At 41.8% G+C, this 72,089-nt stretch overlaps 2 protein-coding genes across 2 annotated transcripts; both read left to right on the top strand.

Annotated features, from left to right (window-relative positions):
* Window positions 1-45,936: 45,936 nt before the first annotated feature.
* Window positions 45,937-52,954, top strand: cbx3b (chromobox homolog 3b). The gene is made up of 5 exons (XM_062991669.1): window positions 45,937-46,159; window positions 47,438-47,583; window positions 48,616-48,781; window positions 49,623-49,759; window positions 52,363-52,954. Exons 2-5 carry the CDS (start codon window positions 47,444-47,446, stop codon window positions 52,478-52,480), a joined length of 561 nt encoding a protein of 186 aa, XP_062847739.1. The 5' UTR covers window positions 45,937-46,159; window positions 47,438-47,443; the 3' UTR covers window positions 52,481-52,954.
* A 1,605-nt stretch (window positions 52,955-54,559) lies between these two features.
* On the top strand, window positions 54,560-56,578 carry snx10b (sorting nexin 10b). Its single transcript, XM_062991668.1, has 4 exons — window positions 54,560-54,720; window positions 54,808-54,908; window positions 55,878-55,979; window positions 56,069-56,578. The coding sequence occupies exons 1-4, from the start codon at window positions 54,628-54,630 to the stop codon at window positions 56,259-56,261; spliced, it is 489 nt and encodes a 162-aa protein (XP_062847738.1). The 5' UTR covers window positions 54,560-54,627; the 3' UTR covers window positions 56,262-56,578.
* Window positions 56,579-72,089: the final 15,511 nt, after the last annotated feature.

Raw genomic sequence — 72,089 nt, 5'->3', positions numbered from 1 at the left:
TCTCAGCACTGCAGTGACACTGACATGGTGGTGGTGTGTTAGTGTGTGTTGTGCTGGTATGAGTGGATCAGACACAGCAGCGCTGCTGGAGTTTTTAAACACCTCACTGTCACTGCTGGACTGAGAATAGTCCACCAACCAAAAATATCCAGCCAACAGCGCTCCGTGGGCAGCGTCCTGTGACCGCTGATGAAGATCTAGAAGATGACCGACTCAAACAGCAGCAATAGATGAGCGATCGTCTCTGACTTTACATCTACAAGGTGGAGCAACTAGGTAGGAGTGTCTAATAAAGTGGACAGTGAGTGGACACGGTGTTTAAAAACTCCAGCAGCTCTGCTGTGTCTGATCCACTCATACCAGCACAACACACACTAACACACCACCACCATGTCAATGTCACTGCAGTGCTGAGAATCATCCACCACCTAAATAATACCTGCTCTGTGGTGGTCCTGTGGGGGTCCTGACCATTGAAGAACAGCATGAAAGGGGGTAACAAAGCATGTAGAGAAACAGATGGACTACAGTCAGTAATTGTAGAACTACAAATTGCTTCTATATCGTAAGTGGAGCTGATAAAATGGACAGTGAGTATAGAAACAAGGAGGTGGTTTTAATGTTATGGCTGATCAGTGTGTGTTTGTCTTTATTTGTCTCACATAATCAGAAGAGATTCTCCTCCACCTACAAATGACGTTTCTTCGTCTTTCCCCTCCACTGAATTGGGTGTAGGAGTAACTGTGTAAGGGATGCAGTTAGTCATAGTCCAGCTCGCTGCGTGTTGTAGGAGTGTGTTTGTCATTGAAAGTGTATTTTTAGCACATTCCTGGGTTATTACACTCCGTCACGTCATCGAAAGGGCCTTAGGTGTTCCACAGGAACCAGCATTTATGCTTTAGAGAGAGTGCCTGTGTGTGTGTGTGTGTGTGTGTGTGACAGTGTGTGTGTGTGTGTGTGACAGTGTGAAGCCCTGTGGGCTTCCCCGACGCTACAAGCTGGTAGATGTACTGTACATTAACCATGTTAACATGCTTTCTTAGTGCTTTTCCAGACTCTTGAGAATTCAGAGGGTTACATTTAGCTAACAGGCATCTGTCTGATAGATAATAACAAGACATGCAGTAGGTAGATTGGCTAATCTGAGCAGCCCTGGATTAATCTGATAAATTAATGGATTGCAATCTGAACCCCTGTGATGGATTGGCACCCTGTCTGTGATGTGTTCCTGCCTAGGGCCGAGGGTTTCTGTGTAGCTCAAAACCCAGAGTAAAGCGTGACACGAAGTAGACACACAGCTCCAGGGACCTGGGTTTGATCTTCACCTCGGGTCACTGTGTGTGGCAGGTCAGTGGATGGACTGACTGCTATAAACTGCCACTAGATGTGAGTGTAAAAGAGTAAGTGTGTCAAACGTGTGTCGAATGTGTATACCCAGTTTGAATTTGGTTACGTCGATGGGCTCTAAACCCACTGGAACCATGACCAGGACAAAATGGCTGCTAACAATAAAGAACGAAATGAAAAATCGTGTGCATCGTTTGTTCGGTTTAAGATCAGAATAAAAGCCAGTTTTGCAGATAGTAAAATAGAACATGATTTATATTTAATGTAAAAATACAGATATATAACTGTAGGTCATAACATGAACTTACTTATGAAGTATAAAAAGTTTAGTGTTTTGAAATGTTAACATTGTTTACGTCCCCAGTGTACAGATGTTAGTACATTAAGTACAATAATGAGTGTTTACTGACATCTAGTGGACAGACCGTGAAAGTAGTTACAGTAAAAGCCAGGAAAACACACTCATACATATACTTATATATACACCGATTAGGCATAACATTATGACCACCTTCCTATTATTGTCTTGGTCCCTCTTTTGCTTCCAAAACAGCCCTGACCCGTCGAGGCATGGACTCCACTAGACCCCTGAAGGTGTGCTGTGTTATCTGGCACCAAGATTTCAGCAGCAGACACTCCTGTAAGGTGTGACGTGGGGCCTCCATGGATCGGACTTGTTTGTCCAGCACGTCCCACAGATGCTCGATTGGATTGAGATCTGGGGAATTTGGAGGCCAAGTCAACACAGGGTAGTTGTAGCCTAGTGGTTAAGGTACTGGTCCAGTCATCAGAAGGTCGCTGGTTCAAGCCTCACCACTGCCAGGTTGCCACTGTTGGGCCCTTGAGCAAGGCCCTTAACCCTCAATTGCTTACTCTGTATACTGTCACGACGGTAAGTCGCTTTGGATAAAAAAGCGTCTGCTAAATGCTGAAAATGTAACACCTCAAACTGGTTGTTGTGCTCCTCAAACCGTTCCTGAAGCATTTTTGCTCTGTGGCAGGGAGCATCAGCCTCATCCTGCTAAAAGAGACCACAGCCATCAGGGAATACCGTTACCATGAAAGCGTGAACATGGTCTGTAACAATGCTTAGGTAGGAGCTACGTGTCAAAGTAACATCCACATGGATGGCAGGACCCGAGGTTTCCCAGCAGAACGTAGCCCAAAGCATCACACCGCCTCTGCCGGCTTTCCCATAGGCCACCTCCTTATATATAAAATAATAGATAAAATGCCTTTATTTGTCATATATACATACAGTATGACAAAATTCTTTTTGCCACCTCCTCGCCCCTGGAGCAGAGAGTTAAGGGCCTTGCTCAAGGGCCCAACAGTGGCTTCATAGCAGAGGCTGGATCTGAACTGACAATCTTCCAATTTATAGCCCAAATTTCTACCCTTTAGGCTACCACTATCCTTAAAAGTTCGATTTGGGAGGTAAATGTGGTCAGATCGCTCCTTCTAAAATAAAGATAAAACATCAAGTATTAATTCAGCATCAATACACAGAGAACACAGAGAGAGGAAAGAGTTGATGGTACGATTAAATAACTGAACAGTTTGTCTGTCGCCTCTGTGTTAAGATGGTTCCACATTTATTGTTTCATGCCGGCTGTGTGACTTTTATTTGATTGCAGACAGGATGAACCCAAGACCTTTCATGTTTCCATTCCTACATTGGAAACATGTAGGAATGGCTTCTTTTACCTGCCAGAGACTCACGTACAGACATTCAGTCCAGCAGAACAAAGCTCAGCATGCTGAAATGTCTCTGCAGAGCAGACTGAATACAGGTACTAACTAAAGGACGCGCTGACATCTCAAGGACGTACACCAGGCTGACACACTCACACACACACACACACACTCCTACAAGTCAGACTTTTTACTGGGTTGAAAGCATTTTACTGAGAGAATAAATTGGTTATTGTTCTGTATGAAGCTGAGAGAGAGAGAGAGAACAGGTCAGCGTAACACCTTTTTACAGAAATGAACTGCAGATATACAAAAAAATCTATTCAGCTCTGACTGCGTATAAAAACACGCTGGTGCTCTAAAGCAGTGGTGGGTAGAGAAGCGATGAATGCAGACTGAACACCGCCAGACTCAGTACCTTCAAATTAGGATCAAACCCAGAACTGTTGAACAACATGAGCGGCTTATAAGAAGATAGAAGAAGATATACTTTATTTGTCATATATACATATACAGTTGTACAGTACAATGAAATTCTTTCTTCGCATATCCCAGCTTGTTTGGAAGCTGGGGTCAGAGCGCAGGGTCAGCCATCGTACGGCGCCCCTTGAGCAGACTGGGTTAAGGGCCTTGCTCAAGAACCCAACAGTGGCTGCATAGCAGAGCCTGGATTTGAACCACCAATCTTCTGGTTGATAGCCCAAAGCTCTACCCACTAGGCTACCATTGTCCCAAGAAAAGCACTTCACAAACTGTAGGACAGAAAGCAGTAGGAGTGGAAGGAGTGCTGTTCCCTGGTGTAGCTGGACCTGAAAGAACCCTGATGCTCCTGCAAGACTCAGGAGGCCTGGTTCTAAATGCCCCACTGCTTCATCTTGTTCTGTGCCCACTGGAGGAACAAGGTCGAATAAAGGTGGCAGTACATGTACCCATCATCAGTCTCTCAGTTTGCTCCAAACCAGCAAAAGTTCTGATGTGCCGCTTGGTTCTGTGCTCTACTGTTAGACTAGTCATGTAGTATGTGCTGAAAGCTGTGATTTACAAGAAAAGGTTTTAAATGAGTGTTTTCTGTCATATTTTCAGTCTTGGGAGGTTTTTGATGCTTCTTTCACTGGTGTCTGAGTGATGTACAGTTTTTCTCCCACTGAGCTCCAAAAACAGGACTAATAATTTGTTAGCTTTATTACCAATGGATGCTTCTGCCTTTCTGGCACGCCATTGGTCGATTCGGGAGGTAAATGGGGTCAGATTGCTCCCTGTAAAATAAACACCAGTGTAAAACATCCAGTGTTTATTCAGCATAAATATCCAGAGAACACAGAGAGAGGAAAAATATAAAAGAGAGAGCACAAGAGTTGATGGTTTGACTAAACAATGGATCAGTTTGTCACGCTAGACGAGGATGACCAGCGTTAGCATCGCCTCTGTGTTAAGATGGTTCAACGTTCAGGGTTTCATACAGGCTGTGTTGTGTTAGGGTTCATTTCTCCTGTAATCGAGCCGACTGTCTTTATATGGAAACCATCCAGTTTTATAGGGTCAGCAGATCCTGTTCCTGGACAGAAGTCCAGAAGTTCTAGGTTTGTTCAATAGGAGCAAATGTATAATTCAGGCATGAATTGCTAATGTGAATGTTTACGCTTGGTAAGTCTTTAATCCATGCACACTTTTAAGATTCATTATTTAAATACATTATTTGACAAAAAATGTACATGGATCTCTGCATTAATTACATGCACACGTGGTTCAATCTTCAACCAAGTTCTAATAAAACACAATTTGCCTAAACTAATAGCACTCAAAAGTTTTCTAGAGACCTCTATCACTGTGGCATTGACATTAACATTCTGCAAAGATCACACCAAGGAGAACAAAACCAACTGGTGATAAATAAACTGCTCATCTTCTTAAACGTGACCACTTAAGAAGGCAGTTAATAGACTGATGCCACAAAGGAAAATACAGACTTAAAAAAACATCACTGCATTCTCCAGTCTGCAAAAAACAACTAGATGTTTCACAACATGTTGAACTTTTTGCAGGAATGTGAAGCACTATGAACGATTTATTCTTGCTGCTTCCAATAGGGGGCGCCACAGTGGATCATATTTGATTTGGCACAGTTTTTATGCCGGATGCCTCTCCTGCCACAACTCTCCTATTTATCCGGGCTTAGGAGAAGCATGAAGGGTGCACTGATACGTGACCCCCATTGGCAGAGATCAGAGTCGACCTCTTCTTTTCACCCACACCCGGCAGGTTCACATGGAGATCCGTATCGCGCACGTAGAGTCGAGCACCGATCTCCGTTATCCTCCGTCTCTGCGCAGCCAGCCGAGGAATCCCCTCAGACAACTGAAAGCTGTCAGTCTTCTATGTTCATGCCACGTCTGTGCTTGTTTGAGTATTTTAAACGGCTTTATTTTTTGGAGAAGAGGTGGCACAGTTCAAGTTAGTCAAGTGAGTGATGCAATGCATAATGAGTCTTAAGAACTTGGGTTCAATCTTGGCCTTCAGTTAAGACATGTGAAGAGATTCTGTCCATGTTGGTATGGGTGGGTTTCCTTTCCCCAATGATGGGTCGGTGCCCTGTCTGGGTTGTATATCCACAATGGGTGGTCATTTAGTGAATGTATGTACCTGTAATTCCTCTGTTGATGATTTCTACCCCCTCCTGCAGGTCAGGATCAGCACTGGCACTGCTGTGTGGAACATTAGCTGCTCTTGAATATTATCACTTCGACCTCGCTGTCATAATCCTACAAAGCGAGCTGGCTATTCATTCTTATTGGTTTCCTAAAATGACGCCTTCTCTGTACCCCCTCACTGACCTGGGAAACAACCCCATGACTCTTACATACGTTCCTGCCTCTCTGGTGTCCTAATCTCGAAGGGAATTCGAGGGCTTGCCATGGTTGATGAATTAGGTGCTTTTACTTCCAGAGGTTTAATCATTTCCAAAGCCCATATCGATTCTCTGGATCTGTATCTTAAGCTTCTTTAACCAATTAACTCTGCTCGGGAGGAAACGCTCCGGGGTCTGCGGGGCCAGATAGAAGTTTCATAAAAGCAGGACTTAATTACACAGCATGAAAGAGTTTGTCTGTTTTAATCACGACACACTGAGGGTCGTTCTGATTAACGTTGATGTATCTGAGCTGGTTGGGATGCCTGCACGTACTGCATCAGCGTTCGGTCGTCCTCAGATGTGGAGCTTTTTACTTTGAAGATCTGAAGGATGAAACGTCTTAAGTCTGCACTTTTTCATTTTGATTAGACATGAAGCTGCAAGTCAGAGTTAATTCATTCATTCATACAGTCAGGATGTACTGGATTAGTAATCATAAGGTTGCTGGTTCAAACCACACCACTGCCAGGTTGCCATTGTTGGGCCCTTGAGCAAGACCCTTAACCATCAATGGGTTTGGATAAAAGCGTCTGCTAAATGCCAAAAATGAGAATGAAATTATCTGGTTAACCACCGCTTTATCCTGGTCAGGGTCTCAGTGAGTCTGATTCATTAGGTGAAAGGCAGGAAACACCCCGGGCAGGTCGTCAGTCCATCACAGAACACACTTACTCACACCTAATAGCTCAAATCGGACTTGTGGAAGGAAACCGGAGCACCCGGAGAAAACCCGGGCCCTTTTCGCTGTGGGGCGCCGGCGCTACCCACTGCGCAACGTGCTGCCCAAACTCTAGGGTTATGGATACTAAATATTAAATCATGTAAATAAAGCCCTGCAGTGTATTGCACCCTGTCCACGGTATTCCTGCCTTGTGCATAATGTTTCCCAGTGGAACTGTACCCGCTGCAGCCCTGACCAGGATAAAGCGCTTGATGATACTTAACTGCTTTCACACAAAAGTCCAAGACAAGAAGTTACTTGACGTAGAATTCATTTATACTTTATAAATAGCGTAGATCCTTATCGTCATGACCAGTTTAATTATGATTTTGGGAATTTGTGCCCATTCAGTCACAAGATGTTGTTGGTGTTCCGGTTCATCCCAGAGCTTATCAAGTTTCATTTTATATATATATCAAGTTTCACACACACACACACACACACACACACACACACACACACACACACACACACACACACACACACACACACACACACACACACACACACACACACACACACACACACACACACACACACACACACACACTAGGCTTTTAACACGTTAAAAATGCAGCCACAGAGGGGCGCCATTGGAAAACCATCAAACAGCCAAACAAACTGAGACTTTATTTATTACCAAGGTTAAGCTTAATGCATGTATTCCATACATTCCTGTATCTTGTAAACAAATCAAATCCGATCTTTTTTCTCGGATCTCAAAAACAGATGAATAACCGGTCTGTCCACCCTAAAACCGGACTTGTGAACACCCTAGTTATATGCGTCCTTAAATTTGATGGGATTTGTAAACCACTCTGTGATATAAAAAGCTAAATATCTTCTGATTTATTTATGTACTTTTTATTCACAGATGGGGAACATGTATACACACTTTAATGCATGGTATACATGGACTTCTTTGAAGATGAATGGAATTACGGTAGCAATGTGTATTCATTCACTGTCTGTTTCACCTCCACTTTATCCTGGTCAGGGTTGTGGTGGGTGCAATTCATTGGGTGAAAAGTAGAAAAACCATAGACAGGGCAATTTTGTATCTCCAATTACATTTACATTTTCAGCATTTAGCGGACACTTTTATCCAAAGCAATTTACAATACTGTGACAGTATATTGTCTAAGCAATTGAGCGTTAAGAGCCTTGCTCAAGGGCCCAACAGTGGCAACCTGGCAGTGGTGGGGCTTGAACCAGCAACCTTCCGATTACTAATCCAGTACCTTAACCGCTAGGCTACAACTGCCTTTTGTTAACTGCCTATCTCCAGTTAACCTGACTGCATGTTTTTGACACAGAGAGGACATGTAAACAACACACAGAAAGGACCCTGATCGCTCCGCCTGGGAATCGAACTCAGCTGAAGGCAGTTGTAGCCTAGTGTTTAAGGTGGTAATAAATTGCTCAGATTGTATAGTCACACTTCTGTATGTCGCTTTGCATAAAGGCATCTGCTAAATACCGAAAATGTAAAGATTTTAGGGCAATTGTAGCCTAGCGGTTTGGGTACTGGACTAGTAATCAGAAGGTCACTGGTTCAAGCCCCACCACTGCCAGGTTGCCGCTGTTGGGCCCTTGAGCAAGGCCCTTAACCCTCAATTGCTCAGACAATTTACTGTCACAATAATATAAGTCACTTTGGATAAAAGTGTCTGCTAAATGCTGAAAACATGAATGTAAATGTCCTGGACTAGAATTCAGAAGGTTGCTGGTTTAAACCCCACCACTGCCAGGTGACCACTGAATTGCTTAGACTGTATACTGTAAGTCGCTTTGGATACTTAACAGTATACAGTTTTTAGGGCGGACAAGCATCTGCTAATTGCCGAACATGTAATTGAACCCAGGAGCTTCTTGGTGTGAGGTGACAGTGCTGCCCACCAAGCCACCATACCTCCAGCAGTGTGCCTATCGCAGCTTTACAATGGGCGCAAGGCACACAGTAACACCCTGGACGGGACGCCAGTCCATCGCAGGGCAGACACACATACACACACACACACACACACACACATACACACACACACACACACACACACACACCCATTAACTTATAGGGCAAGTCAGTGTCTCCAATTAACCTGACTGCATGTTTTTGGACTGTGGGAGGAAACCGGAGATCCCGGAGGAAACCCACACAGACACGGGGAGAACATGCAAACTCCACACAGAAAGGACACGAAAACCTCTTGGTGTGAGGCGACAGTGCTACCCACCATGCCTCCAGCAGTGTGTTATGATGGTCAAAAATGACATATTTATCTCCTAATGTCTGTATAAATGTAGTATTACAGCTCACTTTTATACAGGAGTCCCTATAATTGAAGTGTGAACACATTTTTGCCCCCCTCTGTATTTTGGGGCAGTGAATTCAGTAGTTAATGCATCTTTGAAATGACCTTAGTGACGCTCCAGCCAATGGTTGATGAGACAGACGGCAATAAAAAAAAAGTGGGAGGAACTGTCCAATCAGCAAACACGCCAGTCTTTAGAATCTTCCAATCCCAGTCCAGATCTGGAGGAAGACAAAGCACAGAATCTGCCCATTCACAGTCATCTGAGACAGCAGCAACCAATCACAAAACAGAGCCCACCCACAGGGCGGAGTCAAAACGATCATGATCACTGACAGCAGAAAAAAAAGCTGGGGGGGGGGGGGGGGGGGGGAGAACAGGGAACAGTGAATAAGTTTAGAGTAAAATGGACGGGCAACTATTAGAAAGGAAAATATGTGATTTGTTTATAGCACAGTCATTTCTGGCTCATTTTTTATAAAGTAATGATGGTTTTACTGAAAATACCGAGTTAAAACAATGTAATTATGTCAATAAAAACATGGAAAATGTAGAACCATTCAACCAGTGTTGCCACTCCTTGGGATTTTTCCCAAGATCTTTGGATTTGGGGGATCGATTTGGGATTTGGGGGTTTTGCCAAGTAATCTTGGGATTTTTAATTTGCACTCAATTTTATAGTCTAGAGTCATAAATAAGGAATGATGAAGCAGTACTACTAAATAATAACCTCTGGTTGTCGCTGGCCATTTCTACACCTACTGTACATTTACTTCTTTACTTACTTACATTTTCTTGGACGTGAGAACTTGACGTCACGTCTGTTATCATCCGTGCATTTTACTTCAGGTTTTGGTAATTGTTGTGATAGATTGCAGGAATAATTGTGCGTCAATCGTCGGAGTGTAAACAGTTTATAATCTGATCTTCTCATGGCATCGTTTGATGATTTCAGATTAGGACATTAATATTTTTTTTAGTATTGCAATGTGTAAAAATTAATACTGATAATGATCCTGCTGTTTCTTTGTCAGTTACTTGGGATTTTTGTGGCAAGATCTTGGGAATTCTTAAAATGGAGCGTGGCAACACTGCTTTCACGACTGTAGTAGATTGTAGTTGGATGTCCATACGACTGGTTTAAGGGTTGACTGACCGTTTTTTCATCTGCATGAGTTTTATTGGTCATTTCATTGGTTTAAAGCCACCACATTTTGTGAGGACTTCCACCACTTTCTATGTGTTGGCAATGTGTGAGTCTGAAAAACCTAAATAAAATCAAATACTTTTGGCCTTATTGATTGATTGATTGAGTACTTTATTAATCCCCGAAGGGAAATTATGGTGTCGCAGCAGCAATAACAATTATCAATTATTATAGGTTAATATGTGAAGATTTCCATCCTCCAAAATCTACTGATTGTTTATTAACTGATTACCAAATGAGTACAGAATGCTGATGAACTCCAGTGCGTAACACACACACACACACACACACACAGGTTTTTGGTAGTCTTGCTCAGAAGAGTGTTTGTGTGATGAGTTCTGACTGATAAACGATGGATCTGAGTAATAATAAGTAAAAAGTAAGCATGTCAGTGCTAGAAGATCTATTCACCAATCTATTTTGTCCATAGTTGAGTACAAGACCTCGTAGCTCTGTCAAATGATCCGACTGTGTAATGAACTCATCCTTGACTGTGTAATGAGGACAAAGCATTGATTTAAAGTCAGAGAGGCTCAGTAATTGTTTTTAAATATTGGCAACATGTATTGAACTGATCTACACCCAAGAGACTATAATTTAAAATTATAATAATAAAAATCTATTTATATCACACCTTTCATACAGAAGCAGTACATCATGCTTTACAGGACAATAAAACACACAAATACAACAAATAAAAAGGCAAGAATGTAAAATAAATGCTGGATTAAAAAGTGAATGAATGATTACACTGTAGGTCGGCACCCATCGAGCACATCAAGCATGCTGTTTGAGAAAATGTCTCCACTTGTCTGTTCTTCTCAGGTTGGAACTAAGGCCTACCAAATTTCAAACATGGCTTTAATCAGAGCAGGACTTTATGGCCATGGGGGTGCTTCTCTGCAACAGGCACAGGAAGAGTGGTAAGAACTAAGGGATAGATGAATGCAAATATTAAAACATCCTGGAAGAAAACCTCCTCCAGAACAGAATGTTAACCATTCAACATGACAATGACCTAAAGCATACAGCCAAAACAACACGAGTGGTTTTGGTCAAATCTTTGAATGTCCTTAAGTGACCCAGCCTAAGCCTAGACTTAAACCATGTCAAACATCTCAAGAGAGACCTGATAGCAGTTCAGAGACGCTCAGGATCAAATCTGACGGGGCTTAATCTGCTATGAAAAATGTGATAAACTGCCTAAATCCAGGTGTGTAAAGCTTGTAAAGATGGATCCAAGGATACATTCGTAAATAAGAGATTTTTAGCATTTGATTTTTAATTAATTTGCTCTAAAAATGAACATCTATTGTTCAGCACTGTCTCTCTACAAGCTTATGAAGACGAAAACAATAAAAAAAAAGCATAACGTCTAAAGTTCATGCTGTCTCTCTCTTATTAACCTATTTAGGAAATAAACAGAAGTCTTTATGATGGAATTTTATATATTTTATCTTTATTTCCACAGGAAAACCACACATGCACTGATAGTTTGGATCCTTCTGAAAATGACTGTATATGATTTATGGAAACGTCTGGCTGTAGGACATTTTAATCCATAATGCATGTGCCTCGGGGTTACACGGTTCCTTGATGTAGAGCTCGAGCTGGAAAAAACGGTCTGTAAGATATACACATTTTAATAATGCAGAATATAAAAAAGATTTTTTGTATATTTATATCTGTAGATATTGTGCGGTGTGTTGAGGAAAATTGACCTGTTTAAAAAAGTGCTGGTTGCAAATCACCATTAATGTATGCAAACACAGAGGAGAAAAAACGGGCGGTTACAGCGAGTTTGTGTTCTGAATTTATGTTCGAGGCGACTGCTAACTATCTGTAGTCAGAATAAGTTTATCATACACGTCAGGCACATTATTGTGTTATTAAATATTCATAACACACATTTATAACCTTTGTGTTAATGCAACTGGCTTTGTAATGAGCAGCACGAACATATATCTGTTTTATTCAGAGAAATAATGTGTTAAAATATAGCAGAACTTCATATTACAAACTATGGACACTTGTAAAAGACGTGGATGTATTTTATGGTGGTGTTGTGAATTTTTAAAAAATAAAGAAGCATGTTTTAATCATTCAGTCACAAACTGAACTTGTGGAAACAATAAAAAACAAATTTGTTTCCTTTCAAATGTTTGCTTTATGTTTTCTAAGTTAATTTGTTAACTTGAATGATAAATTTCATGGTGCAGACGTGTAATTGAATTGTGTAGAACTGCCTCCTAATTGTCAGTGATTATGATTGATAAATAATCGACTAATCATAATAGCACCCATTAAAAAGTACATAAAACAATGATATTTTGGTCAGAAAATCCAAATAATCTCCTCATGCCAGTGGTTCTCAGCCTTGTGATCCCAACAAGGAGTTGCTCAAGATGCAAAAAATGAGATAAGATTTTTATAAAATTGAAAAAGTTGTTTATACCCTTTATAAAAGCTTCCACCGCTTTCTCTCTGGTTAGTTACTTTAGTTCACTTTGAACGTTTGAATGTCATTTTATTTTACCCACACAACACCGGGGTCGGGCAGCACGGTGGCGCAGTGGGTAGCTCTGTCACCTTACAGCAAGAAGGTTTTGGGTTCGACGCTGGGTCCGAGACCTTGTGTGTGTAATTTGCATGTTTTCCCTGTGTCTGTGTGGGTTTCCTCTGGGTGCTCTGGTTTTCTTCCATAATCCAAAGATGTGCAGTCAGGTTAACTGTAGATTAAATTTTTTTACATTTTAATTAAATAATATTGTTGATTGTTGATATTAAAAATAATTGTAAACCATTTTTTCATATATGCAACATATGTAGATAGATAGATACTTTATTTACTGTTCATTTGCAAACACATAATATGTTAAACAACTTTTTACAAATACCAGTAATTAATTTTATTCTATTGATATTTTTTTGCAATATTTTACCCTGAAAGTCCCAAGAATGTAGAGACAATTCAGCACAAACTATTAAGCACAAACACTATATGCTGTGCCACCGTGCGTCCATGTATAATATAAAATAAAACCCTTTTTTTGCATCATCTGAAACATACAAGGTGGGAAAATTTCTGATCCTTTATTCACTTGGCCTGTGAGAAAACTGATAGTGCAGTTTCAAACCTCCATCAACTTAAAATATTCTGTCTGGATCAGATTTTGCAGATAAAGAATGACAGTCATTCCTCTTCACATGATGGTACAACTGATGTTCGGTGTTACAGCATGTTTGTACAGAAACAGTTTTATCAGGTTTATCTGTTTTGAGAATTGCCAGTGTGGTCCTGCAGGACTCGTTCCCCATCGCAGGCCCTCATCACGGTGACAGGCCTCTCTACCCCTTTCTCCCTGCCAGACCAGGCATGGATTCTTTCACTCAAAAGCCTTTGATTGTGAGCTGAGGCTCCTCCGGGCTCCGATGAATGGCTGTCAGAGGCATCAGCATGATGGACGGGCGGGTATTTCACCCCGGATAGTAACAAGTGAGGTGTTAACTCTACAAGTGTGAGACCTCTGTCATTCAAGCGCTAACCTTACTCGAACCCAGATATTTACTGACCCAAATTGGACAAGCAAACAAAAGTGGATTGAGGCATGCCAATCCAGCACTAGCCTCTCAAACACATCCATATGGCTAACACGCTGCTGCCAAGAACAAAAGTGCTCGAGTTTACACGGCAGTCCTTCTGAAATCAAACAAAACTCTAATATCACAACAAAAACACACAAAAAAATCCAGTTTTCCAACTAACTGGCACAAAACACAAACACACACTTGAAGGTTTACTGCTCTTAAACTCTTAAAATACACTCTTTTTAGTTTTTAAAGGTTATGTACTCATTTCAGATCACGCAATATGCTTGCAAACGTCTTGTTTTGGCAAAATCTAAAACCTGAAATGCAAACACAACAACACTTCCAAAAGTAAGCAATCAATTAAAAAGGTCACAGGGTTTAACCTGTCAAACTGTTACTGTTCCATTAGGCATAAAAAACTGAAGACATTTTATTCTCCTGCAATTTTACTTTACTGCTGTCCTGTGTAGTGATAAAGTTTATTATTATTGATAATACAATTGTAAACTCAAAATACAACTACTAATAATACCATTGTAATCAAAATGCTTTGCAGAGTGTAAATTAGAACATAAGATAAAACACAAAGTAAGATTACAAGAAGAATTAAGAGTGGCTATTTTGCCTTTTTAACCAGTTTTCTTTAAACGTCGGTGACACCTCAGATTTTGGGCTAGTTTAGGCTTCCGAATAGCGGGTTTTATACACAATTGGACATTTTTGCTGGAGCTGGCAACCCTGTCGTGTGTGTATAAGCCTAAGACTTTCCTCTCGACGCTTAGAATAATGAAAGGGGAATAAAAAGCGTCGCTTTAGTGCTCAAGTACGGACAAACGAATCTTATAGTGCACCAAACATCCTAAAAAGCCAAATAATAAACTTTAACCGAACCCACAACAATAATCTTTTACACAAGTAACTCGCCTCGCCATGCAACGAAGCAACTCTGTAGTAAACTCTGGTGACGTAGGCTCTTTTATTCACTAAGTCCCGCCTTACAGGGGGAAACGGCGAGTCTGATTGGTGGATTGACCTGCCACACAGCAACAGATCGTTCTCTTCAGCTATGAATACAGGCGTAAACAGAACAAAAAACGAATAAAATGTTAATAAAACCAATGAAATGTTTTTACTATTAATATTACTTTATTTACAAATGTTTAATTACAGAGTTTCCCCGTGTTTATAACAGCACATGATGTGAAAAAACTAGCCTTATTCTCTTCGAGAGTTTACAGTAGGGCGGCCACTTCCAAAACCCCCAAAATGATGACATGAACAGTGGGTATTCAGGATAAAGTCTACAGCACATACAGTTAAAACCTTAATTAATATTATTCCATGTGTCCAAATGAACGACTTGTGATACTTTAGTACAAAAAGCATGAAATTCATCTTTCCTGAATGTTCCAAATGATGGACTCAGAGCTGGACGCTGTTTTTGGTTTTGGCGCGTCGACAGCATGAGCGGTTATTAAAACTTAGTAATTAACCAGCTTTTCAGGGCTGGACGTTCTCACGGAAAGTGGCGGCTTTAAACCAATGAAATACAAGTCATTTATTTTGATGTGTTCGTAAGGCAATGACAGACAAATGTATTATGATTGTTACTGGAGATCAATCTCTAACCCAGGACCTAGCCATCTCTCTTGATGACTCCCAGATCAGACCATCTGATAAGATGAGAAGCCTTGGTGTCAACCTGAATAGCCAGCTGACCTTCTCTTCTCATATAGCCAATATGACAAGATGGTGCCGGTTCCTCCTCTACAACATCAGGAAGATTCTGCCATTTCTCTCCATGGAAGCTACTCAGATTCTTGTGCAGTCACTTGTAATCTCACGGTTGGACTACTGCAACTCCCTGCTGGCAGGTGCTCCCATGTCTACTACTGAACCCTTGCAGCTCATTCAAAATGCAGCTGCCCGTCTGGTTTTTAACACACCTAAACACTGCCACATCATCCCACTGCTGCGTTCTCTTCACTGGCTTCCTGTAGCTGCACACATTCAGTTTAAAACACTGATGCTCGCCTACAAAGGTAAAAATGGACCCCAAGCTACCTTCGTGGTCTAATCAAACCCCGCTCTGTACCACGCAACCTCCGAGCCACCAGTCTCGCACGACTTGACAAGCATCAAGGCTCTTCTCTGTACTGGCACCCAAGTGGTGGAACGAACGTCCTCTATCTGTCCGAACATCTGAGTCTCTTGCTGTCTTTTAAAAATGATTAAAAACCTTCATCACCTCTTTACTAAACACTTAAGCTGACTTGTACTTACTTACTAACACTCACTAATACCAATTCATTTAAACACTAATTCATTCAAAGGATCTAACAGGGTTTTTAGCAGATTTGTGTTCCTGGACAGTTGTTTTACTTAAACTAGAGTAATGTAATGAAAGTAATGTTCACTATGGAAGCACTTCTGTACGTAGCTTTGGATAAAAGTGTCTGATAAATGCCGAAAATGTAAATGTAAACAAGCATCCGATTAGCTTCCAAAGAAGGACAAAGACGTGTCCATCCAGGCATTGCACGTCCGGCGTGGACAGACAGTTGAAAAACCAGTTCTTCCACTCTAAATGGACACCCTTCCTGAATAGCAACATGAGAAAAAGCAACCACTGCCTCTGTGAAATTGGCAGAGCAACAAAGCTTAAGAGTTTAACTTTATGCAAATAAGTAGTGAACGGATGTGGATGTGGTAATAATAAATAAAAGTCTGTTTACTTGGTTAATGGTCCTGCTAAAAGATATAACCGCAATCCAATTATTAGCTTCCTAACAGAAGCAGTCAAAATCTGTTCTTTCAGAGTCTATTGTACCATGTGTGTAGCACCAGAACCTTTATAAAGAAGTCCAGGCAGACCAAAATATCATAGATCCTCCACTATACTTATTTTCTGTTAAAATGTCCCTTGATATTAAACCTTATCTTAATGTTTGTTGCCAAAAGCTCTGTTTTTGTCTTGGTTGGACATAACAAAGTTCAGGTTAAAGTCACTGTAGCACGCCACTCAGGTGGCGCAGCGGTAAAAACACACGTTGGAACCAGAGCTGGGATCTCAAATACATCGTATCGAATCTCAGCTCTGCCTACCGGCTGAGGCTGAGCGGCCACATGAACAACGATTGGCCTGTTGTTCAGATATGGGCGGGACTAAGCCGGATAGGGACTCTCTCTCATGACTGGTGCAATTACGACCTCTGCTGGCTGATTGATGGCGCCTGCACAGAGATGAGAAAAGAGTGCTGTCAGGGTGTGTCTCTCCGTACACAACACTGAGCTACACTCGTGAAAGTGTAGGTGATAAGATGCATACGGCTGCTGCCCACGTGTCGGAGGGGGATGTGAGTTAGCTTCGTTCTCCTCAATCAGAGCAGGGTTCCGCATTGGTGGAGAGGAAGCATGATGCAATCGGACAATTGGACGCACTAAACAGGGAGAAAATGCATAAAGAAAAAAAAAATATATAAAAAAGTCACTGTAGCACCTGTAGCAATCACAATACACTTTGCTGTGGTTAGATAATGGAAAACAAGAACAAAATAAGGCAGAGAAGATTATATTATCAAATCATAGAAACACTTTCTTGCAGGGTACTGAATAAAGTCAGAGACTTAAGGTCCTTTGTGTAAAATTATGTTTTGTTTAATAATTCATCATTTAATTTTACAAATATGCTGTAACACAGACAGTTGGACTGGGTGCTGGAAGCTTGTGCAACTGGTAAAAGGAACGACTGGTCTCACAGCACCATGGATAAAGCGGTTAGTGAAAGTAATGCGTAAATAAATCAGAAAGAGGAAAACTGGATGCACCAGGGTTGTAATTCCTGAGACTAGTCTCAACATTTCGTCCTATTTTTAATTATTTAGGTTTGTGCTGATGTCGGAACACACTGCCTTGACTACGACGTTGGTAAACACAGCATGCTACAGGGGACATTTAAGGAGGAACCTATAATTTATTTGGGGTTTTTAAGCAGGCGCTGATCGGCATAATGTCTAAGAATGGAAAATAAAACTACACTTGCACATGAGAAGGTAACGTGGCCCTGGGGACCGACATGACCTCGGAGCTTCAGTGATTCACACAAGAATCAGAGACTGGAGAGTGTTTTTCTTAACACACACACACACACACACACACACACACACACACACACACACACACACACACACACACACACAAGCCTATACTTTAAAGACAGATCCTCAATCCAAATAAGGGGTGGCTTTATTGATTCTCTTACCTCTTTCTTTCTCTAATGTAAACCTCCCTCATTCTCTTCCATACAGGCTGAATTAAATTCCTTTCCTTATGTTTTTACAGTATTTAAAAAAACTAAACACAGTTATCTACAGTGCTGTGAAAAAGTATTCACCCCCTCACCCGATTTCTTCTTTTTTGCTCGTTGGTCACATTTAAATGTTTTAGACCTTCCAGGTAATTCTTATATAAGATAAAGTAAAAACAAGTAAACACAAAATGCAGATTTGAAATCATCATTCCATTTATTACAGATGAAGATTTATTCAAAAGCATCACTCATCACCCATGTGAAAAAGTAATCACCTCCCTATACTTAATCACTGTTTGTTCCACCCTTGGCATAAACGACTGCAATTTGTGATGCTTGTGATGAGTCTTTTACGTCTCTGTGGAGGAATTTAGTTCCTCTTCTTTACAGAATTATTTATTCCAGCTACACTGGAGGGTTTTCCAGCATGAACTGTTTAAGGTCTTGCTACAGAATCTCAGCGGGACCCATCACTTCCAAAAAGTTCCACCTTTGACTCATCAATCCACACAATATAATCCCAAAGGTTTAGCGGTTCTCTAGATGTTTTTGGCAAATGCGAAATGAGGCTTTGTGTTATTTTTGGTCAGTCTTGCAACCAGCATCTTTTTTATGCTGTAGAATTGTGCACGTTGACCCTCAACTGAGGTGAGTGAGGCCTGCAGTACTTTAGATGTTTGTCTGGGTTATTTTGTGACCTCCTGGATGAGTTTACGACACATTCTTAATGTTTTCTTCATTTGTGGATAATAATATAACAACTCTCACTGGGGTTCGCTGGCGTCCCAGAGCCTTAGCAATGGCTTTGTAACTTCTTCCATACTGGCAGATTTCAATGACTTTTGTTTTGCATCTTTATTTGAGTATCTTTAGATTGTGGCACCATGTGCTGCTTCACATAATCAGACAGGTTTTATTTACTATTTACTACTACAATTGTGTCAAAATAAACAGGCTGCAACAGGGGCTAAGCTCCATCTCTATGAATCTTCAACACATTATTATGAAGGGATTAACAGGCCTAAAATTTACAACTGTAAATCTTCTAAATACTTTATACCTCAATAAATATTTCAGAGGTTTTACAACTTATACAAATGTTATCATTTATATAATACAGATTAGTGTTTCCACTCCTGAACGTACTGTTTGTCTCACTTTCTCTTGCAGCCGAGAAGCACGCCGCCGCCGATACATTCCACAGATCACCAAAAAAAAGCTTAAACAATAAATATTTCCATCTGTCTGCATTTGACTGAGCAGTGATCCACCACCATGTGAATTCCTGAGCTCATACCTCTCCTGCGGGGTTCAGATTTCTTTCACCTCTTCCTCTGACCCCTGAACTGAAGGTAACCCCGGTGCCGCTGTGTTTACAATTCACCGTCACTGGCACTTAGTGTTAACCAAACAAACCGCTGTCCTGTTTACTGTGTCACACATGCCAAAACAACGGACAGGAGGCTGTCAAGGAGCACCGGATCCAGACCTGTGTGTGTGTGTGTGTTTGCTTTCTTGTGATAGTGTGTATGGTGTAGAGCATTACTCTGGTTCTTTGTACTGGATTTAATCATAAATACTGTTTTACAAACTCACAATATATATTTTTGTTGTGGAAATTATGAATGAATCAGATACAAATGAATGAATTTTAGTTCCGTGTGTTAATATTTCTTCCTTTCAGTGTCTTAAAGTCTGTTTTTTTTATAATTCTTGCTAAATAAAGCACTTTTTGCAGCAGATTCCCTCAAAATCAGGAGTAAAAAAGGCTTATTGAACCTGATGAGTGGGTGATAATGTGCCAGTCCTGTCCACAAATTATGTGACACCCCCAACTAGAAATAGTAGCTAAATATGATTTATCTTCTTACATTCTTTGAGGTGAAAAAATAGGAAGAGTTAGGGCCGAAAAGTGTTATATGACATACAAATATATATATATATAAACATGAATAATATAATTATATATAGTATATAAAAATGTACTTAAATATGTTATTTAATGTTATTTAAATATGTGATATGTTTACCTTTATACTGGAGCGTAATGCAAAATATCCAAATCATTTTTGTAAATAATAATAATAACAACAATAAGATTAGCAATAGCAACTTAATAAATACTAATAATAGAATAACATTGTTAATAATAATAATAATAATAATAATAATAATAACATTACACATAGATCCATTTACATTTATGGCATTTAGCAGACGTTTTTATCCAAAGCGACTTACAGTACTGTGACAGTATATTGTCTAAGCATCTGAGGGTTAAGGGTTTTGCTCAAGGGCACAACAGTGGTAACCTGGCAGTGGTGGAGCTTGAACCAGTGACCTTTTGATTACTAGTCCAGTACCTTAACCGCTAGGCTACAACTGCCCTGTCATTTAACATGCATTCAGAGGAAGCTTCCATGCTTCTTCTGGGATCCTTCTCTCTAGTCTTCAGTTGTTGCACACTGGTGGACAGAGTAGCTGGCCCTATTGTGACAACCAATTCTTATTGTATTCTCTCCCTTTTCTTACTTTGTTATGTGTGGTTGGGAGTTTGGTTGTAATGATCTCAAGAAAAGAGTCCACCAGAAAGGACCCTTCTGTAAGAGCTGGGAGCCGTTTGTAAGTAGATATAAAAATATAATCAATCATTACAGGAGAAGCGTCAGTGCTGTTATATTACTGAAAATTAAATTAAATAGTTTTTATCTAAAATTAGGTTTGACCGTTTATGAGCGCACACCACTGATGGATCCATCCTGGACATGAGCTGCATCAGCTGGTGGAGAAGCTTCCATGCTTGTGTTGTAGTCGCTCCTTCTGGATTCCTTCTCTCTAGTCTTCAGCTGTTGCACACCGGTGGACAGAGTAGCTGGCCCAATTGTGACAGCCGATTCTTATTTGTATTTCTCTCCCTTTTCTTACTTTTATGTATGTGTAATGATCTTAAGACAAGAATCCACGAGAAAGGACCCTTCTATAAGAGCCGGGAGTGCTTATACTTCTTGAGATTTATTGTTCTGTATTTCAAAATATAATCAATCATTACAGGAGAAGCGTCAGTGATGTTATGTTGCCGAAAATTGAATCGAATTGTTTTATCTAAAATTAGGTTTGACTGTTTATGAGTGCAGCCTACAGATGAATCCATCCTGGATGTGAGCTGTTTGTATTCTCTCCCTTTTCTTACTTTTATGTGTGTGTAATGATCTCAAGACAAGAGTCCACGAGAAAGGAACCTTCTATAAGAGCTGGGAGTCGTCATAATGATAATCTATCATTATAGGGGAGGAGTCAGTGCTGTTATCTTATTAAATAAGATGGTTTTTATTTAGTATTGTGATGGGGATTTTATAGTGCTGACTCTAAGCTGACTCTGACACTAAGTGTTTTCAGTGTATCAGAGGCTTGTGTAAGACTCCTTGTGTCACTGACCCACAAAATATATTTCAGATTCTTTATAATAATACAATTCCCTCCCAACCCCACACTAAAAAGTAAACTCCAAACGACAGACATTTGATTTCTACATCCACCGAGCGTCGTGCACGTCTGTGTATTCGTGCATTACCGTGATGGTGTACAGGGGCACGTATGTGTGATTGTCCATGTAGAAAAACACAGGCCTGTTTCCGGATGCCAGGCCGTTTCCTGATCCCCAGTCCTGCTCCCAGTAGAAATTAGAACAGGATCAATTGCTCTGGTTGTATCTTAAGTTCTCCTCGACATCCGAGGCCCCCCTCCGAACCCTCGGCCCGGCCACTGGGGAACGGATTCTCAGCTGCATGCAATTACGCCGCTAGGCGACTAACGCTTTCCAGATTCTTTCACGACGGCCAGCAAATGAAGAGAGACAGTTTGGAGCATGGATAATGTAAATCCAGTTTTGCTCTTGTCAGTTCCAGGTAGTTGAGCGAAGGGAAAGAACCTCGGACCGTGGATTTGAGGGCTCGCTGGGAATAAAGACTTAACAAAGTGAGACAAATTTTCATCCTGACCTTTCTATTATTCAGAGAAGAAATCGTCACCTTCTGTTTTTCACATCTCCGATTATTGCACGCTGACTCTTGGACGCTTCTCAGGAGAAAGAGATTACAAGGCTCCGTATGCCAACAATACTTGTTTCTCACTGCTGTGTAGATGGAAATGCATTTATTTATGAGCAAATACTGCAATTGCAATTAAATCATTCTTAAAAAAAGAGAGTGAACTGACAAAACTTAGTTTATGTCTCTATTTTTAAGGATCCTTTGTTACTATAATAACACCTTATAATCCTCACATTTAGCAGTCACTTTTACGATTCTCAGTCCAGCAGTGACAGTGAGGTGTTTAAAAACTGCAGCAGCGCTGCTGTGTCTGATCCACTCATACCAGCACAACACACACTAACACACCACCACCATGTCAGTGTCACTGCAGTGCTGAGAATCATCCACCACCTAAATAATACCTGCTCTGTGGTGGTCCTGTGGGGGTCCTGACCATGCAGAGAAACAGATGGACTACAGTCAGTAATTGTAGAACTACAAAGTGCTTCTATATGGTAAGTGGAGCTGATAAAATGGACAGTGAGTGTAGAAACAAGGAGGTGGTTTTAATGTTATGGCTGATCGGTGTATATTGTTTAGCATTTTGCGATAATTCGCTCCAGGTGGAGGTGATCAATGTAATAACGGTTTACTCCTCACAGAGTTGCCGACCTGCAGATCTCTGAAACAAGTCCAGTCTTTCCACTTGGGGCTCACTGCTGATGTCCCTGTGGGGCGAGCACATGTCCACTTAAATTTTTTGATTTCATTTAGAACAGCATGTAGCACAGTACAGGGTATAAGCAGAGATTGTTGCTGTATGGTGAAATATTGTTAAAAATATGGTTTAAATTGTAGTTTAGTTTTATTTTATTTGAGCTATTTACCGTTGGACCTCACAGTTTTATTATTGAGAATTATAATTTCCCTGGGACTGAAGCCAGATCCTTAAAAATGTGCATGTTCTCATGATTTCTCATGTTTGTTTCCACATGAGGAGCAACCCCCCTCCCCCCCCCATTTGTTTATACAATGTAGAAAAACCAAACCCAAAATAATCCACCATAGTGCCCATGAAATGATTGGCGTCGTGCCACAACGCTGGAAGCAATCATGAGAAGTTTTGAGCTCCAGTGAAAAGCATCAGTTAGTGAATGACAGGCAGCTGAAACCTGTCTCACTCAATTAGTGCTCATTCAAACGAGAGAGGACTCAGGCTGTGCTCTCCAAAATCACGGGGCCCCGTCCATCGCTCTGTAGAGGGGAAAAAACAGGGGGTTTGGTTCTCTTTAGGTGACTGAGGGCTGGTAAAGTTACTGTGTTGGTTTTTACTGTGTTGATCTTTATAAACATATTGTTTTTTATAACTATTAAAATGAAACAACAAACACAGACAGATGATGGGAATTTATTCTGTCTCAACTTTAAAATGCTTAGAATAAAAAAAGCATAAAAACTATAATAATGTACATTTATATTTTTATACAATAAAATTCCTAATGTTTTTATTAAATCCTTTATTACAGTGTTATGAGTTTATTGCATTATAAACTTTTATTACTTCATAATGAAACTTTTATTATGTCCTGATTTTAAACCTTTATTACATCACAATTTTATCATGTCATGATTTTATAACATCAGGATTTATTACGTCATGATTTTAAGTCATGATTTTACTGTCATGATTTTAAACTTTTATTACATCATGAGTTTATTGTCATATGTTGCGATTTTATATAATCATGATTTTATTATGTCATGATTTATAACTTTTATTACGTAATGATTTTATTGTCATGATTTTATTACATCATGATTTAAAACTTTTATTATGTCAAGATTTTATTACATCATGATTTTAAAATGTTATTATGTCATGATTTTATTACGTCATGATTTTCTTGTCATGATTTTATTACATTATGATTTTAATTACATAATGATTTTAATCTTTTATTACAGTATTATGGTTTTATTACACCATGATTTTATTGTCATGATTTTATTACATCATGATTTTATTACATCTTAATTTTATTACATATTGATTTAAAACTTTTATTATGTCAAGATTTTATTACATCATGATTTTATTATAGCATGATCTGAAAATTTTATTATAATAATTTAAAACTTTTATTATGTCATGATTGTGATCTTTTATTACATCCGGAGTTTAACTTTAACATGTTTTTATTACATCAAAAGTGGGTGGAGCTTTTAGCTATCAATCGAAATATCACAGGTTTTAATCCCTCCCTTAAACAAGGACCTAAACTCCCTCAGGTCTAGGAGCGCTGTGTAATCCGCTGTGTAATATCTGACCCTGCGCTCTGACCCCAGCATCCAGACGAGCTGGAACACGTTTATATATTTATGTATAAATGATAAATAAAAGCGTTCTGTTTTATTCTAGAACATCTACAGATGCAGAGAACAGGAAGGTAAAAGTCAGTAAGAATTGAGAAAGTGCACGACATCACACGTCTCACGTCGATAACGGCGTGATGTAACGCCACCGTACTACTTTCACCGTAAATTAAAGTCCGTGCTGACAAACGCGCCTGACCGTAGCTCCGCCACGCATGTTCACCGTCTCATTTTCATCCGGCGTATCTGATCCGGCCGCCCGAGGAGAACCCGATCGTACAGAACAGCTTGTGGGGCCTCGGGGTGACACACAGAACAGAATCTGGCCCCGGCGAGAGTTCAAAGCTGCGCAGCTGTGAGGGAGAAAGCGAGCGCGGAGCACCGAGGGTCAACAGACTGCGGATGGAGACCCGAAGCGGGGCGAGTGGCGGGGGGTGGGGGGTGAAGGAGGTACGAGGGTGAGAGACAGTGAGAGACAGACAGCAGCTGCAGGGTGACAGTGGGGTCTCGCGGGGCTTCACTTCTCCTCTCGGACATAAAGACGTGTCGAGCAGTAGCGCTGTCAGGCCCGTCAGTCCGACCTGCTCGTTAACAAAGGCCAGCCAATCAGCGTCAGGACACGCCCGGTACTGACCTCCCGGGGATCGAGTCATATGGCAGCCGGTGCACTCGGTCTGCGTTTAATGGACTGTTCGCAGTAAACTGACTCCTGATTAGGACGTAATACAATCATCGATTTGCCGACCCTTTTAATAATGAAGAGTGAGGACACGCTAACAAAACACACCGAGCGTGTCGTTCCAGCCAGTAATTTTATTTATTATTTATATTTTATTTTTTAAATATATTTAACATTTGCTTTCATTCATTTAATATTAGTTACAGTTTTAACTGTTTGGATCTGTGAACCGAGGCTGTAACCATGAATTGAACCAATGGGGACACCAAATCTACCTTTCAGCAGCTGATGGGAATGCTGACGGATCCTAACATTACACAAGGTTAATAATTGGAGTCATTCATTCATTTATTCATTCTGGTCAGGGTTGCAGTGGGTCTGATTCATTGGGCAAAAGATAGGAAACACCCCGGACAGGTCACCAGTCCATCACACACATTCCCACACACACTCAGGGTAATTTCTAGTATCTCCAATAAACCTGACTGTACGTCTTTGGGCTGTGGGAGGAAACCGGAGCACCTGGAGGAAACCCACACAGACACGGGGAGAACATGCAAGCTCCACAAAGACTTACAGCGCAATTACAGTATACACTTTGAGAAAGTAAGGGTTAAGGGCCTTGCTTAAGGGCCCAACAGTGACAACCTGGCAGTGGTGGGGCTTGAACCAGCGATTACTAGTCCAGTACCTTAACTACTAGGCTACGGCTTTTCCCAAAGTTCACTGTGAAGGCAGTAAAGCATGGTGGTACAAAATGATGATATGGGGATGTTTTTCATACCATGGTGTTATGCCTATTTATCACATACGAGGGATCATGGATCAGTTTAAATATATCAGAATACTTGAGGAGATCATGTTGCCCTATGTCGAAGAAGAAATGTCCTTAAAATGGGTGTTTCAACATGACAATGACCCAAAACATCTTGGTTACAGACAAACAAGATTGAGGTAATAGAGTGGCCAGCACAATCCCCTGACTTCAATCCCATACAGAACTTGTGGGCTGACATCTGAAACACGTTTTTTTGAGGCAAAACCCAAAAATGCAGAAGAACTGTAGAAGACAAACTGACTACGCTAAATTGGGAGAAAAATGCAAAAATAAAAATAAAAATAATTCAAATTACGTTGTCATATATAATACAAAAACTATAATATACAAACCCCAGTTCCAGAAAACAATCTTTTTGTAGTTTTAATTTCAGTTCTAAACTAAAACCTGGTTTCAAATCCAAAAAATCTTTCCATTCTGACCTTATGATGGATGTTTTCCTAACGACGAGGATAACGTACAGAGATTTATGTCACTCTCCTCACATGTCGGCCTCTCGCCGTCCACACGGTCCCGGTCTGAGGGCAGGGAAAGTTCAGCTCGTTTCAGGGAGAATGCAGGAATGTTTGTTCTTGTCTGCAGTGAGAGCGTGAGGTCCAACCAGAACTAAAAACACACGCCGGATTTATTTATCAGGGCGAACGGCTCACGGTCTTTTTCGCCCCGAATGTCCAAAATAAAGACATCACATAAAAACAGATGAAACCCTAAAAACTCACAGTCATGGTCAGATCAGCCAAGTAAGGAATAATTTATAAACAAATTTAGTGCCACTTATCTGACAAAAAAAAAAACCTGCACTGGAGTTTAAAACGTTCATCGTGAGCGTCATTGTTTTTACAGACTGTGAGAAAGTCTGAGAGAAGAAAACACCCTAAAGTCCGGACTGTTCAGTATAAAAATATACTGAGACTTATGTTATAAATGGTGATATACATGTTGGATAACTTTATTCCTAAAATAAATTAACGATTCCTTCCGGCTGATTTCATTAGGGGGTGTGTTTGGGTTAAGGGCCTTCTCAGGGGGCCCAACTCAGGGGGCCCAACCCTGGCAACTTGGCGGTAGAGGGCTTAAACCGAAAACTGTCTATCTGGTTATTATTAGACAAAATAAACATAAATATACACCGATCAGCCATAACATTAAAACCACCCTCTACACTCACTGTCCATTTGATCAGAAGCACTTTGTAGTTCTACAATTACTGACTGTAGTCCATCTGTTTCTCTGCATGCTTTGTTAGCCCCCTTTCATGCTGTTCTTCAATGGTCAGGACCCCCACAGGACCACCACAGAGCAGGTATTATTTAGCTGGTGGATGATTCTCAGCACTGCAGTGACACTGACATGGTGGTGGTGTGTTAGTGTGTGTTGTGCTGGTATGAGTGGATCAGACACAGCAGCGCTGCTGGAGTTTTTAAATACCGTGTCCACTCACTGTCCACTCTATTAGTCACTCCTACCTAGTCGGTCCACCTTGTAGATGTAAAGTCAGAGACGATCGCTCATCTATTGCTGCTGTTTGAGTCGGTCATCTTATAGTTTTTCATCAGTGGTCACAGGACGCTGCCCACGGGGTGCTGTTGGCTGGATATTTTTGGTTGGTGGACTATTCTCAGTCCACCAGTGACAGTGAGGTGTTTAAATCTCACTCATACCAGTACAACACACACTAACACACCACCACCATGTCAGTGTCACTGCAGTGCTGAGAATCATCCACCACCTAAATAATACCTGCTGTGTGGGGGTCCTGTGGGGGTCCTGACCATTGAAGAACAGCGTGAAAGGAGGCTAACAAAGCATGTAGATAAACAGATGGAATACAGTCAGTAATTGTAGAACTACAAAGTGCTTTTATATTCTTCTCTTATTATTATTGTCAGATGCACAAATTGCACATATTTTTTTTGTATACCATATATTAAACATATGCACGTTGTACATACACTACACCTACCTACCTTCTATCAAGCTCGTGGTCAGGTGTCCACATACTTTGAAAACAGTGTATTTATTTTTATTCTGTATGTTTGTGGACAGGCAGAACTGGAGTTGTAGAGTCACTCATGCAGTCAGCGAGGCTTCGACTCTCCCCCCGTTCCCATGGTTTATTATTACAAATAAGCACTTCCATCTGCAGCCTGACGTTGATCCAGGACAGATGCCCGCCCGTCTCCAACTCGGTTCCAGCTCGCCGAGTGAGTCTGTCAGCGAGGGTTCTCCTCTGTGCCTCGCCGTAAAAGCTCTGGTGTGTACGTTAGACGTTTGTGTGTGTTTAGATGAAGATCGACCATAACGTCCGGGTTTATGCTGGCGTACAAATCTGCGAGCGAGGTCGATAGCTCAGTATACGTGTAACAGGCGTGAGTAACAGGGCAGAGGTTTTATTGTGCCTTTACTGACAATCTGATTAATTCTGCTGCATCAAAACACACACGTCAACTTAGATTATTAATTTAAGGGTGGAAAAGATGCTAGCCCACTACCGCTGATCGCCAGCCTGATATGGAGGGGCCGCCGAAACCCTGCAACGGATTGGCATCCTGTCCAGGGTGTTCCTACCTTGGGTGTTACCTTTACTTTTAATGGACCTTGGATTTAAAATCTCTTTCAGTCAGCTTAAAACCACAGCTTCTCTGTGCCCGTACAAATAGAGCTCAATGTAATTTTTTTCTTAGCATAGGGAGCCAGTTTGAATTTTTAACTGTGGCAGCTCTGGGAGTCTGAACTGTCTAAGTTCGAATCTCAGCTGTGCTACCGGTCGGTTGGGCACCCCCTAGTGGGCACAACTGTCAGATAAAATCGGCTGCAAGTCTGCTAGGTCGGAAAAGACGGGACTAAAAAGTGGGCGGAGTCGTTGACGCTGTATACGGACCTTGGTTAGTAGCCCGAGGCTCCTGTACAGAAGTGGAGGAACGTGGACACCAATCCACCGAAGTACGGGGGGATAAGAAGGGGTCGGGGAGCGTGCATGCATCGGAGGGAGGGCGTGTCAGGAGAATATCCCATCCTTGGATGCAATCAGGGTCTCCAGCACAGGAAGAGGAATTGGCTATGACTAAATTGGTAGAAAAAGGGAGAAAATGCAGAAGTAAAATGTATTCAGGCATCAAGGGATGAATTAAAGTCACAGCTGAACATCAAACTCTATCGTTGCTTCTGTTCAGCTCAGTGGAAAAGTCCACAGATAACATTTTTTGACCCAAATTGTTTACAAAATTTACCTAAAATAACTAAAAAACTTGTTTTTTAATTATTCAGTCACAGAAAATGAACAGTTGCATCCAAACACGCCTGTGACGAGCGTGACGAGTGCACATACACCTTAAATTTTAATATGTTTTCTCTTCATGTCTATATCCTGCACCCCTGCTCTCTTCCTTCCTCCTGTCCTCTCGTCTTCAGCAGGTCCGTTTCATGTTAGCCTGACCCTAACCTCTCACCCTTGGCCCCTGAAAGGGACGAGAGGGGGGCGCTGTCAAGGGGTCATCCTGCCCCCGTCCGTGATTGGCACTCTTTAAAGGTGGCTCTCAGGAGAAGTGGAGGAGGACGGGCTTCGTGCTCCTCAAGCCTGTGACCAAACATTCTGGAGAGTGGATGATAGGGGCACGGGGGGAAGGGGGGGATGGGGCAGGTCTGCAAAGAGAGGGTTTCCATATGTCTGGAAGTGTGGTGCATCATGGGAAGGTTCGAGCCTCTAAACCTGGTCGGTTTGGTTAGTTGAGGGGAATGTTTCTGCACAGGGTTGCTAACCAGGGTCCTTGCACAGCGTCGAAGACCCTGCCCACTTATTCCGGCTTTTTCCCACACAGCAGACACTGCCGATCGTGCCCGCTAGATGGCGCCCAGCCGACCGGTAGCAGAGCCGAGATTTGAACCAAGGTGTTTAGATTTCCCGCTGCGCCTGTCCGTGATTTTTTACGTGACCCAGGCAACACAAACGATGCATCTTATTCTCTCTATACAAGATGTAACATAAAGCCTCCACAAGGGGGCGTTTAAGTACGAGTTTATATAATTATTATCATAGATGGATCGTGACCCAGTGCTAGCAAACATTTGGTTATACATAGCAATGTAGAGTGGCTAAACATTGGCATGTTTTGGGGATGTGGAGGTACAAGACGATCAAGATAAACGCCCCCAGTGACCAAAGATAGGTATTACACCTGGATTGAAGCCTGTTGGGTTGTGTTATGAGACGGGTGATAATGGAGATCAGTGCAAGACTCTCCGTGCGCGATACGGATCTCCATATTATCTTATACTGCGTGTCACTGCCGTCACTCAGAGGAAAATGTGCAGCCTCCGCCCCGCACCCGTCCCAAAACAGATCAGTGAGCTACAGAGGCGGATCAAGCCCTCCTTTCTCCTGCCAACCGGCTCTCATCACCTCCACCCACACACCCCTCTCTCCCCCGTGACTTTCCTCTCTTTCTCTAGATTTTTCTCTCTCTCCACGCCTCATTTTTTTTTCCTTTGGCCGTTCCAGCGGGTCTGACAGCTCCAAACAAAACAGGGCCGGCGAGCTGACTGACGCGTCACGCTGGTGAAAGGAAAGCATTTAACACGCCTGACTCTCCGCTCGGACCGCTGCCACACACCCGAGCCCTCAACCCACACAGACACACACACACAGAAACAAAACACCGCCGAGCCGAGCCGAGGAGAGAACGCGGCGGTCCGGGGGTCAGTGGGAATATCCACCTCGAAAGGAAAAAGATTCTTTTCGGGTTCAAAGGCGGCTTTTTGTCCCGCCCGCGGCCCGTCACTCACGCCGAGGCAGCTCGGCTCCCACCGGTGTCACTCACTTGCCCGTCAGCCTGCCGTCGGCTCCAATGGACGTCGTGCCGTGCTACGGAAACTTCCTGTCAGGCGCCGCCGCCGCGGGATCGACACCTGTTGAAGTGAAAGAGCGTTCTCTGTTTTCCTCCCGTTCATTTTCCACTTATATTCACACGCACGAGCAAAACGCCTCCTGACTGCCGTAATACATTCCAAATAGTGTGTTAAATAGTGTTTCCTTCATTTAGCACTTGGAAAAGTCACTAGGAATATTTACCAAACACACAAATCCATCATCACACCCTCCAAAAAACACCAAAACACACCAAACACACACAAATCCATCATCACACCCTCCAAAAAACACCAAACACACACAAATCCATCATCACACCCTCCAAAAAACACCAAAAAACACCAAAACACACACAAATCCATCATCACACCCTCCAAAAAACACCAAACACACACAAATCCATCATCACACCCTCCAAAAAACACCAAACACACAAATCCATCATCACACCCTCCAAAAAACACCAAACACACACAAATCCATCATCAAAGCAAAGCATTGGACGCAGTGGTGTAAAGCACGCCGCCACTGGACTCTAGCGCAGTGGAGACGTGTTCTCTGGAGTGACCAATCACGCTTCTCCGTCTGGGTTTGGTGGTTGCCGGAGAACGGTACTCGTCTGACTGTATTGTGCCGAGTGTAAAGTGTGGTGGAGGGGGGATGATGGTGTGGGGGTGTTTTTCAGAAGTTGGGCTCGGCCCCTTAGTTCCAGTGAAAGGAACTCTTAATGCTTCAGCACACCAAGAGATTTTGGATAATTTCATGCTCCCAGCTTTGTGGGAACAGTTTGGGGATGGCCCCTTCCTGTTCCAACATGACTGCGCACCAGTGCACAAAGCACAAGCTCCATAAAGACATAGATGAGCGGGTTTGGTCCTGACCTCAACCCGATAGAACACCTTTGGGATGAATTAGAGCGGAGACTGTAAGCCAGGCCTTCTCGTCCAACATCAGTGTCTGACCTCACAGATGCGCTTCTGGAAAAATTATCAAAAATTCCCATAAACACACTTCTAAACCTTGTGGAAAGCCTTCCCAGAAGAGTTGACGCTGTTATAGCTGCAAAGGGTGGCGACATCATATTAATCCCTATGGATTAAGAATGGGAGTCACTCAGGTTCATGTGCGTGTAAAGGCAGACGAGCGAATACTTTTGGCAATATAGTGTATATCTATCTGTCTGTCTGTCTGTCTGTCTGTCTGTCTGTCTGTCTGTCTGTCTGTCTGTCTGTCTGTCTGTCTGTCTGTCTATTGTATCTATTGTACGTTCATATACATTAAACACAAACTGTCACAACACTAGAGATCAGTGTCTCGATCTGAGATAAAAAGTACCTTGTATTGGCCATGGTGCAAGAATTTAAAGCTGGAATTAATACATTATTTTATTTTGGACAAAGTACAAAAGTCAGAGAACATAAAGGTGCACATTCCACAAACCGAATTACACCTGCCATAAAAAAACACCCATTTTTTAATCGTTAATACAACGATCTCCTCCTGACGTAACGCAACGTTTTCTCAAGGTTTAACCTTTTGCGTTCTGTATTTGTGACCTCGACAATCTGAACCACATGAGCCGTCACGCCGCAGGTGACGTTAAGATTAATGCGCCCGCTGAAAAGCGCCCTTGGCTCAGGTGCTTTTAGGCGGCCCGTCGGGCGGCGCGTCCCCCCGGGGCGAGAGTTTAAATAATGCAGGCTATGCGGGTGCAGATCCTGGTGCCAGCTCTGGTTTCCACTCGGAGAATATCCTGGAGTCACGGGTCAATACCCGGGTCCTGCTCGGCGGAGCTGCAGGGCACTTATATGACCGCAGACATGACGGGCTTACGAAGCGTGATCATAATCGTCGGGCTTTAAAGACTTTGAAGGGAATTTAGGGATGATTGTTGGGTCGATGCGTCCCAGCGTTCGCTCTATTCCTCCGCCCGTCCCTCCTCGTGAGTCGATTGTTCTTCGTGAGCTTATTATGGAAGTTAAAAACATGTGCGCCCGGCGTTCCCTCCTAATCAGAATGACTGAGGGGTGTGTGTGTGTGGCCTGGAGGGGGGGTATAAGTGGGGCACCGTGCTGAATGTGATCCCTGTCAGACACAGGATGTCTGCACACTCTCTCACAGTCGCCTAAACTGATCCCCCCCCTCCTCACACTCTTATGATTCCATATGCACAGAAAAGCGCCCCCCACACCCAGTCAGGGAGGAGCGACACGACCAAAATCCTTTACTGGGGTATAAAGGGTTCATAACACGAAATAAATCCATTTATGACATAATGAAGTTACAGGATCTATATACATTCAAGTGTTATGATTTAGCTTCAGATTCAGCTCATGGACAGGTGACCGAGCTTTTCTTCATGTCTTTATAGAGCTTACTCATAATGGAAAGGGACAGGGCCTTCCCTAAACTACTGCTGCAAAGCAGAAGCATGGAAATTATATCTATCTATCTATCTATCTATCTATCTATCTATCTATCTATCTATCTATCTATCTATCTATCTATCTATCTATCTATCTATCTATCTATCTATCTATCTATCTATCTATCTATCTGTCTGTCTGTCTGTTAATCTATCTATGTATCTGTCTGTCTACCTATCTCTCTGTTTGTCTCTTTCTGTCTGTCTGTCTATCTATTTATGTGTCTGTCTGTCTGTTAATCTATCTATGTATCTGTCTGTCTATCTATCTCTCTGTTTGTCTGTCTGTCTATCTGTCTGTCTATATATTTGTCTGTCTATCTATATATCTGTCTGTCTGTCTGTCTGTCTGTCTGTCTGTCTGTCTGTCTGTCTGCTGTGTCTGATCCACTCATACCAGCACAACATACACTAACACACCAGCACCATGTCAGTGTCACTGCAGTGCTGAGAATCATCCACCACCTAAATAATACCTGCTCTGTGGGGGTCCTGACCATTGAAGAACAGCATGAAAGGGGGTAACAAAGCATGTAGAGAAACAGATGGACTACAGTCAGTAATTGTAGAACTACAAAGTGCTTCTATATGGTAAGTGGAGCTGATAAAATGGACAGTGAGTGTAGAAACAAGGAGGTGGTTTTAATGGCTGATGGTTATGGTGTATGTATATATGATAAATAAAGGTGTTCTATTCTATTCTGTTGTATTCTATTTATTGGTGAACCTTCAGAGGAGTGGCTGGTCCACCAAGGACGTGACAAAGAACCCAGACGAACATCTAAAGAACTGCAGACATCATTCGCATCAATGAAGGTCAATCCACACGATTCTACAACGAGAAAGACGCAGGGCAGAAATGGCAAACCAGTGCTGACCAGAAATAAAAAACAGGCCTGTCTCACATTTACCAAAGAACATCTAAATGACCTTCAAGAACTTTAAAGGATAATATTCTTTGGACTGATGAGTCGATGGGTGGGTCTCCTTACATCTGACATAAAGCTAACACAGCATTCCACCATCAGAACATCACACCAGCAGTCACACGGTGGTGGTCCGTGACCTGGTAGACTGGTCATAATTTATGTAGCCATGAATTCTCTATCAGAGAGGAAGGAGAAACTCCGCCCGTCAGTTCGTGACCTGAAGCTCAAGCGCAGTTGAGTTATGCAGCAAGATGAAGATCTGAAGCACACAAGCAAGAAAAAATGAAGGTTTTAAAGTGGCAGAGTCAAAGTCCTGACTTGAATCCCATTGAGATGCTGTGGCAAGACCTTAAACGGGCAGTGTCACAAACCAAGGGTGGAACAATCAGTTAGTAGGTTTAGGGGGCAATTACTTTTTCACAAGGCTGATTCAGGTCTTGAATAAATCTTCATCTTGATTTAAAAGCTGCATTGTGTGTTCAGATGTGTGTTTTTATCTTATATTAAAGAGGACAAATACTTTTTCACATGGGTGAATCAACCATAACACTGAAACCTTGTTTCTACACTCACTGTCCATTTTATCAGCTCCACTTACCATATAGAAGCACTTTGTAGTTCTACAATTACTGACTGTAGTCCATCTGTTTCTCTACATGCTTTGTTACCCCCTTTCATGCTGTTCTTCAATGGTCAGGACTCCCACAGGACTCCCACAGAGCAGGTATTATTTAGGTGGTGGATGATTCTCAGCACTGCAGTGACACTGACATGGTGGTGGTGTGTTAGTGTGTGTTGTGCTGGTATGAGTGGATCAGACACAGCAGCACTGCTGGAGTTTTTAAACACCTCACCGTCACTGCTGGACTGAGAATAGTCCACCAACCAAAAATATCCAGCCGACAGCGCCCTGTGGGCAGCGTCCTGAGACCACTGATGAAGGTCTAGAAGATGACCGACTCAAACAGCAGCAATAGATGAGCGATCGTCTCTGACTTTACATCTACAAGGTGGACCGACTAGGTAGGAGTGTCTAATAGAGTGGACAGTGAGTGGACACGGTGTTTAAAAACTCCAGCAGCGCTGCTGTGTCTGATCCACGCATACCAGCACAACCAGTCAGTGTCACTGCAGTGCTGAGAATGATCCACCACCTAAATAATACCTGCTCTGTGGTGGTCCTGTGGGGGTCCTGACCATTGAAGTACAGCATGAAAGGAGTCAGTCAGTAATTGTAGAACTACAAAGTGCTTCTATATGGTAAGTGGAGCTGATAAAATGGACAGTGAGTGTAGAAACAAGGAGGTGGTTTTAATGTTATGACTGATCAGTGTAGGTATTGAATAAATCTTTATTGTTAGTGAATGGAATAATGGTTTAAAAGCTGCATTTTATGTTCAGATGTGTGTTTTTATTTTATATTAAAATTAGTTGGAAGATCTTAAACTTAAATGAGACCAACAAGCAAAAATTTTATAGTTTGAACTAACAGGTTCACAAGCACTATAACACATTACAACGTTTTCCTTTGTAATGAACTGCACAGCCGAGATGAATCAATAATATATTAATATAGGGCCAGCTGTAGCCTAGTGGTTAAGGTACTGGACCAGTGATCAGAGGGTCACTGGTTCAAGCCCCACCACTGCCAGGTTGCTGCTGTTGGGCCCTTGAGCAAGGCCCTTAACCCTCAATTGCTCAAAAACTGTATACTGTAACTGTAGTGTAAGTCGCTTTGGATAAAGGCGTCTGCTAAATGCTGAAAATGTAAATGTGAATGTAAATATGAATATAGATTTTATTTTGAGACTGAACTCAAGGCCTCCTGTACCAGACAGAAGGGAAAAAAAGGACTAAGCCGAACCACTGGGTGTCGGGTTGCAGAAGACAGCTCTTTGAAAGCTAACACGGTGGTCTCTCCTCAGCCGGTCCCTCCCGTCTCTCACCAGGATGTCAGTTCCAATCTAAACCCACTCACCGCTCGCCAACCTAAATCATTGCCCGCGCCACAGGCCGCTGGAATGAGCGCCGGCGAACGAGATACCCCGTCAGGTCTGCGAGCCGATGACGGGGCTCGGTCGGCCCGCGGTATGCCCGCCCGGCACGCGGTGTCGTGTTCGCCCGCCGATCGGCCGTGTCCTCGTAACAGGGTAAACAACACAGCCTGTCAGGCGGTGTCGGGTTCGGACGTCTCAAGGCCCGGACGCCAGGATGACAGATGAGCGGCGCGAGTGTGGCTGACACGCCGCTGATAACGGCTGTTCGAGTGTTGATACGGAAAAGCAAAGTGAGACGTGTGATCAAGATCAAGATTCTCGCCCAAAATACACACGGTCAGCGGCTATAACAAACACACGCTGTGAGGAGCGCCGGGCTTTCACTCACAACTGCCGGGATCTTCATCGTTTAGATGGAATTTTACAAACTGTGGCTCCATGTTAACGTTCGCACGGGATCTGTAAGCTAGAACGTACATCATATTTTATTAAGCTGTTAGGATGTCCTCAAATTACCACAAATACAACACAGAAACTCTAATGGGAATTCTTTCAATTTGGTTAGTTACATTTAATAGCAGAAAACACGGTGTTATTATTATTTTTTCTTATTTAGGGGTCGCCAGAGCAAATCTGATCCTCATACCAGATTCGGCACAGTTTTATGCCGGATGCCCTTCCTGACGCAACCGTCTGATTTCTAACTGGGTTTGGGACCTGCACTGAGAGCGAGTGCACTGACAAGTGCACCTCCCAGTATTTTATCTTCACAGTTTACATGAGTCAGGAATGCACATTTATTTATCAGATATTAAAGGAAACCACAGAACTAATCCGTGCACGTCTTACAGCACCATATTTTAGTATTTAAGGAACCCAGGAAAGGCATTGGATAGCACTGTTGTCTCACAGCAAGAAGGTCCTGGGTTCAATTCCCCAGCTGACCGGCCAGTGTCCTTTCTGTGTGGAGTTTGCATGTTCTCCCTGTGTTCTTGTTGGTTTCCTTCGGGTGCTACGACTTCCTTCCACGAGAGTAAAGGAGTTACCGAATATGACTTTATGACTAATGTCTAGGGTGTTTCCTGCCTTTCACCCAATTAATCGGACCCACTGCGACCCTGACCAGGATAAAACGGTGGTAACACAGACGATGAATGAACACATTTTCTAATAAAGCATTTTATTAAGCTTTTGACATCAAACCACATTGGACATCAGACTTTTCAATACAAATGTAAAAAACAAATAATATATACAGTAGTTGATCTTTTTTACTTTGTAATGTTTATATACATAAATTAAAAGTGGTCTGATTAAATTACAATTAGTAAATATACCTTGCTAACACATTCCGACTTGTTAGTCTGAATTATGTGACAGTGCCATATTATACTGTGTGACTTTAGAATATGTATTAATTGAATGTTTTTTTCCTTCTTGGATCCTTTTCATTGTTTTTCTGTAGAAATACACTATATCAAAATTATTGGGACATCTCTTCTCATTTTTGTATTCATGTGGCTCGGTGGGTAGCACTGTTGGTTCGATCCCCAGGTGGGGCGGTCTGGGTCCTTTCTGTGCGGAGTTTGCATGTTCTCCCCGTGTCTGCGTGGGTTTCCTCTGGGAGCTCCGGTTTACTCCCACAGTCCAAAGACGTGCAGTCGGGTTAATTGGAGACACTGAATGGCCCCTAGGCGAATGTGTGACTGGTGCCCTGTCCAGGGTGTTATTGTGTGCCCTGCGCCCATTGAAAAGCTGGGATAGGCTCCAGCAAACCCCCCCGCGACCCTGATTGGATAAGCGGTTAAGAAAGTGAGTGATTGGGATTAGGTCCTCATACCAGGGACTATTTTAACCGGGCCTGGGACCTGCACTGAGAGCGCACTGACTGTTCTAGCATCCCTACACCAGATATAATAGTTTTAATGTAAACAGGAACACTGATTTCTGAATATCTTCACTCACGGTACAGATTTTAATCTAAACTAAGTACCTCTGAGCAGCTTGTTTGTTTATAAAAACATGTATTGACTGGAAGGTCCACCTGTGTTAAAGACTGGAGATTAAATACAGCGAGTGTTGCTGTGCAGTCGACATGTTAAGCTAACATTAACATTCTGAGCGTTTACATAGCACGGTCAGGTGTGCAGATACTCACTGCACACACACATCCTTCCACACCGGGGAAGCCACTTCATCGGTGGTGCTCTTCTACAGGACCTGACAGTAATGAAACGTTTCGATTCATAAGCGAGTTAATACACGTGAGTGTGGAAATGTACTGAACATGACTTATGTGTGTGTGAGTGGAACAGAAGAATGCTCTGTGTGAGACCTCAGCCACCCCTCAGATCCCTCACCCTAAATCAGTCGACCCTTTCACAAACCTCTCCATGAATTAGGCCGGCCGGCGATCCTCTCATTAAATCAACTCCGCTTAATCTGCTCGGGGTTCACCGGGGTTGACAAGCTGCAAAAACAACGTGGCCGACGTGGCCGGCACGAGCGCGCCCGTAACCCGAGCGGGGCTACGCCGGCGTGCTGAGAAAAAGCCCAGTCACAGCGGAGCAACAGGCCGCCGCTCGGCCCGCCGAACCCCCCGTGTGTCGACCAGGCACGCACGGCGGGGTTCTTCCATCTGGACACGTTTGTGCTCAGACAGAGGCCAAGGCTGCAGTAAAGAACACGTTCACCCACGGCACGCTCCCAAACCGCCGCTGGGTACTGGATAGAAAACAGACCAGGGTGAGGGACTCCAAAAAAATAGAGCACTTACAGACTGCAACTCATCTGTCAGCCATTATACACACGGAACAATAAATGTCCTTTATTAAACCTCCTCAGACTTACTGAGGATTAAGCAGTGCTATTATAGTGCTATTATAGTTTACATTTTTTTAAAAATAAGTAGTATTTTTTGTTTCTTTTGTTAATTAATAATTAATAAAATTGATTCATTAATATTTATTTCATTAATATAATAATAATTATTATTTATTTTTCAAAAAAACTAACCTAAAAATGTTTAGTTTCATTTACTGAATATATCTATTAATCGTTTAATATTAATATTAATATTTATTTACTTTTCATTTCATTAATTATTATTTAACAAAATAAAATAGTTATTTAATTAATTAATATAACAGTAATTATTCTAATATATTTATTCGTTTTATTAGCTGAATTTTATTATAATTTTTATTTATTCATGTTGAATAAATGAGTATTTTACTTAATAAAACATTTAATTAATTAATATTTATTTATATAATAATATAAAACCTAACCTAAAAATGTTTAGTTTTATTTACTGAATTTAAATGTATTCTTTTAATTTTTATTAATGTTTTATTAACTTTTTATTAATATTATTAACTTTTTTTATTTATTTAATTTTTATTTTGTTAATTAACATTTTACTAAATAAAAGAATAATTTAATTAATTGATATAATAATAATTATTCTTTATTTTAAAAAAACTTAACCTCAAGATTTTTTTATTTTATTAATTTTATTTACAAAATTTTATTTTATTTTTATTTACTAATTTTTTATTAATATTTACTTACTTTTTATTTCATTAATTATTATTAATGTATTTAATTAATATAATAATTATCATTATTTATTTTTGAAAAACCTAACCTAAAAATGTTTAGTTTTATTTACTGAATTTAAATTTGTGTTTATTAACTTTTTATTAATATTTATTTACTTTTTTATTTATCTAATTTTTATTTCATAAATGAATATATTAAGTAATAAAATAATAATTAAATTAATTAATATAATAATAATTATTATGTATTTATGAAAAACCGAACCTTTTATTAGTAAGTTTTATTTACTGAATTGCAGTGATTTATTGCAGGAATTTATTGTAATCCCAAACATAGAATAATAATCAGTGTGTGTAATATGATCAGTACACGTGTGTGTATTCTGTGAGCTTTGTTGTAGGTACATCCTCACTGCATGTGTGAAAGTGGAAAAACGTCCCTGTTTTATTAGATTTATGTAGCTGCTGTCATGCGTGTTAAATTGTGAAGACAGTGCGGTGTCCTCGTCTGTGTGGAATAATTTACTAAAAGGCAGATGTAGAAAAGTGAAAAGTATAAAATAAAATACAGATTTAACATTTTCGGCTGTAAGAAATATGTTTCTGTGGGACTCCGGCCAAGACTAACACGTGCACGGAAGAGAAAAATGTGAAGCTTATATACGGTGGACTGAGAAAGTATTCCGACCCCGTGCATTGTGAGTTTGATTTTAAGTGAATGAAAGTGGTTGTAATGGATTGCCATTAATCTAGACTGTAGATTATCAACTGTAATGATGTTTTCACAGTAAATAAAAAATAAAAAATAAAAACCTCTTATTTACAGAAGTATTCAGACCCTCATTCAGTGCTTTACAGAAGCTGCTTTTGCAGCGATTACAGCTGGATTTACAGCTGCCTGGATTTAGTCAGTTTATCCCATTTTTCATGGCGGATCCTCTTTAGCTCGGTCAGATTGTATGGTGAGCATTTGTGAACCACCATCTTTAGTTCTCCTCTCAGATGTTCTTTAAGGTTTTGGTCAAAGCTTTGGCAAGTCCAGGGTTTTTCAAACGTTTTTAAGCACCCCACGCTTTGTTCATCTTACGCTTTCTGTACAATCTGGTCCCACTGTGATTGACAAGATGTAACATAAAGCCTCCACAAGGGGGTGTTCACATACAAGATTATTTCATTATTATTATTTTTATTCTGCCACCCACTGTTTTCTGCTCGCGACTGAAAAACCCTGAACTAGACCACAGATTCAGAAACCTGCCCTGAAGCCACTGCAATGTTGTTTTGACTGTATGCTTCATGTCATTTGGAAAGTCTGAACCCCAGTCTGACCTTGTATGTGTTCCTGTATTTGGCTGCATGCAGTTTCCTTTTCCTACCACTAAGACATACCCCCATAGCATGATGCTCCCACCACCATGTTTTACTGTAGGCGTGATATTAACGAGATGGCGTATAGTTCCTGTTTTTCACCACACGGTGCTTGCTCGTCTGCCCAATGATTTCTTTATTTTTTCATCGTGTTGGCAGAGGAACTTTACAAGCCATTTAGCAAACGTCAAGCAGGCTGTCATCAACAGTGGTGTCAACAGTGGTGAACAGTTGTTTTTGGTCAAATTCTGTCCAAGTTGAAATTGCGCTTGTCTAACGTCATCATGGATTGCAGCCACAACCCCAGGCACCACCCGAAACACTTCAGCCAGCTACTTGGAACTGTTGGATTATGCAGAGCATTACAGAATGTCCTGCCACAATAACGCACATTTACCAGAAAGCTTTCCAAGTCCCTGAATCGCCAAGTGCTTGTTTAAGTAAAAAGGAAAAGAAAAGAGATTGATGGAGAAAGAAGTTTTGCTTGTTGCTTGCTGCACCAATGAGACGTTCATATTCCACAAAACTGTGTGTTTACATTTATAGTAATTTACACACAGACGCCCAGCACAGAAACACTAAATACCAAACACCACAGACAGTAACTGGTGTTACTGGTGTTACTGTTAATGAAATCTGGTTCCTTAAACTTGTAAAGCCACATCAGTACTGTAGTTTGTAGCTTCACAGTGAAAACCGAGTCCGTCAATTGAGAAATGGCGACCTCTTGTGGACAGACGGAGAATAACATCCTGATGTTTATGATGTTTTTTTTTTAACCAATTTCAATTAAATAAATATACTTATTTATAAATAAAATAATAATAATCAATATAGTCCACTTAAACGTACAATGTAGGGCAGCTGTAGCCTAGCGGTTAAGGTACTGCCCCACCACTGCCAGGTTGCCACTGTTTGGCCCTTGAGCAAGGCCCTTAACCCTCAATTGCTTAGACTGTACCGTCACAGTACTTTAAGTCGCTTTGAATAAAAGCGTCTGCTAAATGCTGAAAATGTAACTGTAAACATATGAAAGTTGTTAATTAATTCATTTATTTATTTAAAGCTTATTAATAACATCCTATACACACAGTATTGTTTTTATTTTATATACTTTTAGTGCTTCGAATTCACTTTAAAGCTTGTTACAAGACAAACCAAACATAAAACCAAAACTGAAGACCTGACTGACATTTAAAAAATGTTAAAAGTGGAACCACAATCCAGCAATATACATTTTTAAGCTGTAATTGCTAATAACAGCTTTGTATTACAATAATGTTATACTATAGTATTACTGTTCTTAAGGTGTAGTGTCTGAATAGTTTTTTTCTATCAGTTTTTCTATCACAGATTATACTTATAAATATCAACAAAATAGGTAAGCATAAATAATAATGTTAAAAGATATTCTGTTTAAGTTAGTATTAAACGATAATGAAAAAGTCAAAGGTTCACTCACACCAGTATTATTTTAATTCTAATGTTACAATCTTCAAAATAAATGCATGCTAACTAAACTAACTAAACTATATATGAATAAAACATCTTTGAAACTGATCAATAAAATAAAAACTTTAAGCTGTAAAATAAATCACACTTTTAGAAATCACCAGGAGGGATTCTTCTTTAAGCAACAGGATCCCTGAGTTGCACCAATCAGATTCTGTGCTGTTTCTGATTGGATAAAATAAGACCGTGATCATTCTCGAGGAGGAGCTTAAACCAAAGTCAGGATGATGTGGTCAGTAGGACCAGAGAGGAGCTGAGGGATGGATATGCTCCTCCTAATAATTGTCCAGATATGTGATAAAACCGATTCATAATTAATTCATTTTTCTGTTTAGTTAAAACTCTCTTCTCATATCGAATGTCGAATGGTTTAGAAATTGTCCATAAAACACAAAATGTTATGACTAATATTTAAAGCTGCAACCAACACGCAAATACAGTTAATGTCTAATGTATAAAACACACATTTTATTTCTAAACAAAATGTTTTTACCAGATCGGTGCATAAAATTCATTTGAAGTTTTTTGGTGTCTATTCACACTAATGCAGAAACTAACAATAATGCTACAAGCCACAATTGTGTCTCTTAAATGTCTAAATAAATCACATACATTACAAATAATGTGCTAATTCATCACATACTGTATGCTTCCCATTACTGAGTTTTAAATCGTTCTTGTGGATATTTGTCGATTGGTATCAATCATTATGTATAAACTCCAGGTACAGTGAAGAGTTTATTTAAAAGTACTAGAATATGTATGAAAGGAAAACTAAGCTTTGTTATAATAGCTAAGAGTTATGTTAAGTTGTTGCATATATTAATTTCTAAATGATTAAAAATGCCAGTTTATGTAACATCACCAGCTATTGTAAACAAAGTCTGTATTAACAAGTTAGACATATCTGATGTTTTGGAGAATGTTTGTATTACTACTGGCTACTTTTACACCTATAAATTTCCACATACATCTTCACACCTTCTAAAATAAAGATTGGTAAGAGGTGCATTGTGGGTGTTAGAAAGCATTTTATTATTTGTTGGCTCAACGAAGATAAAAGAAGCAAGCTGGACTGCTTTAGTTTTTTTTTTTTTTAAACATACAGATTTTCACTAAGTATATAAATTAAAACACTTATATAATTTAACTGTAAAAGTTTGTAAATTGTTAACATAAAAATTGTTATTACCATTTGCACTATTTTCTTACATTTTTATAAGTATTACTAACGTTTTCGTTGTTGTTTTTATTTTGTATTTTATTTTTTATTTTACTTTATTGTTTAATTATATTTCCTAAATATGTTACCAAGCTTTTGGTAATACGAAGGTCTATATTTTGTCATGCCAATAAAGCCACGTTTGAGTTTGAGAGTTTGTACAACAGACTTTGTATGTGTATGTATTTTAGTGGTTTATGAATCCGGATGTTTCATTTCCGTTTTTATTGTTTTCTGTTTAATTTCTGTTTTTTTTTGTTTTGTAATTGTGTTTTATAATGTTTTATATTTATATGTTATATTACAAACACTGTGTGACTGTTACAAAACATCCTTAAGTACTCTGATATTTAAGTACATGTAATAGACCTGTAATAAACTTTAAATGTGTGACTAAATATCTCATATTTATTATTCTAAATAATTTCTTGTGAAGATGGTTTTAGGAAATGTTCTGATCTGAAGTGAAATGCAGAAGTTAGTGTGGTCAGGAGAAGTACACTAGACTCAGATTATAACTGAGCAAGAGCGTCCTCTAGTGGACACAATCATCTAGCGAGCACAACATCTACATGCACGAACAGTCACTTCTAAGTTATAAAATTAAAGTTTTAAATTAAACTGTTAAATGTATTATGTTTTAAGTTATTTGACATATCTTGACTTAACCTAACTAAACTATTTATGTTAAACTTCTAATTAACTAACGAATTGTTGTTTTTACGTGCTAATTTATAGTAATATTCCAGATACGATAAAGATCCATAAAACACTGTCTAAAAGTAATTTGTTAGTTATGTTGGGAACCTATTCGCATCCTAAATACGACGTTCTGTGGTTGAGTTTGCTAAAAGACATACATTTTACATTTATCCTATTAAACTGTAATTGTACTGCAAAAGAAATCAATATTAAAGAACCTTTCAAAAGTTAAACACTTATTCAGGCCTATAAGCCTATTGTTTTTAGTCAAGTAAAAATCTAAATCTAAAGTAAAGTCTAAATCTCTCTTTATCTAAGTTACCTGTTTTACCAGGAATCTGATCCAAGAAAACTGATAACAGATATAAATATTATTTACATTTTTGCATGTGGGGGCCAGTTCCACTGGCTAAAAGTATTTGGACACCTGATCATGAGCTTGTTGGACGTCCTATTTCGAAAACAACTGGTATTAAAACAGAGTGACCTTTATGTGATCTTTTTAGCTAGGACAACAGCCACTCTTTTGAGAAGGCCTATTACAAGAAATCTATCTGTAGGAATTTGTAGCCCATTTAGTCAAAAGATGTTGGCCTCAACTGATGTTCCGTTCATTCCGATATGTGCAAACACTTTAGTTTCTTTAAACCAACCTGTTCATGTCTATATAGATATTGATTTGCTGGTGTGAACTGTCCTGCAACGGGTGGCCTGTGTTCCATGTGGTGCCAACAGGGCAGCGGTAGCTCAGCGATTAAAAAGTACTGGACTTGTCATCAGAAGGTTGCTGGTTCAAGCCCCACTACCACCAAGCTGCCACTGTTGGCCCCTGAGCAAGCCTATGCTGTATCAATCACACTTGTAAGTCACTTTGGATAAAAAGCGTTCACTAAATGCTGCAAATGTAAATAAATGTAAATGTGCCAAACCCACCATGACCCTGACCAGCATGTATTGGCTATTTTAAATAAATATGTATTGAATACACATTACGAAGTTATTTGTGATAAGCTCTATTTGTGAAGCATTCACACACTTAGCAACTGGCTAATCAAAAAATCCAGTTTTTACTCGTATTCGCTTTTATATTATTATTAATTAATCAGCTCAGATGAATCATGACAAATAATTGCACCTAATTTTAATCTAACATTAATGTCAATTTCGATTCAGGGAGAATAAACGACTCTAAACTGAGGATCTGTGGCTGATACAGATGCTCCATTGTTTGGCTCAGTCCAGCAGGAGTCCATCTTATCACCGCCGCTTTAAGATCACCTCCCTCCCTCCCTCCTCCACCGCTCCTTCACCGCTCCTGCACTTCCGTCCTGTCTCCCTATCGGCCATTTTTTTATTTAACTCATTCATGAAAAGTTATGCAAACATAACAAAGATATTAAAGGCGACCATGATGGCATGTTTTAGTGAAGTATCTTAATGAACAGGCTGATCGGGGGCTGTTGGAACAGGTGCCGGAGCAGCAGGAGGGTACAGGACTGAGCCGGGAGGGAGCTGCACTGGGAATACTGGAATACTGCCATCAGACTCCGGCTAAATAATCAGGTGGGCCAGTTCACTTCCAACCTAATCTAGTGATGGCTTTGCTGTATCATCGAATACTAAAATTACTTCTAAAATCCACTTTTTAATTCTCTTTCTCTTAACACCCTTAACATCATCTCACATGGCTATTGCAAATTGTGATCCGGATTATCTTACACATCATCTTTAAAATATCCCCTGTACTGACAGAATAACTGCTATTGTAACTATTACCTCCTATTTTAACAACCCCAAACAAAATATGTCCTTTAAAGCGTTTAATGTTTTAGTTTTATTGATATATAAGTGACCGCAGCTGTCTTTTCTGTAGCCTGTTTAAGCCTTAAAGAGTCGCGCATGCGCTCTTCTGTCCTCGGCTTGAGAGGAGGAGAAGACTCAAGTAGGCGTCATTGACCACTACAACTAAGGGGTCAAGCTTAAATCCAATCAAAATGGACATTTCACATCAGTATAACTGCTCCCTTTTGTGATTAAATAATTGAGGAATGCTATTATGGTCTCAATACTTCTTCAAACAAAGAAATTAGTTCTTTTATAGCTTTATCATGGTCATGCTCATGCATTATGGGTCAACCTGTCATGGCTGACGAGACATTGGGATGCTTTGACAATCTGTTTGCTCATTTGTGTGGGATCTCTGAGGGATCAGTCCAAGAAACGATGCCATATTCTAGCATTAAGGTACTAATTGTGAATAAAGGGGATTCCTTTACAGCGTGGCGGCTTCTAAGCCATGTAAAGTCCATGTAAAGCTTCCTAACTTTGGACAATGACAAATAATTGACCCCGTACTCAGGATAATATGAAAACGGTTCTCACATTTCTTACTAATACAAGACTACACAAATATAAGACAGACCCCTGTAAAATATAAAACACTGCTCGTGTCGTGAATATCGCAGCAGTGAACGAACACTGCGTTTTTCTTAGAAAAAAAGATGCACCTTAGTTCCCAAATTTAAAAGAAAGTCTCATTAATAGGAAAGCTGATGGAACACGGGGGTAAACATGCTCCGTCCCAACCTTATTGAGTTATACAAAGTCTCTAAAGTTTGAGGATTTGTGCTGATCACAAGATATAAATCTTAGATTCATCAGCTTCATGATGGGCGCATTAAGCATTAAAAAGCAGTTGTATTGTGGTGCCGATCATTGTTTCTAGATCTGTAAGTCACTTGTCATTGCGACTTGGCTAAAGTTTTAAGAAACAGAAGCCGAGGCCGGTCGCTGAATGTAACTTGGTGTTTATCTTTAGAAATAACTCTTGATGTGTCTCAGGAAAACATGAGGAAAAAACAGAACGTGAAAAACAGGAAGGCAGAAGAGACGGCGGTTGTTCAAGAGTTTGCGGTGGAAAAAATCATCCGCAGAAGAGTCAACGATGGAAAAGTGGAGTACTATCTGAAGTGGAAAGGGTTTACAGAGTGAGTGTTCGGAACAAATCTGGCAGGGTTACTATTTATACCGATCAGGCATTACATTAAAACCACCTCCTTGTTTCTACGCTCACTGTCCATTTTATCAGCTCCACTTACCATATAGAAGCACTTTGTAGTTCTACAATTACTGACTGTAGTCCATCTGTTTCTCTACATGCTTTGTTAGCCCCCTTTCATGCTGTTCTTCAATGGTCAGGACCCCCACAGAGCAGGTATTATTTAGGTGGTGGATGATTCTATTCTCAGCACTGCAGTGACACTGACATGGTGGTGGTGTGTTAGTGTGTGTTGTGCTGGTATGAGTGGATCAGAGTTTTTAAATACCGTGTCCACTCACTGTCCACTCTATTAGACACTCCTACCTAGTCGGTCCGCCTTGTAGATGTAAAGTCAGAGACGATCGCTCATCTATTGCTGCTGTTTGAGTCGCTCATTTTCTAGATCTTCATCAGTGGTCACTGGACGCTGCCCATGGGGCGCTGTTGGCTGGATATTTTTGGTTGGTGGACTATTCTCAGTCCAGCAGTGACAGTGAGGTGTTTAAAAACTGCAGCAGCGCTGCTGTGTCTGATCCACTCATACCAGCACAACACACACTAACACACCACCACCATGTCAGTGTCACTGCAGTGCTGAGAATCCTCCACCACCTAAATAATACCTGCTCTGTGGGGGTCCTGACCATTGAAGTACAGGGTGAAAGGGGGCTAACAAAGCATGTAGAGAAACAGATGGACTACAGTCAGTAATTGTAGAACTACAAAGTGCTTCTATATGGTAAGTGGAGCTGACAACATGGACAGTGAGTGTAGAAACAAGGAGGTGGTTTTAATGTAATGCTTGATCGGTGTACATCCACATTTTAAGATCCTTTTTAGGACGTCTGGTTGATTTTCTTCATTATTATCTATAATAAAGCTGAATTAATGCTGTTCTCCAGCTATAATGGACCTGAATTACTGTGTGATCACGTGTCTAGAATCTAAAAATGAAAGGCTTTTTGTTCCACATGTTCAGTGCTGAAAACACCTGGGAGCCGGAGGATAACCTGGACTGCCCAGAGCTGATAGAAGAATTCCTCAGGAACGTGGGCGCCGTAGGTGAGGCTGAGATGGACGGCGGCTTTCCTTCGGTCCCTGTTATCCAGCCGAAAGAGGAACAGACTGAGCTAGAGGCTTATGCTGTAAGCACGGTACAATATCATATAATGGTTTTAGGGTGGTGCGTCGGTCTGGGGATCTCAGCGGTGCTATCAGCCGGTCAGGCGTCTGCATGGACATGATTGGCTACATATTGTAAACAAAGTAAGAGCTTTATATCTATATGTAAAATAGAAATATTCACACGATCCTAAGGGAGGATTTATAGCTAAGATTTATAATGAGGAATACCCCCCTCAGGGATATGATGGGGTATATTTTTGGGTAATGTTTTGGGTTAAAATCCCAGCGCAAATGAAATTAAACAGAGACAGATGGGGTAAGTTCCTGGAAAGTGAAGTCTAGTGGGGTCGGTCATGATCTGGTGATCCAGGGTTCCAATCTCAGCAGTGCTATCAGCCCGTTATGCGTCTGGATGGACGCTGGGAGGTGAACTTGTCAGTGCGCTCTCAATGCCTGTTCCAAGACCTTGACGTATGTCTGTGTATGGGAATTTGTGCCCATTCAGTTAAAAGACGACAGCTTTTGTATGGCTGTGCACTGATGTCGGTCAAGAAAGCCTCAGTTGATGTTCCGGTTCATTCCAGAGCTGTTGAGTGGAACTGAGGTCAGGGCTCTGTGCTTTTCTTCATGTGTTTATAGAGCTCGCTTTGTGCACAGGGTCATTCTGAAACAAGAAGGAGCCTTCCCTAAACTGTTGCTGCACAAAATGTCCTTTATATAACCAATTCATTACACCTGTGAGCAACTGTTGTGCCTGAAACATGTGAATTCAATAATTACAAGGGGCGTCCAAATACTTTTGTCCATATAGTGTATATAGCCACATGTTTATGATTGTGTACAAACCATCCGGTCTTTCAGTTTCAGAGAGAGGAAACAGAGACGGGAGAATCCGGTGACCACAACATGACCGACAGTGATCGAGTGTTTTTTCCAGAACCAGAGCGCATCGTTGGCTCGACTGACCGACACGGAGAGCTCATGTTCCTCATTAAATGGTGCGTTTCTTTCACATGAGGGCGCGTTCACATGTGCCGGTGCTTTGACCCAGTTTGCTTTTCGCTGACCTTTTTAAAGCTCCTCCAATATGATGAACTGTTTGATATGTACAGTGTATCACAAAAGTGAGTACACCCCTCACATTTCTGCAGATATTTAAGTATATCTTTTCATGGGACAACACTGACAAAATAACACTTTGACACAATGAAAAGTAGTCTGTGTGCAGCTTATATAACAGTGTAAATTTATTCTTCCCTCAAAATAACTCAATATACAGCCATTAATGTCTAAACCACCGGCAACAAAAGTGAGTACACCCCTTAGAGACTACACCCCTAAATGTCCAAATTGAGCACTGCTTTTCATTTTCCCTCCAAAATGTCATGCGACTTGTTAGTGTTACTAGGTCTCAGGTGTGCATATGGAGCAGGTGTGTTCAATTTAGTAGTACAGCTCTCACACTCTCTCATACTGGTCACTGAAAGTTCCAACATGGCACCTCATGGCAAAGAACTCTCTGAGGATCTTAAAAGACGAATTGCTGCGCTACATGAAGATGGCCAAGGCTACAAGAAGATTGCCAACAGCCTGAAACTGAGCTGCAGCACAGTGGCCAAGATCATCCAGCGTTTTAAAAGAGCAGGGTCCACTCAGAAGAGTTGGTCGTCCAAAGAAGCTGAGTGCACGTGCTCAGCGTCACATCCAACTGCTGTCTTTGAAAGATAGGCGCAGGAGTGCTGTCAGCATTGCTGCAGAGATTGAAAAGGTGGGGGGTCAGCCTGTCAGTGCTCAGACCATACGCCGCACACTACATCAAATTGGTCTGCATGGCTGTCACCCCAGAAGGAAGCCTCTTCTGAAGTCTCTAAACAAGAAAGCCCGCAAACAGTTTGCTGAAGACATGTCAACAAAGGACATGGATTACTGGAACCATGTCCTATGGTCTGATGAGACCAAGATTAATTTGTTTGGTTCAGATGGTCTTAAGCATGTGTGGCGGCAATCAGGTGAGGATTACAAAGATAAGTGTGTCATGCCTACAGTCAAGCATGGTGGTGGGAATGCCATGGTCTGGGGCTGCATAAGTGCAGCAGGTGTTGGGGAGTTACATTTCATTGAGGGACACATGAACTCCAATGTGTACTGTGAAATACGGAAGCAGAGCATGATCCCCTCCCTCCGGAAACTGGGTCGCAGGGCAGTGTTCCAGCATAATAATGACCCCAAACACACCTCTAAGACGACCACTGCTTTATTGAAGAGGCTGAGGGTAAAGGTGATGGACTGGCCAAGCATGTCTCCAGACCTAAACCCAATAGAACATCTTTGGGGCATCCTCAAGCGGAAGGTGGAGGAGTGCAAAGTCTCGAATATCCGCCAGCTCCGTGATGTCATCATGGAGGAGTGGAAAAGCATTCCAGTGGCAACCTGTGAAGCTCTGGTAAACTCCATGCCCAGGAGAGTTAAGGCAGTTCTGGGAAATAATGGTGGCCACACAAAATATTGACACTTCAGGAACTTTCACTAAGGGGTGTACTCACTTTTGTTGCCGGTGGTTTAGACATTAATGGCTGTATATTGAGTTATTTTGAGGGAAGAATGAATTTACACTGTTATATAAGCTGCACACAGACTACTTTTCATTGTGTCAAAGTGTCATTTTGTCAGTGTTGTCCCATGAAAAGATATACTTAAATATCTGCAGAAATGTGAGGGGTGTACTCACTTTTGTGATACACTGTATATGATATATACACCGATCAGCCATAACATTAAAACCACCTCCCTGTTTCTACACTCACTGTCCATTTTATCAGCTCCACTTACCATATAGAAGCACTTTGTAGTTCTACAATTACTGACTGTAGTCCATCTGTTTCTCTACATGCTTTGTTACCCCCTTTCATGCTGTTCTTCAATGGTCAGGACCCCCACAGGACCCCCACAGAGCAGGTATTATTTAGGTGGTGGATGATTCTCAGCACTGCAGTGACACTGACATGGTGCTGGTGTGTTAGTGTGTGTTGTGCTGGTATGAGTGGATCAGACACAGCAATGTTGATGGAGTTTTTAAACACCTCAATGTCACTGCTGGACTGAGAATAGTCCACCAACCAAAAATATCCAGCCAACAGCACCCCGTCGGCAGCGATCGTCTCTGTGACTCAGGTCGTACGAACAAAACTAAACGTGACTTATTGTAGTAAAACAGCGAGTGAGGAATGTGATTAGTGGAGGAACTTATGAGCAGTAATAATGAAGAAAAGTTTAGTGCTCCTGTCTCCTTCTTTTACTACATTAAACCACGTTAAGCTTTATTCTGAACCAGAAGCGTTTTAGACTCTGGGAGAAGCTGATTCTGATTCTCACCGTTTCTCAGAAGCTGGAGCTGTAACACAAGTTTAAAAGTGAAACAGGGAGGAAAATCCAGATAAACACAGATACATGTGGAGCTGTAACCCTGGATCTGACGCTTATTCCACACTGATGCAGAATCAGCTTATATTCACACTTTTCATGTGAACGCGCCCTTATTCCACCATGTCGACTTTTACCGCTGCATTACCCCGTGCTAACGTCCATCCTTGTTCCACTGCAGGAAGAACACCGACGACGCAGCGCTGCTTTCAGCCCGGGAGGCCAGCGTGAGGTGGCCCAAGATGGTCATCTCGTTCTACGAGGACAAGCTGAGCTGGCGTGGTGAAGAGGAACCGTAACTACAGAGCAGATGAAACGTCCAGGCAGCTTTAATCGTGTAGAATGTGTTTTCCACTGTGCGAGTCCACGACACTGTGAAACGTTTTAGCACACTGAACCCGCTGTGACATCGAACGTACTGTAGACGTGAACTGTAGCTCGTCTTTATTATTATTATTATTATTTTTTGTATTGTATTGTACACATCAGTGTTTCTCAACTGGTGGGTCTGGACCTAGAAGACGTTATGGGAGGATTGTTATGGTTAGATTGTGGGAATGTAAAGAAAATATAGCAAGAATTTTTGGCCTCAGCCTGTGTATCGTCCGTCCGTGTGAACCCGTGTTAGCGTTTCCTGTACTGTGATGAAGACCAGTGATCTGTGATCTCAGAGCTGTAGTTTTTTTGCACAAAGATAAAAAAAACCTAGTAGCACTTAAAGCTTTTAAAGTTGACTTTAAAATACAAATAAAAGTTTGTTGTGTTCCAGCTCAGACGGGAATTCATGTGGTATTATTTGTACACGATGTGTTTCACTTTCTTGTTCTTGTTTTTTGCTCATTGGTCAAGCTGGTGTTTTAATAAATGTCAGTTTACCTCAGACGAAGCTCTCTGTTCCTGTCACTGTAAACTGCTAACGTGCTATTATTTACTCATTTATCTACACATTTAACGATTATATATCAGCTCTAATAAGAATAAATAGTATAAGCAACATGCATCAGATGCTAGTGTGTATAAGTACACTATATGATCAAAAGTATTTGCATATTTGGACACCCAAGTTCTTACTTTGTTGGACGTCCCATTTCCAAACACAAATGCTATTAAAATTGAGCTTTTCTTCATGTCTTTATATTACAGAGCTTTGTGCACAGGGTCGTTTAAAACAGGAAAGGGCCTTCCCTAAACTGTAGCTGTAATGTTGGAAGCACATCATTTCCTTTATAAAACTGATTTATTACACCTGTTAGCAACTGAGGACCATCTATCTGTCTGTCTATCTATCTGTCTGTCCGTGAGTCTGTCTGCCTATCTATCAGTCAGTCGCTCTATCTAGCTGTCTGTCTATCTATGTGTCTATCTGTCTATCTATCTGTCTATTTATCTGTCTGTCTGCCTATCTGTCAGTCTGTCTATCTATTAGTCTGTATATCTGTCTATCAGTCTGTCTTTCTATCTGTCTGTCTGTCAGTCTATCTATCTATCTATCTATCTATCTATCTATCTATCTATCTATCTATCTATCTATCTATCTATCTATCTATCTATCTAGCTGTAGCCTAGTGGTCAAGGAACTGGACTAGTAATTAGAAGGTCACTGGTTCAAGCCCCACCACTGCCAGGTTGTCACTGTTGGGCCCTTGAGCAAGGCTCGACCCTCAATTGCTCAGACTGTATACTGTCAGTCCCTTTGGATAAAGGCGTCTGCTAAATGCTGACAATGTAAATGTATCTATAGATACTGTCACCTCAAAGCAAGAAGGTCCTTGGTTTGATTCCCAGGTGGAGCGGTCAGGGTCCTTTCTGTGTGCGGTTTGCGTGTTCTCCCCATGTCTGTGTGGGTTTCCCCCGGATGCTCCGGTTTCCTCCTGCAGTCTGAAGAGCTGCAGTCAGGTTAATTGGAGACACAAAATTGGCCCTAGTGTGTGTGTGTGACCTGTGATGTACTGGCGACCTGTTTGGGGTGTTTCATGCCTTTCGCCCATTGAATCATACCCACTGCATCCCTGACCAGGATAAAGTGGTGGTAAAACTCACAAATAATGATTTGTAACTTAATTCATCAAATATATAACCATTAAGGCTGTGTTAACCAGTTCCAACTAATTCTAACAAATATTAACACATAATAACAAATACATTAGGTGTGGTCTCTTGTAATCTTCAAAGACTGAACCCCACCCATCCACCTCACTTTCTCCTACATTTTATTTTGTTTTTATTCTCCGTCTGACCTTCACTGTGGTATCTGACTGCCGTTTACCAGAAAGAGAAGTGCTCTTTGTCCCTGTCTGGAAAAACAAGTAACGCCGCCTGAGTAATTCCACAGTTGCTACAAGAGCTTCTGAGTTCCCTAAATTTCTCAACTTCTCGTTTTGTATCTCTGCCGTTATTCGGACGTTATCGTGGGGGCTCTTTGTCGCTGCTCGGTCTCTGAAGTCCTATGAAGGAGTTTGTCAGCGTGTGGGTCCGGGATCCTCGCATTCAGAAGGAGGATTTCTGGCACGCTTACATGGATTATGAGATCTGCATACACGTAAGTGCTCACTACTCAAGGATGGTCAGGAATCCAGTCCAGACACCAGTTTGTGGTCATGTTAGTAAATGTGTTGTTTGTTTCTAGACGAACAGCCTGGCCTTTAATAAGAAGAGCTCTTGTGTGCGGCGGAGGTTCAGCGAGTTTGTGTGGTTGAGACAGATGCTGCAGAAAAATGCTTTACTCATGTAGGTACCTACTGGTTTACTGTCTGTTTTACAACCGCTGTGTCCTGGTCAGGGCTGCAGTGGGTCTGATTTAGTATGCGAAAGGCAGGAAACACAGCGGACAGGTCGCCAGTCCATCACACGTTCACACTTCATGAATTTAGAATTGTTGAAGGACCGGAGCCCCGGAGGAAACCCACATGGACATGGGAAGAACATGCAAACTTCATAGTGCAAGAACCCTGTGGAATCAAACCCAGGCCCTGCTTACACCTTTTTTTGGATTAGCCTTATACTATTTAAGAAAACAACATGACAGACAGCACGTAATAGAAAACAAGTACGAATACTGTTGTATTCATTAAAGAAATAGTAATGTATGAGTTTCTCTGCATCCTGCAGGGATAGCAAATGTTTTGATGAAGGGTTTTAAGTGCTAATATGCAAGTTTACACCGCAGAAAATGTTACCATAAGTTGCTATTTTAATACTGCATATTATTTTAACATAATTTAAAAAAGGCAATCTATTATGCCAGCTCACTATCAACCAGCCAGGCATCTTCACAGACATGACTGACTATGTTGGAGTGATGGCAGAAGCCCTGCGATGGATTTTAGATTGGCACCCTGTCCGGGGTGTTCCTGCCTTGTGCCAACATAATTTAAGCGACCCTGACCGGTAAAAATAGGTCTATGATAATAAAAGGGCAGGATATAAAATTAAATTCGATTTGATGTGTTTTATTTATGTCTAGATTAACCTTTCCGTCCTTTAATTTTAGTTTTTGGTTTTGTCTTCACTTCAGTAGCACTAATCAGTAAATCACCAATCTGTGGTGAAATGAACACCAAGGGAAACGTCTTACATCTAGGAATCACTTAAATTTCATGTCTTATGATTTCTGGCAAAGCAAACGAACAAATTTCTAACCACACGCTACCAAAGCTGCTGTGTTCACCGCCCGTGTGACTGTGGTGTGATTTTCAGAGTCGATCTACCGGCGCTTCCACCGAAGAACCCCTTTTTCAGCCTCAACAACGCCAGGCAGATTAGCGCCCGCATGGAAGGACTGAGGCACTTTCTGGAAGAGTAAGTACGACCAGGCAGCACATATAGTCTAAATACAGTCAGATCATGATCTCAGAAGTGCCCCTCTGATCCCTGTTTGTGCTCCGCAGGGTGGTTTCTAACCCAGTGCTGTTATCAGACAGTTGTCTGCACCTCTTTCTGCAGTCTCAGCTCAGCGTGAGGAAGATCAAGACCTGTGCTGAAGGTCGGAGTCAGTACACGGTGGTTCAGGCCATTCAGGACTACAGCACCCTGCGCTTCAGCTCTCAGGAGAGCTCGCTGGAGGACACGGACTCGGACTGACCACCTTCAGTCGCATGTTTATTGGTTCATGGCTTTTAATATCATAAGAAACTCAATCAAAGTACAGGGTATTTGCAGAAGATGATTGCTCCTTCTTGTTTTTCCCCTTCAAATAAAGTACAGTGGCATGAAAATGTATGTGAACGGGGTGAAATTAACTGGATTTCTGCATTAATTACCTTATTAATACTGTCTTTGACTAAAGGATATCAGTGCTTTAAATTCTACCTATGGACGTCTTGCAGACATTTCTAGAACTAGCAACACTACAAAATCTCACCCCAAATGTGAAGTATCATGGATAATAATAATAACAACAATAATAATAATAATAATAATAATGTTTATTATGACTTAATAATGTTATACGCAATTAATGCAGAAACCCAAATAATTTTAAAGGGTTCAGTATATATAAATATACAAAATATACTATGATCAAAACTATTTGGACATCTGACCTGACCATTGCAAAACCAAATACTATTAAAATAGACTGACCTTTATGTGGTCCTTTGAGCCATTCTGCAGGGTTTTTAGAAGACTTTGAAATGTGTATGGGAATTTGGGTCCATTCAGTTAAATTGTGGCTCAGCACTGATGTCTGTCAAGAAAGTCTCAGTTGGTGCTCCGGTTCATCCCAGACAGAGCTCCCTAAATCGAGCTTTCTTCATGGTTTTATAGAACTTGCTCATGCTGGAACAGGAAAGCACATTTCTTGTTTCTTGATTGTTGTGGCTGAAACACATGATTTTAATAATCAGAATTGTCCCAATACTTTTGTCCGTATAGCGTCTGTGTGTTACATGCTGGACGTGTGATATCCCTGAACTTTAACTTAACAAGAAAATTCGATGGATGTCAGTGTGTTGATTTAAACGAAGCTTGTGATGACTGAATTCTGATAATTGTATAAAAATCGTGATTATTGATCATTTTAATCGTAGATTATTTCATGTGTAAAAGCTATTGTACACTGTTGGCCAGCAGATGGCGCTTCTGTCATGTTCGATAACTGCTTCACTACTGAGGCGTCGTCTTCGGTTATCATTAGCATACTGTTATTGTGCACGATGAGAATTCTAATAATCAATAAAATAATGTCATTTAAACATGTTAAACACAACAAAACGTAGAAATCTTTTAATAAATATAAAATAAATATAGAAATAATGAACCCAAGACGTTTTTAACGTGGTGTCTGGGTGTATTATATGGTGGCCACTTCCATAACGTTAAAAAAAGAACACCAGACCTCAAAAAGAGAACATTAGACCCCAAAAAGAGAACATCAGACCCCAAAAAGAAGGGAATCAGACCCCAAAAAGGAGGACATAAGGCCCCAAAAAAGAGAACACCAGACCCCCCCCCCCCCCCCCCAAAAAAAATAGGACATCAGACCCCCAAAAGAGGACATCAGACACCTAAAAGAAGGACATCAGACCGCTAAAAGAGGACATCACACACCTAAAAGAAGGAAATCAGAGCCCAAAAAGGAAAACATCAGACCCCAAAAAAGGAGAACATCAGACCCCAAAAAGGAGGACATCAGACCGCTAAAAGAGGACATCACACACCTAAAAGAGAACATCAGACCGCAAAAAGAGATCAGACCCCCAAAAAAGAGGACATCAGACCCCAAAATAGGTCATCAGACCCCCAAAAGGAAAACATCAGACCACAAAAAGAGGACATCAGACCCCTAAAAGAGGACATCAGACCCCTAAAAGAGGACATCAGACCCAAAAAAGACACCAGAGCCCAAAAAGAGAACATCCAACCCAAAAAATAGAACATCAGACCCCAAAAGAGAACATCAGTCCCCCAAAAAGAGGACATCAGACCCCAAAAGAGGACATCAGACCCCAAAGAAGAGAACATCAGACCCCAAAGAAGAGAACATCAGACCCAAACAAAGAACATCAGATCCCAAAAAGAGAACATCAGACCCCAAAAGCGAACATCAGATCCCAAATAGAAGACATCAGACCCCAAAAGGACATCAGACCCCAAAAGGAGGACATCAGACCCCAAAAAAACATCAGACCTCAAAAATAGGACATCAGACCACAAAAAGAGAACATCAGACCCCCAAAAAGAGAACATTAGACCCCAAAACAGGACATCAGACCCCAAAAAGAGGACATCAGACCCCCAAAAAGAGAACATCAGACCCCTAAAAGGAAGGAATCAGACCCCCTAAAAGGAGGATCCAGACCCCTAAAAGAGAACATCAGACCCACCAAAGGAGGGCATGGCAGTGGGTAGTCAGGATAGTGTCTACAGCACACAAAATTAAAACTTTTATTGATAAAATTGTGATGAAACCAAATGAAGTACAAAATCAGCACATTAATGAAGGTTCTACTCAGCACATTTAGAGTCGACTCGTGATACTTTTGTACAAAAAGCATTAAATTCCTCTTTCCTGCTTCTCCAAATGAATGTTGTTTGTTTTGGCATGTTGACAGTGTGGACAGTTATTAAAACCTGATAATTAACTAGCATTTCTGGGCGGACATCCTCATGAAAAATGGTGGTTTTAAACCAATGTAATACAAGTACTTTTGATGTGCACATAAGCCAATGACAGGTAAAGTAATTATGATCGTTACAAGCATAAACGTGTGTCCGTCCAAGCATTGCGCCGAACTGCTGACAAGCAGCTTAAAACTGGTCTATCCACCATAAAACTAGATGTATGGACACCCTAGTGACATACATTCAACCCATGTATTTCTGAAGTTGTTGTACAGAAGACTCTGAAAGCAGAACCCAGTTGTATATATTTTTTTATTCTTTTCATTCCCTGTGTTGTAAAAGTCAGCAAGCAATGACCCTCATCTGCAACGTCCCACCCTCACGTCGCTTTTATGCTCAGGCTCAGCCAACAGGTTGAGATGTTCCTCTAATCACCTGCTCCGTGGACATCATCCCACTCCCAGGCTCTCAAATAAGGACCGTGTCAGCTCGCTGCCTCTGGCTGGCTAACAACCGAGAACATCTTAATAAGCTCCCCGTGCAGTCAGCTGCCTCTTAGCAAAGCTGACAGGACTGGGACCCAGCAGCTCCCAGTGGAGAGCCACACACACACACACACACACACACACCTGAGTGTGTGGTGTGTACGCGTCCATGTGTCAGACGGATGAGCCGCTCTTGCCGCAGAGCCGGTCGCCCACCACGTTGACAGGTGTGTTGGTTAATGTCATTAAGCCGTCATTCTGTCCACCCACCGCGCTGACACGCTCGGCCCCTGCGCCGACTTCCTCATGAGCTAGTCGTTCAGTAGCCCAGTCAGCGACGGCGACATTTGAGTCACCATGCAGTCTGCACGGCGTGGACAAAATAGCAGAAACTCTACATCAGAAATGTGCCTGGTATTTAAAGAGCTTTGATCATCAGTACATTTATATGTACATGAAATAACATTTTAAGGCAAATGCAGTTCCAAAGAGGTCAAACAGAGACTCACAATAAGAAGAAAAAAAAAAGACGTTTCAAAAGAAAGTGTTTTAAAAGTCTTGGACGCTCACTGACAGGGATGGACAGACTTAATGCTTCTTAATTACAGCCACAAAAATAATTGCAGAATTTAATAAGCACCTTTAGGTCCCAGATTGGCACAAAAATGTGTAATGGGAGCTAGAATAAACAACAGTGCTTTAGATATTCTACATCTGAGAACAGATCTGGAGGAAGACAAAGTATACCTTTAACCCACAATATCTGCTGTGAGCTGTTTGGTACGATAGAGATCCATAACTGTATGTGTAGCAACCTGGTGGAAATATTTAGGTCTAATAATCGATTAAAATGGTCATAACAGCCAACAAATATATGGCCTTTTATAGGACTCCATTTCCTTATGATGCCTATATTTTGGCTAATGATACCACCCTATACATACAGCTACAATTATTCAGGAGGGGTGTAATAAACACCGGGGTTGAAGTCAGGAATCCAGAGAGTCTGAAGTTCCTTCTGAACCCTGAACCGAGGCTCCTTCAGTGCTTTTGTTCCACATAAAAAAACTGGAGCTCAGGGGGGCACAGTGGTAAATTACGTCAGCCCACTACCACTGGGATCCAGGGTCTGAATCCCCAGTGGTTCTATCGGCCAGTCGGGCGTCTACATACAGACATGATTGGCTTTGTCTGAGGGGGAAGTCACCGAGGCCCCCAGATGGGACCAGGTATTATTTGGGTGTTAGACCTAATCAAGGGGCCACTGAGTGTAAACACTTTCTTAATCTTTAAAGCGACTTAAAAGCTACAATCAGTAATTGTATATCCTCAGGGTACATCTGTCTTGTATGTCTCGCTCCAGCACAGAGTTCCAATCTCAGCTCTGATACCGACCAACCGGGCACCTACACACAGACACGATTGGCTAACATGCTGGACGAGAGGGCTGGAGTAATTCCCTGCTGCAACTACGGCCTCTGCTGGCTGGTCAAGGTGCTGCACAGAGACGATGAATAACAGGGAGCAGTGCGTGACTCTCTGTACGTGATACTGATTTCCGGATTAACCTAACTTGTGCAGGTGAAAAGAAGCGGTCGGCTACTGCACACATGTTGGAGGGGGTGTGTCAGTCAAGGCCCTCCACAGTCAGGAGTGGAGGTGATCTCCTAATCTATGGGACTAGATTAGGAGTAAAAGGGATATGCAGAAATAATAACACTCACTCACTTTCTTAACTGCTTATCATATTAGGGTCCCGGGAGGGGGGGGGGGGGTGCTGGAGCCTATCCCAGCTTTTTAATGGGCGCACGGCACACAGTAACACCCTGGACGGGGCACCAGTCCATCACAGGACACACACATACACACACACCCATTTACCTATAAGGCAATTTAGTGTCTCCAATTAACCTGACTGCATGTTTTTGGACTGTGGGAGGAAACCCACGCAGACACGGGGAGAACATGCAAACTCCACACAGAAAGGACTCAAACCACCCCACCTGGGGATCGAACCCAGGACCTTCTTGCTGTGAGGCGACAGTGCTACCCACCGAGCCACTGTGCCGCCCGAAATAATAACAATAGTTATTATTTTTTATTCTATTTTTAATATTATTATTATTATAAAATGGACCTTTTTACCCACCCTTACCAATGGCAGCAGTTTTCATTTCGAAGACGAGTTCGTTCAGAATCAGCTACTTATCACAAATCGACTGACTCGATTTTGTTAACTCCCGGAGCGTCGATGCATTTGCCCGCAGAAGCTGAGCGTCTCTTCACTTCAATGGGACTGCATGGGAGGTTTTTTTCCTTGCTTCGAAACTCGCCGGTCATTGGATAAATGCCACGATTTTGTCCTGCCCCCGGACGCTGAGCGTCTCTGGGGGTGAATGGAGCCGTGGGCGGGTCTGGACGCTGAGCTTCTGCAAGATGATTGGAGGATCAGTCGAAAGGCTGAATCCCGTTTTGATTGACAGCTATTTTGAGATCTACACGTCACTTAATCACTGGGAGCTTCAGTCCCATCGCGGATTTTGCGAGTGAAGTCGAAAGACAAACTGTAACCCATTTCAGGCCATTTTCTTGAAAAGGAACGGAGGGCAAAACTTATGTATAAATAAATTGACAAATTTTATGATGTAACCCGACAATGAGCTTCCCCTCTTTGAAAGACCAGCAGCCGCCACTGGTGTGTATGTATTGTCAGTATTTGTATTCATCACAGAGTAATAAACATTTTTATTTACCATGAGGTGCTGCAGTACGTGTAAAAATCCCAGCATATGTGTGTGTGTGTGCAGCGTTCCACCGTTATATTCCTCACCTGACACGTTTGCTACAGTAATTAGATTATCATGCCATCCTGAAGTGACAGTGAGATTCATTATAAATTCATAATGAGGCGAAACAAAGGGCCCCGGGCTCCGTGACAGACAGGTAAAGGCACCTCTGGCCCCCCTGTGCTCGCCGAGGACTAACGGGGCAGGGGCGAGTGCACCAAATTGGAAATGGGAGGACTCTCTCCTGAAGCTGTCTTATTAATCCTCACGGGGACGTGTCGGCCCGCTCATAAAAAGAACGCGTGTGTGTGTGTGTGTGTGTGTGTGTGTGTGTACACGCCGCCTACGTTTCCCCCTTCTCACACACTGTGGTAATGAAGCTGTCATGGCCGCTGCTGTGTGGTTGTGGATGATATTCAAATGAAAGAGTCGTCACCCGCTTGTGACAGAACAGTCCAATTAGAGGCAGAGAGCAGTGACCAGGGCGGGGTACAGGTACCCCAGGTACCCCCCCTTCCCACACACACACACACACTCACACACACACACTGCTAGCATCTCTGTGCTTAACGTGAAGCTTTATGATGATCCAGGACCAGCAGTAACAGCATGAATTTCTCTCTCGTGCTATGAACTGCTCTCTCTCGCTCTCTCTCTCTCTCTCTCTCTCTCTCACACACACACACACACACCCCTGATCATTTCCCCTAGGTTTGTTCCAGATCAGTGTAAAACACTACGATGCTTAGATGCCACTTGTTGGTACGTGTGTGTATTAACATGCACAACAAGCCAAACGAATGTTGACACTCCTCCTAATGTCCTCCTAGGTTTAAACGACAGTTTGGGGATGACCCAGCCTGACCCCACATGACCGTCCCCCTGTGCACATGGGTTGATGGGTTTATTCATAAAGATGTGGTCCACATACCAGACTTGGCACAGTCTTTTATTTTATGCCCCTCCTGACTCAACCCTCTTATTTGTATCCGGGCTTGGGACCTGCACTCAGAGCGCACTGACAGGTCCACCTCCTGATGGCTCAGCTGTTTTAGCCATCTATCCTTCCTCAAACATGGAGACGCCCAACAGGATGATAGCACCACTGAGATTCAAACCCTGGATCCACAGATCTTAAAAGTGAGCTGGTAAACTTGTTACCCCGTGCCACCCGAGCACCCAGTGTAAAAATTATAATGAATTATGGATATTTTACACTGTAGGTGTTTGTTCCCCAATATCAGGGATTTTGTACCAGTACTACTAGTATTGATATACATCAGGAGTTAATTGAATACTTAGTCAAAAAGCTTTAATTTATAGATACAAGCGATGGAGAAATTTTAATTTTAATTACAGTGAAACCTTGATTTAACGGACTTCAGATTTAATGGACAAAATCTGGAAAATCTGCTCTCTGTTTACATGAGTGAGAGGCTTTATTTTATCAGGAGACTCGCTTTGTTCTCGCCTTTTTCTCTGTTTTATGCTTCATTTTTACAAGTTCTAGTGCTTGGTTACGGCTTTGAAAGACAAGAAAAGCACTTTTAGCACTTTTGTGGATCTTAGTGCTGTGTTTTTGTTTGTTCTCACACCCCTGGAAAAAAAAACCTCGCTGTTTTAGACAATCGCATTTTAGGAACCAGTGCTCCCCCTTTTAGTCTGTTAAATCGAGGTTTCTCTGTATTTTCTTTATTGCACAGAACACGAGATCTGCTGAGACCTGGACCCCCACCGAGCACCAGAGCTCAGATCCACATGTGTCTCGTTTCAAGAACACGACTGTCAGAATGGACAGGAATGATAAAAATAAAGACATAAACCTGAACACGGGGACGTTGATGATGTCGAGCGCTGAATGAGCAGAACGTTCCCCCATCAGAAGCTGCAGAAATGCGATGGCTCCACAGGGACCCCAACCATCTGCTGCTGGGCACATTAGTGCTTCAGTTCATTCGGATCCCAAATCAGGACACACACACACACACACACACACACACAGACACACAAGGACGGACGCGAATACCTCGTGTTTGACCTTTACTTTGTCATAAGCTGTAAAGAGAGCATGAAATTAAATGTATTATGCAAATCAGGATCCGTGCAGCCGCTCTCCTCGCTGTCGACCTCCATGACTGACGAATGTCTGTTTTCTCCTTCACCATATCGACACCCTTTAACTAGGGTACCACGGTAAAGACGGCCCTGCCAAGGTAATGTGCTCAGAGACTGTAACACAAACATATTGGTTTAATCAGATCAAACAGAGAGCTGGGCAGTATGACGGTACATTCGGTATACCGTCTTAGATTCCTCATATGGGATTAATTTTTCATATACCTCCATAGCATAAAGGCAGCAGATCATATAATATTATTTGCCGCTAAAAGCACTATGGAGAGCCATGCAGATTAAGTAGTTAGCCAGGTAGCGTTAGCATAGCAGTGTTAACAGATGAGAGCGGTTTCCTCAATATGGGGAAAGAAAATAATCAAAAACAGATGGAGGATGAAAAGAGGAAGACCAAATATGCATATATACACACACTGATCAGCCATAACATTAAAACCACCTCCTTGTTTCTACACTCACTGTCCATTTTATCAGCTCCACTTACCATATAGAAGCACTTTGTAGTTCTACAATTACTGCCTGTAGTCCATCTGTTTCTCTACATGCTTTGTTAGCCCCCTTTCATGCTGTTCTTCAATGGTCAGGACCCCCACAGGACCACCACAGAGCAGGTATTATTTAGGTGGTGGATGATTCTCAGCACTGCAGTGACACTGACATGGTGCTTATGTGTTAGTGTGTGTTGTGCTGGTATGAGTGGATCAGACACAGCAGCGCTGCTGGAGTTTTTAAATACTGTGTCCACTCACTGTCCACTCTATTAGACACTCCTACCTAGTCGGTCCACCTTGTAGATGTAAAGTCAGAGACGATCGCTCATCTATTGCTGCTGTTTGAGTCGGTCATCTTCTAGACCTTCATCAGTGGTCACAGGACGCTGCTCACGGGGCGCTGTTGGCTGGATATTTTTGGTTGGTGGACTATTCTCAGTCCAGCAGTGACAGTGAGGTGTTTAAAAACTCCAGCAGCGCAGTAAGTGTAGAAACAAGGAGGTGGTTTTAATGTTATGGCTGATCAGTGTATATATACAGTATATATGTATATACTGTATATATGATTTAGTCCCATTTTTTGCATTCCACTGTTACATTGAAGGGCGGTGGAGCGGTCCGAGCCCTTTCTTTGTGAAGTTGTGCATGTTCTTCCCCTGTCTTAGCTTATGACGAACTTGTTTCAGGATGAAACTAATGAGACGTACAGTATTTCTTAAAGTAGCTCTACAGTATAGATGTGCTGGTCGCACCGTTATCTGCTACGGACTGCAAATAGAGCACTGGACCCCTGATTTTGGGATGCCTGCACATGCTTTTAAAGAAACCCACACACAAGCACACAAGCACACACACACACACACTCATGTAGTTACTCATTAGCATTTAAGAAGGTGTTTTCTGTGTGTGTGTGCGTGTGTGTGTGTGTGTGTGTGTCCTGTCTCATCATCTGTTTCTTTAATTAGTTCTGCAAAATCCAACTAGTTATGAAATCGAGGCGGTAAATCATCTGGAAGATTACTTGGGATGCCTGCACACACACGTGCACTTAAGTAAACACACACACACACACACACTCACACACACTGTGAAATGTAAATCTACAAGCAAAATCATGCAATAACTCATTTGTCTTTCATCAGATGTTGGTGGGGGTGCAGGGGGGTGTAAGTGTCTGCTCTGAACATCCTTCATCCTGAGAAACAGCTCCCTCTGTCACCGCTATCAGAGCCGGATATTTTCCTGCCTTCACTCACACGTCGAGAGGGAAATAAAGCTGGATGTAACTTGTCCCTCATTCATCAAGCCTGACAGGCTAACTTTCCCGGTTTCGCTCGTGCGAGGCCACCGCCGCGGTGCCGACAGCGCCGGTGAAACCGTGTACGAACGGAGCGGAGCCGACGGTGCGCGCAGGGCCGACGGGCTGGGTGTTAAATGTCATCCTGGACATCATCCCAGGGAGCAACTCATCCACACACTTGCCATTTCACACTCGTTTTCTTTAAGGCAGGTCAGATCTGGTTCATCATCTTTAGAAGCGAGTGTGAGAAGCTTAAATGTCACGACTTTTTATTTTTTCCAACCGATTCATCCTGGTCTGGGTCGTGGTGGCTTCGTGTTCACCGGACAGGGTGCCAATGTGTCGCAGGGCTTCGATCACTGACCAACACACACCCCACCTCACCAACCACCCGAAATATAGCCAATCATGTCTGCATAGACGTCCAGCCAGCCAATAACACTGCTCTCATTCGAACCCGGATCTCACCGGTGGTGGGCTAGTATAAGAGACCACTGTGGCACCCGAGTGCCCTCGTCACTGCTTGGTTAACAAGTCACCACTATTGGGATCTCAGCTAGAATATCAGCCGCTCCCTTGAGAAGCTTCTCATAAGACTTTGAAGTCTGTGTGTGGGAATTTGTGCCTGTTCAGTTGAAAGATTGCAGCATTTGTGTGGCTGGGCACTGATCGATCATTCGGTGTTCTGGTTCATCCCAGAGCTGTTGAGTGAGGCTGAGGTCAGGGCTCTGTGCAGGACACTGGAGCTGGAATTGGAAAGGGCTATCTCTAAACTGTTGCTGCCAAGTTGGAAGCATGTAATTTCCTTTATATAACTGATTTATTTCACCTGGGAGCAACTGTCAGGGCTGAAAACATATAAAGGAATAAACCAGGGCAGCGATGGCTCAGCGGTTAAGGTACTGGACTGACATTAAAACCACCTCCTTGTTTCTACACTCACTGTCCATTGTATCAGCTCCACTTACCATATAGAAGCACTTTGTAGTTCTACAATTACTGACTGTAGTCCATCTGTTTTTCTACATGCTTTGTTACCCCCCTTTCACCCTGGTCAGGACCCCCACAGGACCCCCACAGAGAAGGTATTATTTAGGTGCTGGATGATTCTCAGCACTGCAGTGACACTGACATGGTGGTGGTGTGTTAGTGTGTGTTGTGCTGGTATGGGTGGATCAGACACAGCAGCGCTGCTGGAGGTTTTAAATACCGTGTCCACTCACTGTCCACTCTATTAGACATTCCTACCTAGTTGCTCCACCTTGTAGATGTAAAGTCAGAGACGATCGCTCATCTATTGCTGCTGTTTGAGTCGGTCATCTTCTAGACCTTCATCAGTGGTCACAGGACGCTGCCCACGGGGTGCTGTCGGCTGGGTGTTTTTGGTTGGTGGACTATTCTCAGTCCAGCAGTGACAGTGAGGTGTTTAAAAACTCCAGCAGCGCTGCTGTGTCTGATCCACTCATACCAGCACAACACACACTAACACACCAGCACCATGTCAGTGTCACTGCAGTGCTGAGAATCATCCACCACCTAAATAATACCTGCTCTGTGGTGGTCCTGACCATATACATTTACTAAATGTATATGTTGTTTATATTCTAGTTTGTAATTTTTGACTGATATATGAGGTATAATGAGCTTGTTTCTATTTCGTAACCTCACAGGAATGTCACAAGGTCCGGCGCTATAAGAGAAAAGCCCTATTCAGAAGGAATTTAGTCATACCCCACGCCAGAATCAGCGGGCGCCTGTGGTTTCATCTGACACGTTTTAAGCATGTTTGTGTGCGTCGCTTTGAGAGCGGCGGTTTCCTGAGGTCCTCGCGTTGGGTAAAATTATAGCGCTAAGCTAATATCTTGTTAGCAGTGGGAAATACAGAAGGGGGATAAAGGGAATGAAGGTTGCCGTTCATTGGCTCATTGAGTCGTGTGTGTGTGTGTGTGTGTGTGTGTGTCCAGCCGTGTGAGTGTGTCCAGCCGTGTGTGAGGAACAAGGGGGGGTGTGCCCGGGAGAGGACTCGGTCTCTCGAGGGCCCCTTGTATCGCTGCCAGCTCGTATAAATCAGCATGCAGCTTGCGGCCGCAACGAGCTAGAAAATAAAAAAAGCATAAAAGTGTCGGAGTGAAATAGAGGGAGGGAGAATTCTTTTATGATGAAACTAAATTCTCCTTACTCTGCAATAGATCCACTGCCCAGCTCTGATTGTTTATTCCAGACGCCGTTTATCATCGCTCCACCACAAATGACTCAAATTACCCCACCTGCTACTCGTATAATACTCTTACTATGAGAATTTCCTGCTCACGTAATCGCAGCTGGAATTTCTTAAGTCAACCTGAAGTGACACGGCACTTACGGGCAGATCAAATGTAGGAATATATTTTTATTACCATTAAAATTAATATTAAAGTACCAGAGTGGTATAACAGTGGTATTATTCTTATTGTTATTATTAATATCACTATTATTATTATTGTTGTTGTTATTATTACTATTATTAATATTATTACTATTGCTATTATTATTATTATCATAATTATACATATTTTTTTTAATTATTATTATTGTTGTTATTATTATCGTGCAGTGGTACAGTACACTAGCCCACTATCGCTAAGATCTGGGGATCCAGGGCTAAAATCTTAGCTGTGCTATCAGCCGGTCAGGTATCAGGTGTCTGGACTTGATTGGCCAGGGCTAATCAGAGCACCTCCTATTGGCCATTGGGAGGTGCACTTTTCAGTGCGCTTTTAATGCAGGTCCCCAGTCTGGAAACGCTTCAAAAAGAGCGGTGCCCCGGTGACAGATTGACTACACTAAATTGGGAGAAAAATGGGAGAAAATATAGAAATAAATAGAATATATACACACAAGAGCACACAAAAGGAAGGAAAAAAAACATATTTATTTATTTATATGATACATAAAGGACACACAAACAGTTCAGGAGTTCATAAGCTAATATCAATCAATACAGGATTCATAACCATAAAGTTACATCCTTCAGTCATTTTTTTAATTTATAAACAGGTATTAATATTCACATGTGAAATCTTACTCAACTGTATGAAGTGGACTAGCCTATTAAAACAACCACTGTCAGGTTTCTACACAATTTATTACATGAGCACCAATAAATACGTTTATTTAGCCAAACTGAACCTACAGTGTCTCTAAAACTTTTATTCAGGGTGTCGATATCTGATCATTAGTTCTAGTTCTAGCCCTGATAATCACGTCTTTAATCACATCAAGCAACTGAAGGAGCAGAAGTGTTTAAACTGAGCATCAGCTGTCCACACGGGGCGCCGCTGGTTAACGTCGGACTATAGATTATCTGTCAATACCGCCGAAGGCTATGAGCAAAAAAAAACAAGCTAATGCAACCTCCTGCGCTTCCAAGATGTTACTCCTCCAGCACTAGAGAGTCACATACTGGGTTGTATTACACAGCACTAAACCTCTGGTGGTTTATAATGGGAACGGTGATATACAGCAGATTCAGGGAGTATTTGGACCCCTGGAAGTTTTGCCTAAATGATCCTGAATGAGAGATTTTTAGGTAATTATCCATCAAGGACATGCAAGGGCATTTAAAGACACAGCCTGATGCCACTCCAGTGTTGTTTTGGCTGTATGCTTTGGGTCATTGTTGAGTTAAAAGGTAAACTGTGAACTATTTTCTCTACGTTTTCTTTAAAGAATCTTTTACGGACTGACAAATGCCTTGTACTCAGACGTTACTTTCATCTTGGTACTGTTCTGCAAAGATGGCTGTATGGCCAACAGGTTCTACATCATCAACCATCTTCATTTTAACACAGCAAGGCTACTGTGGTCCTGGAAACGCTCAAAGCTTTATAGATACTGCATTATATCATTGCCTTGTTCACACTTTTATTCACAATTTATTCCAAGTTCTTTGGACTTCCTGAGTTGGTTTTAGTCTTAACAATGCAGTGTAAATTGTGCGCTCTTATAGAGCCATTGTGCTTTTCCAAATTACAGAGGAACCTCCATTTAACGGATTTCGGATTTAATGGACAAAATTTGGAAAACCAAATGTCCGGTACGATTGTTTAAATCGTCCTCTAGCTGGTGCTCTATATAGGCTTTATTTATTTTTTTTGAATTTTCTTTTTTTCCAATCGTTGTTCATGCAGCCGCCCAGCCCAGTCGGAAGGCAGAGCTGAGATTCGATACGATGTATTCAACACCCAAACTCTGGTGTGCTAACACTTAGTTCTCGCCTTTTTCTTGGTGTTTTATGCTTCATTTTTGTAAGTTCTAGAGCTCAGTTCTGCACCAGCGCTGCTCCAGTAGCCACCAAGAGCTTCAGACTCAATAGAAATAATAGAAACTCTGAGTCCCCACTATACTCTTATACTCCTCCACCACACAAGGTAAATGAAATTCCTCCCCAGTAGTACAGTACACCAAGTTTAATATTTATTTACAGCTTTTACATGACATATTTACAGATCTATTGACGTTGTTCATTTTACTGTTGGTCCACAAAAGTGCTAAACATGCACATATGATCGTGTTGTGTTTTCGTATATTTTCGCACCCCCTGAAAAAAAAACCTGGCTGTTTTGGATAATCACATTTTACAGACCAGTGCTCCCCTCTTTTAGTACATATATACAGTATATATATATATATATATATATATATATATACAGTATATATATACTGTATATATACAAGCTATCACTGCCTGATCTATGCCTTGCCACAGTTTGGTCGCCAAGTTCCTTGGACTTTGTGAGTTGGTTTTAGTCCTAACAATGGTAGAGCCTTTGTGCCTGTCCAAAATCTGTCCAATCAGTGACAAGTATCAGCTTAAATTACAACCGTTGGACTACACATGTCTCAAGGATTATTAAAGCAAACAGGACGCACCGGGACTCGAGGCGAAGAGTCGCAGCAAAGGGTCTGAATACATTTGTAAATACTTCTGAAATGACTGAAATGTGTTTTTATTGTTGATTGTGTGTAGATTGGTGAGTAAAAATAGCAGTTATATCCCTTCAAAATCAGATCTAAGTTCAACAAAAAGACACCCTGACAGTGGGTGTGACATCATCATCATCATCATTATTTTATTTTTTTAAATGCATTTTCTCCCCATTTTCCTCCCGATTTAGCGACTCATTTTTGTCTTCCGCTGCTGAGGGATACCCGATTGCATCCGAGGAGAGCACGTCGCTGTACTCGCCTCTTCCGACACATGCACAGCCCTCCTCTTCTCGCCCCTGCACTCGGCACAGGCGTCTCTTCCACCAGTCAGGGTCCTTACACAGCGTATGAAGACCCACCCACCCACACATACGGTGGCCAATTAGGATCTGCTGCAGGCACTGCCAATTGTGCCCGCCAGATGGCGCCCAGCCGACCGGTGGCAATGCCGAATTTCGAACCATGGAGTTCAGAATCTGGTCATTGGTGTGCTAGCGGAATATCCTGCTGCGCCACCTGGGCGCATACGAGGGTTCTTCATCAGCAAAAAAATTTTATAGGTTGAGCTCGTAGCCACTAATGCGCCAGTGCTTTTACATCATCATCACATGGAAATCTTCTTCCCCTGAAAGCTTCTTTCAGTGTCCAAAAAGGTGGAGATCAGATGGAGCTAAATCCAGACTATAAGCGTCTCTCAGTCTCTCAGACACGCCCGATTACTACTCCTCCACCCTCACCGCTTATAACCACAATATACAAGTGTCGAAACTTTTTGAAGATCCATTGTGTATGAAATTATGGCACCAGAATGTCAGTATGTCAGTGGTATGGCACCGGTCAAAGCGTGTCACCTGGTCAGTTATACTGTAATCTCTAACGTCAAGGCCACGGCTCGTCTTCTTGCATGGTGGAGTCGGCCACCTTTCCTGACCTCAGGGTGCTAAATCATCCCCGACAATGTTGGCATCTGCATAAGTCACTCTGCCAGGACCACCAAAGAAGTCTGAGCACTTCCACCCTAACAAAGACTCGCCCACTTCTGCCCATCAGTCTATATCGAGAAAGTGCAACACGAAGCTGACCTGGGACGTGAGTTTAGTTTGGGTTTAATACCCAGAGGCACCCGTGTCAGTGTCAGTCTGGGCGTGAGCGTGAGTTTAACGGCCGCGAGCTAAAACAGAGTT

The sequence above is a fragment of the Trichomycterus rosablanca genome, chromosome 3 (assembly GCF_030014385.1).
Source record: "Trichomycterus rosablanca isolate fTriRos1 chromosome 3, fTriRos1.hap1, whole genome shotgun sequence".
NCBI lineage: Eukaryota > Metazoa > Chordata > Actinopteri > Siluriformes > Trichomycteridae > Trichomycterus > Trichomycterus rosablanca.
The sequence above is the reverse complement of the archived record's forward strand: the minus strand, read 5'-3'. Positions and strand labels throughout refer to the sequence as shown.

Excerpts from the sequence above, each read along its gene's own strand:
- cbx3b (XM_062991669.1), top strand. The coding sequence starts at position 47,444 with ATGAGGAAAAAACAGAACGTGAAAAACAGGAAGGCAGAAGAGACGGCG. Across the intron at positions 48,782-49,622 it reads CTGAGCTAGAGGCTTATGCT|TTTCAGAGAGAGGAAACAGA; the intron begins GTAAGCACGGTA and ends CCGGTCTTTCAG. Across the intron at positions 49,760-52,362 it reads CTCATGTTCCTCATTAAATG|GAAGAACACCGACGACGCAG; the intron begins GTGCGTTTCTTT and ends GTTCCACTGCAG.
- snx10b (XM_062991668.1), top strand. The coding sequence starts at position 54,628 with ATGAAGGAGTTTGTCAGCGTGTGGGTCCGGGATCCTCGCATTCAGAAG. Across the intron at positions 54,909-55,877 it reads CAGAAAAATGCTTTACTCAT|AGTCGATCTACCGGCGCTTC; the intron begins GTAGGTACCTAC and ends TGTGATTTTCAG. Across the intron at positions 55,980-56,068 it reads CTGAGGCACTTTCTGGAAGA|GGTGGTTTCTAACCCAGTGC; the intron begins GTAAGTACGACC and ends TGTGCTCCGCAG.